We start from the raw sequence: 70,814 nt of genomic DNA, 5'->3' as shown, positions 1-70,814 counted from the left end.
GAGGCCTCCGGTCGCGATGAGGTGGGGAACTAGGTCTTTCTCTGTGGTCTCCACAGGGGATACAGACATCCTTTCTTCTTGGGAGATGCAAGACGAGCCTGCATTCAAGTCACTGCAGGGATATCCAGCCTTATTTCGCGTCAGGGCATCGCGGTGTCCATTCCACTTGAGGCCGCAAACTCAGGGTCCCTCTCACATACCTAGAGCTGAGAGAAGCCTCCTGTTGAGGTGCTTGTGGTAAGGTGGTATTCCTCTGGAGTCGAAGCCAGGGACTAACCTCTCATCTCGAGTTGATTTTTGGTCCACGGAGCTCTTTCGTGTTGCTACAGTGACCTCAGGATCCCTCTAGCCTTGAAACAGTGTTCTTGGGGTTTCTCTGGAGTGCCATCAAGGAAATCAAGGCTCCTTTCATGTGTGATGTGCAACACAGAATTGCTCTGCACGCAGTGCAGGGGAATCGGGCCTCATCTCGCGGCGAGGGGGAAGTCTCATGGTTTTTCTCGAGTTGCGGCGGGAACCTGGGGTATATTCTCGAGTTACGACGGGGATGGCCCTTCCACACACGTGTTTGTTCAGCCACGTCAGGACTCTTGCCTAGTTGCGAGACTCAACTCGGGATTCTCCTCGAGGCTTGGCAAGCAATTGGGACGCCTCTCCAGCTGAGGCGGGAGACCAAGGGTCCCTTTCCACGTGCCACAAGAATCCTGGGACTCCTATCAAGTTTCACGAGGAGTCAGGCATCGTCTCCTTTGGAGGCACTGATCTTCGCGTACCTCTGGAGTTTTCAAAGGATGTGAGGCCTCCGGTCGCGATGAGGTGGGGAACTAGGTGTTTCTCTGTGGTCTCCACAGGGGATTCAGACATCCTTTCTTCTTGGGAGATGCAAGACGAGCCTGCATTCCAGTCACTGCTGGGATATCCGGCCTTATTTCGAGTCAGGGCTTCGCGGTGTCCATTCCACTTGAGGCCGCAAACTCAGGATCCCTCTCACATACCTAGAGCTGAGAGAAGCCTCCTCTTGAGGTGCTTGTGGTAAGGTGGTATTCCTCAGGAGTCGAAGCCAGGGACTAACCTCTCATCTCGTGTTGATTCTTGGTCCACGGAGCTCTTTCGTGTTGCTACAGTGACCTCAGAATCCCTCTAGCCTTGAAACAGTGTTCTTGGGATTTCTCTGGAGTCCCATCAAGGAAATCAAGGCTCCTTTCATGTGTGATGTGCAACACGGAATTGCTCTGCACGCAGTGCAGGGGAATCGGGCCTCATCTCGCGGCGAGGGGGAAGTCTCATGGTTTTTCTTGAGTTGCGGCGGGATCCTGGGGTATATTCTCGAGTTACGACGGGGATATCCCTTCCACCCACGTGTTTCTTCAGCGACGTCAGGACTCCTGCCTAGTTGCGAGGGACAACTCTGGATTCTCCTCGAGGCTTTGCAGGGTAATTGGGACGCCTCTCCAGCTGAGACGGGAGACCAAGGGTCCCTTTCCACGTGCCACAGGAATCCTGGGTCTCCTATCAAGTTTCACGAGGAGTCAAGCATCGTCTCCTTTGGAGGCACAGATCTCCGCATACCTCTGGAGTTTTCAAAGGATTTGAGGCCTCCTGTCGCGATGAGGTGGGGAACTACATCTTTCTCTGTGGTCTCGACAGGGGATTCAGACACCCTTTCATCTTGGGAGATGCAAGACGAGCCTGCATTCCAGTCACTGCAGGGATATCCGGCCTTATTTCGAGTCAGGGCATCGCGTTGTCCATTCCACTTGAGGCCGCAAACTCAGGGTCCCTCTCACATACCTAGAGCTGAGAGAAGCCTCCTGTTGAGGTGCTTGAGGTAAGGTGGTATTCCTCTGGAGTCGAAGCCAGGGACTAACCTCTCATCTCGAGTTGATTTTTGGTCCACGGAGCTCTTTCGTGTTGCTACAGTGACCTCAGGATCCCTCTAGCCTTGAAACAGTGTTCTTGGGGTTTCTCTGGAGTGCCATCAAGGAAATCAAGGCTCCTTTCATGTGTGATGTGCAACACAGAATTGCTCTGCACGCAGTGCAGGGGAATCGGGCCTCATCTCGCGGCGAGGGGGAAGTCTCATGGTTTTTCTCGAGTTGCGGCGGGAACCTGGGGTATATTCTCGAGTTACGACGGGGATGGCCCTTCCACACACGTGTTTGTTCAGCCACGTCAGGACTCTTGCCTAGTTGCGAGACTCAACTCGGGATTCTCCTCGAGGCTTGGCAAGCAATTGGGACGCCTCTCCAGCTGAGGCGGGAGACCAAGGGTCCCTTTCCACGTGCCACAAGAATCCTGGGACTCCTATCAAGTTTCACGAGGAGTCAGGCATCGTCTCCTTTGGAGGCACTGATCTCCGCGTACCTCTGGAGTTTTCAAAGGATGTGAGGCCTCCGGTCGCGATGAGGTGGGGAACTAGGTGTTTCACTGTGGTCTCCACAGGGGATTCAGACATCCTTTCTTCTTGGGAGATGCAAGACGAGCCTGCATTCCAGTCACTGCAGGGATATCCGGCCTTATTTCGAGTCAGGGCATCGCGGTGTCCATTCCACTTGAGGCCGCAAACTCAGGATCCCTCTCACATACCTAGAGCTGAGAGAAGCCTCCTCTTGAGGTGCTTGTGGTAAGGTGGTATTCCTCAGGAGTCGAAGCCAGGGACTAACCTCTCATCTCGTGTTGATTCTTGGTCCACGGAGCTCTTTCGTGTTGCTACAGTGACCTCAGAATCCCTCTAGCCTTGAAACAGTGTTCTTGGGATTTCTCTGGAGTCCCATCAAGGAAATCAAGGCTCCTTTCATGTGTGATGTGCAACACGGAATTGCTCTGCACGCAGTGCAGGGGAATCGGGCCTCATCTCGCGGCGAGGGGGAAGTCTCATGGTTTTTCTCGAGTTGCGGCGGGAACCTGGGGTATATTCTCCAGTTACGACGGGGATGGCCCTTCCACCCACGTGTTTCTTCAGCGACGTCAGGACTCCTGCCTAGTTGCGAGGGACAACTCGGGATTCTCCTCGAGGCTTTGCAGGGCAATTGGGACGCCTCTCCAGCTGAGGCGGGAGACCAAGGGTCCCTTTCCAAGTGCCACAGGAATCCTGGGACTCCTATCAAGTTTCACGAGCATTCAGGCATCGTCTCCTTTGGAGGCACTGATCTCCGCGTACCTCTGGAGTTTTCAAAGGATGTGAGGCTATAGGTCGCGATGAGGTGGGGAACTAAGTCTTTCTCTGTGCTTTCCACAGGGGATTCAGACATCCTTTCGTCCTGGGAGATGCAAGACGAGCCTGCATTGAAGTCACTGCAGGGATATCCGGCCTTATTTCGAGTCAGGGCATCGCGGTGTCCATTCCACTTGAGGCCGCAAACTCAGGGTCCCTCTCACATACCTAGAGCTGAGAGAAGCCTCCTCTTGAGGTGCTTGTGGTAAGGTGGTATTCCTCTGGAGACGAATCCAGGGACTAACATCTCTTTTCGAGTTGATTTTTGGTCCACAGAGTTCTTTCGTGTTGCTACAGTGACCTCAGGATCCCTCTATCCTTGAAACAGTGTTCTTGGGGTTTCTCTGGAGTGCCATCAAGGAAATCAAGGCTCCTTTCATGTGTGATGTGCAAGACGGAATTGCTCTGCACGCAGTACACGGGAATCGGGCCTCATCTCGCATCGAGGGGGAAGTCTCATGGTTTTTCTCGAGTTGCGGCGGGAACCTGGGGTATATTCTCGAGTTACGACGGGGATGGCCCTTCCACCCACGTGTTTGTTCAGCCACGTCAGGACTCCTGCCTAGTTGCGAGGGACAACTCTGGATTCTCCTCGAGGCTTGGCAGGGCAATTGGGACGCCTCTCCAGCTGAGGCGGGAGACCAAGTGTCCCTTTCCAAGTGCCACAGGAATCCTGGGACTCCTATCAAGTTTCACGAGGAGTCAGGCATCATCTCCTTTGGAGGCACTGATCTCCGCGTACCTCTGGAGTTTTCACAGGATGTGAGGCTATCGGTCGCGATGAGGTGGGGAACTAAGTCTTTCTCTGTGCTTTCCACAGGGTATTCAGACATCCTTTCGTCCTGGGAGATGCAAGACGAGCCTGCATTGAAGTCACTGCAGGGATATCCGGCCTTATTTCGAGTCAGGGCATCGCGGTGTCCATTCCACTTGAGGCCGCAAACTCAGGATCCCTCTCACATACCTAGAGCTGAGAGAAGCCTCCTCTTGAGGTGCTTGTGGTAAGGTGGTATTCCTCAGGAGTCGAAGCCAGGGACTAACCTCTCATCTCGTGTTGATTCTTGGTCCACGGAGCTCTTTCGTGTTGCTACAGTGACCTCAGGATCCCTCTAGCCTTGAAACAGTGTTCTTGGGGTTTCTCTGGAGTGCCATGAAGGAAATCAAGGCTCCTTTAATGTGTGATGTGCAACACGGAATTGCTCTGCACGCAGTGCAGGGGAATCGGGCCTCATCTCGCGGCGAGGGGGAAGTCTCATGGTTTTTCTCGAGTTGCGGCGGGAACCTGGGGTATATTCTCGAGTTACGACGGGGATGGCCCTTCCACACACGTGTGTGTTCAGCCATGTCAGGACTCCTGCCTAGTTGCGAGGGACAACTCGGGATTCTCCTCGAGGCTTTGCAGGGCAATTGGGACGCCTCTCCAGCTGAGACGGGAGACCAAGGGTCCCTTTCCACGTGCCACAGGAATCCTGGGTCTCCTATCAAGTTTCACGAGGAGTCAGGCATCGTCTCCTTTGGAGGCACTGAATTCCGCATACCTCTGGAGTTTTCAAAGGATTTGAGGCCTCCGGTCGCGATGAGGTGGGGAACTAGGTCTTTCTCTGTGGTATCCACAGGGGATTCAGACATCCTTTCTTCTTGGGAGATGCAAGACGAGCCTGCATTCCAGTCACTGCAGGGATATCCGGCCTTATTTCGAGTCAGGGCATCGCGGTGTCCATTCCACTTGAGGCCGCAAACTCAGGGTCCCTCTCACATACCTAGAGCTGAGAGAAGCCTCCTCTTGAGGTGCTTGTGGTAAGGTGGTATTCCTCTGGAGTCGAAGCCAGGGACTAACCTCTCATCTCGAGTTGATTTTTGGCCCACGGAGCTCTTTCGTGTTGCTACAGTGACCTCAGGATCCCTCTAGCCTTGAAACAGTGTTCTTGGGGTTTCTCTGAAGTGCCATGAAGGAAATCAAGGCTCCTTTCATGTGTGATGTGCAACACAGAATTGCTCTGCACACAGTGCAGGGGAATCGGGCCTTATCTCGCGGCGAGGGGGAAGTCTCATGGTTTTTCTCGCGTTGCGGCGGGAACCTGGGGTATATTCTCGAGTTACGACGGGGATGGCCCTTCCACACACGTGTTTGTTCAGCCACGTCAGGACTCTTGCCTAGTTGCGAGACTCAACTCGGGATTCTGCTCGAGGCTTGGCAAGGCAATTGGGACGCCTCTTCTGCTGAGGCGGGAGACCAAGGGTCCCTTTCCACGTGCCACAGGAATCCTGGGTCTCCTATCAAGTTTCACGAGGAGTCAGGCATCGTCTCCTTTGGAGGCACTGATCTCCGCGTACCTCTGGAGTTTTCAAAGGATGTGAGGCCTCCGGTCGCGATGAGGTGGGGAACTAGGTCTTTCTCTGTGGTCTCCACAGGGGATTCAGACATCCTTTCTTCTTGGGAGATGCAAGACGAGCCTGCATTCCAGTCACTGCAGGGATATCCGGCCTTATTTCGAGTCAGGGCATCGCGGTGTCCATTCCACTTGAGGCCGCAAACTCAGGATCCCTCTCACATACCTAGAGCTGAGAGAAGCCTCCTCTTGAGGTGCTTGTGGTAAGGTGGTATTCCTCAGGAGTCGAAGCCAGGGACTAACCTCTCATCTCGTGTTGATTCTTGGTCCACGGAGCTCTTTCGTGTTGCTACAGTGACCTCAGGATCCCTCTAGCCTTGAAATAGTGTTCTTGGGGTTTCTCTGGAGTGCCATCAAGGAAATCAAGGCTCCTTTCATGTGTGATGTGCAACACAGAATTGCTCTGCACGCAGTGCAGGGGAATCGGGCCTCATCTCGCGGCGAGGGGGAAGTCTCATGGTTTTTCTCGAGTTGCAGCGGGAACCTGGGGTATATTCTCGAGTTACGACGGGGATGGCCCTTCCACCCACGTGTTTCTTCAGCGACGTCAGGACTCCTGCCTAGTTGCGAGGGACAACTCGGGATTCTCCTCGAGGCTTTGCAGGGCAATTGGGACGCCTCTCCAGCTGAGACGGGAGACCAAGTGTCCCTTTCCACGTGCCACAGGAATCCTGGGTCTCCTATGAAGTTTCACGAGGAGTCAGGCATCGTCTCCTTTGGAGGCACTGATCTCCGCATACCTCTGGAGTTTTCAAAGGATTTGAGGCCTCCTGTCGCGATGAGGTGGGGAACTAGGTCTATCTCTGTGGTCTCCACAGGGGATTCAGACACCCTTTCGTCTTGGGAGATGCAAGACGAGCCTGCATTCCAGTCACTGCAGGGATATCCGGCCTTATTTCGAGTCAGGGCATCGCGGTGTCCATTCCACTTGAGGCCGCAAACTCAGGGTCCCTCTCACATACCTAGAGCTGAGAGAAGCCTCCTCTTGAGGGGTTTGTGGTAAGGTGGTATTCCTCTGGAGTCGAAGCCAGGGACTAACCTCTCATCTCGAGTTGATTTTTGGTCCACGGAGCTCTTTCGTGTTGCTACAGTGACCTCAGGATCCCTCTATCCTTGAAACAGTGTTCTTGGGGTTTCTCTGGAGTGCCATGAAAGAAATCAAGGCTCCTTTCATGTGTGATGTGCAACACAGAATTGCTCTGCACGCAGTGCAGGGGAATCGGGCCTCATCTCGCGGCGAGGGGGAAGTCTCATGGTTTTTCTCGAGTTGCGGCGGGAACCTGGGGTATATTCTCGAGTTACGACGGGGATGGCCCTTCCACACACGTGTTTGTTCAACCACGTCAGGACTCTTGCCTAGTTGCGAGACTCAACTCGGGATTCTCCTCGAGGCTTGGCAAGGCAATTGGGACGCCTCTCCAGCTGAGGCGGGAGACCAAGGGTCCCTTTCCACGTGCCACAGGAATCCTGGGACTCCTATCAAGTTTCACGAGGAGTCAGGCATCGTCTCCTTTGGAGGCACTGATCTCCACGTACCTCTGGAGTTTTCAAAGGATGTGAGGCCTCCGGTCGCGATGAGGTGGGGAACTAGGTCTTTCTCTGTGGTCTCCACAGGGGATTCAGACATCCTTTCTTCTTGGGAGATGCAAGACGAGCCTGCATTCAAGTCACTGCAGGGAAATCCAGCCTTATTTCGCATCAGGGCATCGCGGTGTCCATTCCACTTGAGGCCGCAAACTCAGGGTCCCTCTCACATACCTAGAGCTGAGAGAAGCCTCCTCTTGAGGTGCTTGTGGTAAGGTGGTATTCCTCTGGAGTCGAAGCCAGGGACTAACCTCTCATCTCGAGTTGATTTTTGGCCCACGGAGCTCTTTCGTGTTGCTACAGTGACCTCAGGATCCCTCTAGCCTTGAAACAGTGTTCTTGGGGTTTCTCTGGAGTGCCATCAAGGAAATCAAGGCTCCTTTCATGGGTGATGTGCAACACGGAATTGCTCTGCACGCAGTGCAGGGGAATCGGGCCTCATCTCGCGGCGAGGGGGAAGTGTCATGGTTTTTCTCGAGTTGCGGCGAGAACCTGGGGTATATTCTCGAGTTACGACGGGGATGGCCCTTCCACCCACGTGTTTCTTCAGCGACGTCAGGACTCCTGCCTAGTTGCGAGGGACAACTCGGGATTCTCCTCGAGGCTTGGCAGGGCAATAGGGACGCCTCTCCAGCTGAGGCGGGAGACCAAGTGTCCCTTTCCAAGTGCCACAGGAATCCTGGGTCTCCTATCAAGTTTCACGAGGAGTCAGGCATCATCTCCTTTGGAGGCACTGATCTCCGCGTAACTCTGGAGTTTTCAAAGGATGTGAGGCTATCGGTCGCGATGAGGTGGGGAACTAAGTCTTTCTCTGTGCTCTCCACAGGGGATTCAGACATCCTTTCGTCCTGGGAGATGCAAGATGAGCCTGCATTCAAGTCACTGCAGGGATATCCGGCCTTATTTCGAGTCAGGGCATCGCGGTGTCCATTCCACTTGAGGCCGCAAACTCAGGGTCCCTCTCACATACCTAGAGCTGAGAGAAGCCTCCTCTTGAGGTGCTTGTGGTAAGGTGGTATTCCTCTGGAGACGAATCCAGGGACTAACCTCTCTTTTCGAGTTGATTTTTGGTCCACAGAGTTCTTTCGTGTTGCTACAGTGACCTCAGGATCCCTCTATCCTTGAAACAGTGTTCTTGGGGTTTCTCTGGAGTGCCATCAAGGAAATCAAGGCTCCTTTCATGTGTGATGTGCAAGACGGAATTGCTCTGCACGCAGTACAGGGGAATCGGGCCTCATCTCGCATCGAGGGGGAAGTCTAATGGTTTTTCTCGAGTTGCGGCGGAAACCTGGGGTATATTCTCGAGTTACGACGGGGATGGCCCTTCCACACACGTGTTTGTTCAGCCACGTCAGGACTCCTGCCTAGTTGCGAGGGACAACTCGGGATTCTCCTCGAGGCTTGACAGGGCAATTGGAACGCCTCTCCAGCTGAGGCGGGAGACCAAGGGTCCCTTTCCACGTGCCACAAGAATCCTGGGACTCCTATCAAGTTTCACGAGGAGTCAGGCATCGTCTCCTTTGGAGGCACTGATCTCCGCGTACCTCTGGAGTTTTCAAAGGATGTGAGGCCTCCGGTCGCGATGAGGTGGGGAACTAGGTCTTTCTCTGTGGTCCCCACAGGGGATTCAGACATCCTTTCTTCTTGGGAGATGCAAGACGAGCCTGCATTCCAGTCACTGCAGGGATATCCGGCCTTATTTCGAGTCAGGGCATCGCGGTGTCCATTCCACTTGAGGCCGCAAACTCAGGGTCCCTCTCACATACCTAGAGCTGAGAGAAGCCTCCTCTTGAGGTGCTTGTGGTAAGGTGGTATTCCTCTGGAGTCGAAGCCAGGGACTAACCTCTCATCTCGAGTTGATTTTTGGCCCACGGAGCTCTTTCGTGTTGCTACAGTGACCTCAGGATCCCTCTAGCCTTGAAACAGTGTTCTTGGGGTTTCTCTGAAGTGCCATGAAGGAAATCAAGGCTCCTTTCATGTGTGATGTGCAACACAGAATTGCTCTGCACACAGTGCAGGGGAATCGGGCCTTATCTCGCGGCGAGGGGGAAGTCTCATGGTTTTTCTCGCGTTGCGGCGGGAACCTGGGGTATATTCTCGAGTTACGACGGGGATGGCCCTTCCACACACGTGTTTGTTCAGCCACGTCAGGACTCTTGCCTAGTTGCGAGACTCAACTCGGGATTCTGCTCGAGGCTTGGCAAGGCAATTGGGACGCCTCTTCTGCTGAGGCGGGAGACCAAGGGTCCCTTTCCACGTGCCACAGGAATCCTGGGTCTCCTATCAAGTTTCACGAGGAGTCAGGCATCGTCTCCTTTGGAGGCACTGATCTCCGCGTACCTCTGGAGTTTTCAAAGGATGTGAGGCCTCCGGTCGCGATGAGGTGGGGAACTAGGTCTTTCTCTGTGGTCTCCACAGGGGATTCAGACATCCTTTCTTCTTGGGAGATGCAAGACGAGCCTGCATTCCAGTCACTGCAGGGATATCCGGCCTTATTTCGAGTCAGGGCATCGCGGTGTCCATTCCACTTGAGGCCGCAAACTCAGGATCCCTCTCACATACCTAGAGCTGAGAGAAGCCTCCTCTTGAGGTGCTTGTGGTAAGGTGGTATTCCTCAGGAGTCGAAGCCAGGGACTAACCTCTCATCTCGTGTTGATTCTTGGTCCACGGAGCTCTTTCGTGTTGCTACAGTGACCTCAGGATCCCTCTAGCCTTGAAATAGTGTTCTTGGGGTTTCTCTGGAGTGCCATCAAGGAAATCAAGGCTCCTTTCATGTGTGATGTGCAACACAGAATTGCTCTGCACGCAGTGCAGGGGAATCGGGCCTCATCTCGCGGCGAGGGGGAAGTCTCATGGTTTTTCTCGAGTTGCAGCGGGAACCTGGGGTATATTCTCGAGTTACGACGGGGATGGCCCTTCCACCCACGTGTTTCTTCAGCGACGTCAGGACTCCTGCCTAGTTGCGAGGGACAACTCGGGATTCTCCTCGAGGCTTTGCAGGGCAATTGGGACGCCTCTCCAGCTGAGACGGGAGACCAAGTGTCCCTTTCCACGTGCCACAGGAATCCTGGGTCTCCTATGAAGTTTCACGAGGAGTCAGGCATCGTCTCCTTTGGAGGCACTGATCTCCGCATACCTCTGGAGTTTTCAAAGGATTTGAGGCCTCCTGTCGCGATGAGGTGGGGAACTAGGTCTATCTCTGTGGTCTCCACAGGGGATTCAGACACCCTTTCGTCTTGGGAGATGCAAGACGAGCCTGCATTCCAGTCACTGCAGGGATATCCGGCCTTATTTCGAGTCAGGGCATCGCGGTGTCCATTCCACTTGAGGCCGCAAACTCAGGGTCCCTCTCACATACCTAGAGCTGAGAGAAGCCTCCTCTTGAGGGGTTTGTGGTAAGGTGGTATTCCTCTGGAGTCGAAGCCAGGGACTAACCTCTCATCTCGAGTTGATTTTTGGTCCACGGAGCTCTTTCGTGTTGCTACAGTGACCTCAGGATCCCTCTATCCTTGAAACAGTGTTCTTGGGGTTTCTCTGGAGTGCCATGAAAGAAATCAAGGCTCCTTTCATGTGTGATGTGCAACACAGAATTGCTCTGCACGCAGTGCAGGGGAATCGGGCCTCATCTCGCGGCGAGGGGGAAGTCTCATGGTTTTTCTCGAGTTGCGGCGGGAACCTGGGGTATATTCTCGAGTTACGACGGGGATGGCCCTTCCACACACGTGTTTGTTCAACCACGTCAGGACTCTTGCCTAGTTGCGAGACTCAACTCGGGATTCTCCTCGAGGCTTGGCAAGGCAATTGGGACGCCTCTCCAGCTGAGGCGGGAGACCAAGGGTCCCTTTCCACGTGCCACAGGAATCCTGGGACTCCTATCAAGTTTCACGAGGAGTCAGGCATCGTCTCCTTTGGAGGCACTGATCTCCACGTACCTCTGGAGTTTTCAAAGGATGTGAGGCCTCCGGTCGCGATGAGGTGGGGAACTAGGTCTTTCTCTGTGGTCTCCACAGGGGATTCAGACATCCTTTCTTCTTGGGAGATGCAAGACGAGCCTGCATTCAAGTCACTGCAGGGAAATCCAGCCTTATTTCGCATCAGGGCATCGCGGTGTCCATTCCACTTGAGGCCGCAAACTCAGGGTCCCTCTCACATACCTAGAGCTGAGAGAAGCCTCCTCTTGAGGTGCTTGTGGTAAGGTGGTATTCCTCTGGAGTCGAAGCCAGGGACTAACCTCTCATCTCGAGTTGATTTTTGGCCCACGGAGCTCTTTCGTGTTGCTACAGTGACCTCAGGATCCCTCTAGCCTTGAAACAGTGTTCTTGGGGTTTCTCTGGAGTGCCATCAAGGAAATCAAGGCTCCTTTCATGGGTGATGTGCAACACGGAATTGCTCTGCACGCAGTGCAGGGGAATCGGGCCTCATCTCGCGGCGAGGGGGAAGTGTCATGGTTTTTCTCGAGTTGCGGCGAGAACCTGGGGTATATTCTCGAGTTACGACGGGGATGGCCCTTCCACCCACGTGTTTCTTCAGCGACGTCAGGACTCCTGCCTAGTTGCGAGGGACAACTCGGGATTCTCCTCGAGGCTTGGCAGGGCAATAGGGACGCCTCTCCAGCTGAGGCGGGAGACCAAGTGTCCCTTTCCAAGTGCCACAGGAATCCTGGGTCTCCTATCAAGTTTCACGAGGAGTCAGGCATCATCTCCTTTGGAGGCACTGATCTCCGCGTAACTCTGGAGTTTTCAAAGGATGTGAGGCTATCGGTCGCGATGAGGTGGGGAACTAAGTCTTTCTCTGTGCTCTCCACAGGGGATTCAGACATCCTTTCGTCCTGGGAGATGCAAGATGAGCCTGCATTCAAGTCACTGCAGGGATATCCGGCCTTATTTCGAGTCAGGGCATCGCGGTGTCCATTCCACTTGAGGCCGCAAACTCAGGGTCCCTCTCACATACCTAGAGCTGAGAGAAGCCTCCTCTTGAGGTGCTTGTGGTAAGGTGGTATTCCTCTGGAGACGAATCCAGGGACTAACCTCTCTTTTCGAGTTGATTTTTGGTCCACAGAGTTCTTTCGTGTTGCTACAGTGACCTCAGGATCCCTCTATCCTTGAAACAGTGTTCTTGGGGTTTCTCTGGAGTGCCATCAAGGAAATCAAGGCTCCTTTCATGTGTGATGTGCAAGACGGAATTGCTCTGCACGCAGTACAGGGGAATCGGGCCTCATCTCGCATCGAGGGGGAAGTCTAATGGTTTTTCTCGAGTTGCGGCGGAAACCTGGGGTATATTCTCGAGTTACGACGGGGATGGCCCTTCCACCCACGTGTTTGTTCAGCCACGTCAGGACTCCTGCCTAGTTGCGAGGGACAACTCGGGATTCTCCTCGAGGCTTGACAGGGCAATTGGAACGCCTCTCCAGCTGAGGCGGGAGACCAAGGGTCCCTTTCCACGTGCCACAAGAATCCTGGGACTCCTATCAAGTTTCACGAGGAGTCAGGCATCGTCTCCTTTGGAGGCACTGATCTCCGCGTACCTCTGGAGTTTTCAAAGGATGTGAGGCCTCCGGTCGCGATGAGGTGGGGAACTAGGTCTTTCTCTGTGGTCCCCACAGGGGATTCAGACATCCTTTCTTCTTGGGAGATGCAAGACGAGCCTGCATTCAAGTCACTGCAGGGATATCTGGCCTTATTTCGAGTCAGGGCATCGCTGTGTCCATTCCACTTGAGGCCGCAAACTCAGGATCCCTCTCACATACCTAGAGCTGAGAGAAGCCTCCTCTTGAGGTGCTTGTGGTAAGGTGGTATTCCATAGGAGTCGCAGCCAGGGACTAACCTCTCATCTCGTGTTGATTCTTGGTCCACGGAGCTCTTTCGTGTTGCTACAGTGACCTCAGGATCCCTCTAGCCTTGAAACAGTGTTCTTGGGGTTTCTCTGGAGTGCCATGAAGGAAATCAAGGCTCCTTTCATGTGTGATGTGCCACACGGAATTGCTCTGCACGCAGTGCAGGGGAATCGGGCCTCATCTCGCGGTGAGAGGGAAGTCTCATGGTTTTTCTCGAGTTGCGGCGGGAACCTGGGGTATATTCTCGAGTTACGACGGGGATGGCCCTTCCACACACGTGTTTGTTCAGCCACGTCAGGACTCTTGCCTAGTTGCGAGACACAACTCGGGATTCTCCTCGAGGCTTGGCAAGGCAATTGGGACGCCTCTCCAGCTGAGGCCGGAGACCAAGGGTCCCTTTCCACGTGCCACAGGAATCCTGGGACTCCTATCAAGTTTCTCAAGGAGTCAGGCATCGTCTCCTTTGGAGGCACTGATCTCCGCGTACCTCTGGAGTTTTCAAAGGATGTGAGGCCTCCGGTCGCGATGAGGTGGGGAACTAGGTCTTTCTCTGTGGTCTCCACAGGGGATTCAGACATCCTTTCATCTTGGGAGATGCAAGACGAGCCTGCATTCAAGTCACTGCAGGGATATCCAGCCTTATTTCGCGTCAGGGCATCGCGGTGTCCATTCCACTTGAGGCCGCAAACTCAGGGTCCCTCTCACATACCTAGAGCTGAGAGAAGCCTCCTCTTGAGGTGCTTGTGGTAAGGTGCTATTCCTCTGGAGTCGAAGCCCGGGACTAACCTCTCATCTCGAGTTGATTTTTGGCCCACGGAGCTCTTTCGTGTTGCTACAGTGACCTCAGGATCCCTCTAGCCTTGAAACAGTGTTCTTGGGGTTTCTCTGGAGTGCCATCAAGGAAATCAAGGCTCCTTTCATGTGTGATGTGCAACACGGAATTGCTCTGCACGCAGTGCAGGGGAATCGGGCCTCATCTCGCGGCGAGAGGGAAGTCTCATGGTTTTTCTCGAGTTGCGGCGGGAACCTGGGGTATATTCTCGAGTTACGACGGGGATGGCCCTTCCACCCACGTGTTTCTTCAGCGACGTCAGGACTCCTGCCTACTTGCGAGGGACAACTCTGGATTCTCCTCGAGGCTTGCCAGGGCAATTGGGACGCCTCTCCAGCTGAGGCGGGAGACCAAGTGTCCCTTTCCAAGTGCCACAGGAATCCTGGGACTCCTATCAAGTTTCACGAGGAGTCAGGCATCGTCTCCTTTGGAGGCACTGATCTCCGTGTACCTCTGGAGTTTTCAAAGGATGTGAGGCTATCGGTCGCGATGAGGTGGGGAACTAAGTCTTTCTCTGTGCTTTCCACAGGGGATTCAGACATCCTTTCGTCCTGGGAGATGCAAGACGAGCCTGCATTGAAGTCACTGCAGGGATATCCGGCCTTATTTCGAGTCAGGGCATCGCGGTGTCCATTCCACTTGAGGCCGCAAACTCAGGGTCCCTCTCACATACCTAGAGCTGAGAGAAGCCTCCTCTTGAGGTGCTTGTGGTAATGTCGTATTCCTCAGGAGTCGAAGCCAGGGACTAACCTCTCATTTCGTGTTGATTCTTCGTCCACGGAGCTCTTTCGTGTTGCTACAGTGACCTCAGGATCCCTCTAGCCTTGAAACAGTGTTCTTGGGGTTTCTCTGGAGTGCCATCAAGGAAATCAAGGCTCCTTTCATGTGTGATGTGCAACACGGAATTGCTCTGCACGCAGTGCAGGGGAATCGGGCCTCATTTCGCGGCGAGGGGGAAGTCTCATGGTTTTTCTCAAGTTGCGGCGGGAACCTGGGGTATATTCTCGAGTTACGACGGGGATGGCCCTTCCACCCACGTGTTTCTTCAGCGACGTCAGGACTCCTGCCTAGTTGCGAGGGACAGCTCTGGATTCTCCTTGAGGCTTTGCAGGGCAATTGGGACGCCTCTCCAGCTGAGACGGGAGACCAAGGGTCCCTTTCCACGTGCCACAGGAATCCTGGGTCTCCTATCAAGTTTCACGAGAAGTCAGGCATCGTCTCCTTTGGAGGCACTGATCTCCGCATACCTCTGGACTTTTCAAAGGATTTGAGGCCTCCTGTCGCGATGAGGTGGGGAACTAGGTCTTTCTCTGTGGTCTCCACAGGGGATTCAGACACCCTTTCGTCTTGGGAGATGCAAGACGAGCCTGCATTCCAGTCACTGCAGGGATATCCGGCCTTATTTCGAGTCAGGGCATCGCGGTGTCCATTCCACTTGAGGCCGCAAACTCAGGGTCCCTCTCACATACCTAGAGCTGAGAGAAGCCTCCTCTTGAGGTGCTTGTGGTAAGGTGGTATTCCTCTGGAGAAGAATCCAGGGACTAACCTCTCTTTTCGAGTTGATTTTTGGTCCACAGAGTTCTTTCGTGTTGCTACAGTGACCTCAGGATCCCTCTAGCCTTGAAACAGTGTTCTTGGGGTTTCTCTGGAGTGCCATCAAGGAAATCAAGGCTCCTTTCATGTGTGATGTGCAACACGGAATTGCTCTGCACGCAGTGCAGGGGAATCGGGCCTCATCTCGCGGCGAGGGGGAAGTCTCATGGTTTTTCTCGAGTTGCGGCGGGAACCTGGGGTATATTCTCGAGTTCCGACGGGGATGGCCCTTCCACACACGTGTGTGTTCAGCCATGTCAGGACTCCTGCCTAGTTGCGAGACTCAACTCGGGATTCTCCACGAGGCTTTGCAGGGCAATTGGGACGCCTCTCCAGCTGAGACGGGAGACCAAGGGTCCCTTTCCACGTGCCACAGGAATCCTGGGTCTCCTATCAAGATTCACGAGGAGTCAGGCATCGTCTCCTTTGGAGGCACTGATCTCCGCATACCTCTGGAGTTTTCAAAGGATTTGAGGCCTCCTGTCGCGATGAGATGGGGAACTAGGTCTTTCTCTGTGGTCTCCACAGGGGATTCAGACAACCTTTCGTCTTGGGAGATGCAAGACGAGACTGCATTCCAGTCACTGCAGGGATATCCGGCCTTATTTCGAGTCAGGGCATCGCGGTGTCCATTCCACTTGAGGCCGCAAACTCAGGGTCCCTCTCACATACCTAGAGCTGAGAGAAGCCTCCTCTTGAGGTGCTTGTGGTAAGGTGGTATTCCTCTGGAGTCGAAGCCAGGGACTAACCTCTCATCGCGAGTTGATTTTTGGTCCACAGAGCTCTTTCCTGTTGCTACAGTGACCTCAGGATCCCTCTAGCCTTGAAACAGTGTTCTTGGGGTTTCTCTGGAGTGCCATGAAGGAAATCAAGGCTCCTTTCATGTGTGATGTGCAACACAGAATTGCTCTGCACGCAGTGCAGCTGAATCGGGCCTCATCTCGCGGCGAGGGGGAAGTCTCATGGTTTTTCTCGAGTTGCGGCGGGAACCTGGGGTATATTCTCGAGTTACGACGAGGATGGCCCTTCCACACACGTGTTTGTTCAGCCACGTCAGGACTCTTGCCTAGTTGCGAGACACAACTCGGGATTCTCCTCGAGGCTTGGCAAGGCAATTGGGACGTCTCTCCAGCTGAGGCGGGAGACCAAGGGTCCCTTTCCACGTGCCACAGGAATCCTGGGACTCCTATCAAGTTTCACGAGGAGTCAGGCATCTTCTCCTTTGGAGGCACTGATCTCAGCGTACCTCTGGAGTTTTCAAAGGATGTGAGGCCTCCGGTCGCGATGAGGTGGGGAACTAGGTCTTTCTCTGTGGTCTCCACAGGGGATTCAGACATCCTTTCATCTTGGGAGATGCAAGACGAGCCTGCATTCAAGTCACTGCAGGGATATCCAGCCTTATTTCGCGTCAGGGCATCGCGGTGTCCATTCCACTTGAGGCCGCAAACTCAGGGTCCCTCTCACATACCTAGAGCTGAGAGAAGCCTCCTCTTGAGGTGCTTGTGGTAAGGTGGTATTCCTCTGGAGTCGAAGCCAGGGACTAACCTCTCATCTCGAGTTGATTTTTGGCCCACGGAGCTCTTTCGTGTTGCTACAGTGACCTCAGGATCCCTCTAGCCTTGAAACAGTGTTCTTGGGGTTTCTCTGGAGTGCCATGAAGGAAATCAAGGCTCCTTTCATGTGTGATGTGCAACACGGAATTGCTCTGCACGCAGTGCAGGGGAATCGGGCCTCAGCTCGCGGCGAGGGTGAAGTCTCATGGTTTTTCTCGAGTTGCGGCGGGAACCTGGGGTATATTCTCGAGTTACGACGGGGATGGCCCTTCCACCCACGTGTTTGTTCAGCCACGTCAGGACTCCTGCCTAGTTGCGAGGGACAACTCGGGATTCTCCTCGAGGCTTGGCAGGGCAATTGGAACGCCTCTCCAGCTGAGGCGGGAGACCAAGGGTCCCTTTCCACGAGCCACAAGAATCCTGGGACTCCTATCAAGTTTCACGAGGAGTCAGGCATCGTCTCCTTTGGAGGCACTGATCTCCGCATACCTCTGGAGTTTTCAAAGGATGTGAGGCCTCCGGTCGCGATGAGGTGGGGAACTAGGTGTTTCTCTGTGGTCTCCACAGGGGATTCAGACATCCATTCTTCTTGGGAGATGCAAGACGAGCCTGCATTCCAGTCACTGCAGGGATATCAGGCCTTATTTCGAGTCAGGGCATCGCGGTGTCCATTCCACTTGAGGCCGCAAACTCAGGGTCCCTCTCACATACCTAGAGCTGAGAGAAGCCTCCTCTTGAGGTGATTGTGGTAAGGTGGTATTCCTCAGGAGTCGAAGCCAGGGACTAACCTCTCATCTCGAGTTGATTTTTGGTCGACGGAGCTCTTTCGTGTTGCTACAGTGACCTCAGGATTCCTCTAGCCTTGAAACAGTGTTCTTGGGGTTTCTCTGGAGTGCCATGAAGGAAATCAAGGCTCCTTTCATGTGTGATGTGCAACACAGAATTGCTCTGCACGCAGTGCAGGGGAATCGGGCCTCATCTCGCGGCGAGGGGGAAGTCTCATGGTTTTTCTCGAGTTGCGGCGGGAACCTGGGGTATATTCTCGAGTTACGACGGGGATGGCCCTTCCACACACGTGTTTTTTCAGCCACGTCAGGACTCTTGCCTAGTTGCGAGACACAACTCGGGATTCTCCTCGAGGCTTGGCAAGGCAATTGGGACGCCTCTCCAGCTGAGGCGGGAGACCAAGGGTCCCTTTCCACGTGCCACAGGAATCCTGGGACTCCTATCAAGTTTCACGAGGAGTCAGGAATCGTCTCCTTTGGAAGCACTGATCTCCGCGTACCTCTGGAGTTTTCAAAGGATGTGAGGCCTCCGGTCGCGATGAGGTGGGGAACTAGGTCTTTCTCTGTGGTCTCCACAGGGGATTCAGACATCCTTTCATCTTGGGAGATGCAAGACGAGCCTGCATTCAAGTCACTGCAGGGATATTCGGCCTTATTTCGAGTCAGGGCATCGCGGTGTCCATTCCACTTGAGGCCGCAAACTCAGGATACCTCTCACATACCTAGAGCTGAGAGAAGCCTCCTCTTGAGGTGCTTGTGGTAAGGTGGTATTCCTCAGGAGTCAAAGCCAGGGACTAACCTCTCATCTCGTGTTGATTCTTGGTCCACGGAGCTCTTTCGTGTTGCTACAGTGACCTCAGCATCCCTCTAGCCTTGAAACAGTGTTCTTGGGGTTTCTCTGGAGTGCCATCAAGGAAATCAAGGCTCCTTTCATGTGTGATGTGCAACACGGAATTGCTCTGTACGCAGTGCAGGGGAATCGGGCCTCATCTCGCGGCGAGGGGGAAGTCTCATGGTTTTTCTCGAGTTGCGGCGGGAACCTGGGGCATATTCTCGAGTTACGACGGGGATGGCCCTTCTACCCACGTGTTTCTTCAGCGACGTCAGGACTCCTGCCTAGTTGCGAGGGACAACTCTGGATTCTCCTCGATGCTTGGCAGGGCAATTGGGACGCCTCTCCAGCTGAGGCGGGAGACCAAGTGTCCCTTTCCAAGTGCCACAGGAATCCTGGGACTCCTATCAAGTTTCACGAGGAGTCAGGCATCGTCTCCTTTGGAGGCACTGATCTCCGCGTACCTCTGGAGTTTTCAAAGGATGTGAGGCTATCGGTCGCGATGAGGTGGGGAACTAAGTCTTTCTCTGTGCTTTCCACAGGGGATTCAGACATCCTTTCGTCCTGGGAGATGCAAGACGAGCCTGCATTGAAGTCACTGCAGGGATATCCGGCCTTATTTCGAGTCAGGGCATCGCGGTGTCCATTCCACTTTAGGCCGCAAACTCAGGGTCCCTCTCACATACCTAGAGCTGAGAGAAGCCTCCTCTTGAGGTGCTTGTGGTAAGGTGGTATTCCTCTGGAGACGAATCCAGGGACTAACCTCTCTTTTTGAGTTGATTTTTGGTCCACAGAGTTCTTTCGTGTTGCTACAGTGACCTCAGGATCCCTCTATCCTTGAAACAGTGTTCTTGGGGTTTCTCTGGAGTGCCATCAAGGAAATCAAGGCTCCTTTCATGTGTGATGTGCAAGACGGAATTGCTCTGCACGCAGTACAGGGGAATCGGGCCTCATCTCGCATCGAGGGGGAAGTCTCATGGTTTTTCTCGAGTTGCGGCGGGAACCTGGGGTATATTCTCGAGTTACGACGGGGATGGCCCTTCCACCCACGTGTTTGTTCAGCCACGTCAGGACTCCTGCCTAGTTGCGAGGGACAACTCGGGATTCTCCTCGAGGCTTGGCAGGGCAATTGGAACGCCTCTCCAGCTGAGGCGGGAGACCAAGGGTCCCTTTCCACGTGCCACAAGAATCCTGGGACTCCTATCAAGTTTCACGAGGAGTCAGGCATCGTCTCCTTTGGAGGCACTGATCTCCGCGTACCTCTGGAGTTTTCAAAGGATGTGAGGCCTCCGGTCGCGATGAGGTGGGAACTAGGTGTTTCCCTGTGGTCTCCACAGGGGATTCAGACATCCTTTCTTCTTGGGAGATGCAAGACGAGCCTGCATTCAAGTCACTGCAGGGATATTCGGCCTTATTTCGAGTCAGGGCATCGCGGTGTCCACTCCACTTGAGGCCGCAAACTCAGGATCCCTCTCACATACCTAGAGCTGAGAGAAGCCTCCTCTTGAGGTGCTTGTGGTAAGGTGGTATTCCTCAGGAGTCAAAGCCAGGGACTAACCTCTCATCTCGTGTTGATTCTTGGTCCACGGAGCTCTTTCGTGTTGCTACAGTGACCTCAGGATCCCTCTATCCTTGAAACAGTGTTCTTGGGGTTTCTCTGGAGTGCCATCAAGGAAATCAAGGCTCCTTTCATGTGTGATGTGCAACACGGAATTGCTCTGCACGCAGTGCAGGGGAATCGGGCCTCATCTCGCGGCGAGGGGGAAGTCTCATGGTTTTTCTCGAGTTGCGGCGGGAACCTGGGGTATATTCTCGAGTTCCGACGGGGATGGCCCTTCCACACACGTGTTTGTTCAGCCACGTCAGGACTCTTGCCTAGTTGCGAGACACAACTCGGGATTCTCCTCGAGGCTTGGCAAGGCAATTGGGACGCCTCTCCAGCTGAGGCGGGAGACCAAGGGTCCCTTTCCACGCGCCACAGGAATCCTGGGACTCCTATCAAGTTTCACGAGGAGTCAGACATCGTCTCCTTTGGAGGCACTGATCTCCGCGTACCTCTGGAGTTTTCAAAGGATGTGAGGCCTCCGGTCGCGATGAGGTGGGGAACTAGGTGTTTCTCTGTGGTCTCCACAGTGGATTCAGACATCCTTTCTTCTTGGGAGATGCAAGACGAGCCTGCATTCCAGTCACTGCAGGGATATCCGGCCTTATTTCGAGTCAGGGCATCGCGGTGTCCATTCCACTTGAGGCCGCAAACTCAGGGTCCCTCTCACATACCTAGAGCTGAGAGAAGCCTCCTCTTGAGGTGCTTGTGGTAAGGTGGTATTCCTCTGGAGTCGAAGCCAGGGACTAACCTCTCATCTCGTGTTGATTCTTGGTCCACGGAGCTCTTTCGTGTTGCTACAGTGACCTCAGGATCCCTCTAGCCTTGAAACAGTGTTCTTGGGGTTTCTCTGGAGTGCCATGAAGGAAATCAAGGCTCCTTTCATGTGTGATGTGCAACACAGAATTGCTCTGCACGCAGTGCAGGGGAATCGGGCCTCATCTCGCGGCGAGGGGGAAGTCTCATGGTTTTTCTCGAGTTGCGGCGGGAACCTGGGGTATATTCTCGAGTTACGACGGGGATGGCCCTTCCACACACGTGTTTGTTCAGCCACGTCAGGACTCTTGCCTAGTTGCGAGACACAACTCGGGATTCTCCTCGAGGCTTGGCAAGGCAATTGTGACGCCTCTCCAGCTGAGGCGGGAGACCAAGGGTCCCTTTCCACGTGCCACAGGAATCCTGGGACTCCTATCAAGTTTCACGAGGAGTCAGGCATCGTCTCCTTTGGAGGCACTGATCTCCGCGTACCTCTGGAGTTTTCAAAGGATGTGAGGCCTCCGGTCGCGATGAGGTGGGGAACTAGGTGTTTCTCTGTGGTCTCCACAGGGGATTCAGACATCCTTTCTTCTTGGGAGATGCAAGACGAGCCTGCATTCAAGTCACTGCAGGGATATCCAGCCTTATTTCGAGTCAGGGCATCGCGGTGTCCATTCCACTTGAGGCCGAAAACTCAGGATCCCTCTCACATACCTAGAGCTGAGAGAAGCCTCCTCTTGAGGTGCTTGTGGTAAGGTGGTATTCCTCAGGAGTCGAAGCCAGGGACTAACCTCTCATCTCGTGTTGATTCTTGGTCCACGGAGCTCTTTCGTGTTGCTACAGTGACCTCAGGATCCCGCTAGCCTTGAAACAGTGTTCTTGGGGTTTCTCTGGAGTGCCATCAAGGAAATCAAGGCTCCTTTCATGTGTGATGTGCAACACGGAATTGCTCTGCACGCAGTGCAGGGGAATCGGGCCTCATCTCGCGGCGAGGGGGAAGTCTCATGGTTTTTCTCGAGTTGCGGCGGGAACCTGGGGTATATTCTCGAGTTACGACGGGGATGGCCCTTCCACCCTCGTGTTTGTTCAGCCACGTCAGGACTCCTGCCTAGTTGCGAGGGACAACTCTGGATTCTCCTCGAGGCTTGGCAGGGCAATTGGGACGCCTCTCCAGCTGAGGCGGGAGACCAAGTGTCCCTTTCCAAGTGCCACAAGAATCCTGGGACTCCTATCAAGTTTCACGAGGAGTCAGGCATCATCTCCTTTGGAGGCACTGATCTCCGCGTACCTCTGGAGTTTTCACAGGATGTGAGGCTATCGGTCGCGATGAGGTGGGGAACTAAGTCTTTCTCTGTGCTTTCCACAGGGTATTCAGACATCCTTTCGTCCTGGGAGATGCAAGACGAGCCTGCATTGAAGTCACTGCAGGGATATCCGGCCTTATTTCGAGTCAGGGCATCGCGGTGTCCATTCCACTTGAGGCCGCAAACTCAGGATCCCTCTCACATACCTAGAGCTGAGAGAAGCCTCCTCTTGAGGTGCTTGTGGTAAGGTGGTATTCCTCAGGAGTCGAAGCCAGGGACTAACCTCTCATCTCGTGTTGATTCTTGGTCCACGGAGCTCTTTCGTGTTGCTACAGTGACCTCAGGATCCCTCTAGCCTTGAAACAGTGTTCTTGGGGTTTCTCTGGAGTGCCATGAAGGAAATCAAGGCTCCTTTCATGTGTGATGTGCAACACGGAATTGCTCTGCACGCAGTGCAGGGGAATCGGGCCTCATCTCGCGGCGAGGGGGAAGTCTCATGGTTTTTCTCGAGTTGCGGCGGGAACCTGGGGTATATTCTCGAGTTACGACGGGGATGGCCCTTCCACACACGTGTGTGTTCAGCCATGTCAGGACTCCTGCCTAGTTGCGAGGGACAACTCGGGATTTTCCTCGAGGCTTTGCAGGGCAATTGGGACGCCTCTCCAGCTGAGACGGGAGACCAAGGGTCCCTTTCCACGTGCCACAGGAATCCTGGGTCTCCTATCAAGTTTCACGAGGAGTCAGGCATCGTCTCCTTTGGAGGCACTGAATTCCGCATACCTCTGGAGTTTTCAAAGGATTTGAGGCCTCCGGTCGCGATGAGGTGGGGAACTAGGTCTTTCTCTGTGGTCTCCACAGGGGATTCAGACATCCTTTCTTCTTGGGAGATGCAAGACGAGCCTGCATTCCAGTCACTGCAGGGATATCCGGCCTTATTTCGAGTCAGGGCATCGCGGTGTCCATTCCACTTGAGGCCGCAAACTCAGGATCCCTCTCACATACCTAGAGCTGAGAGAAGCCTCCTCTTGAGGTGCTTGTGGTAAGGTGGTATTGCTCAGGAGTCGAAGCCAGGGACTAACCTTTCATCTCGTGTTGATTCTTGGTCCACAGAGCTCTTTCGTGTTGCTACAGTGACCTCAGGATCCCTCTAGCCTTGAAACAGTGTTCTTGGGGTTTCTCTGGAGTGCCATCAAGGAAATCAAGGCTCCTTTCATGTGTGATGTGCCACACGGAATTGCTCTGCACGCAGTGCAGGGGAATCGGGCCTCATCTCGCTGCGAGGGGGAAGTCTCATGGTTTTTCTCGAGTTGCGGCGGGAACCTGGGGTATATTCTCGAGTTACGACGGGGATGGCCCTTCCACCCACGTGTTTCTTCAGCGACGTCAGGACTCCTGCCTAGTTGCGAGGGACAACTCGGGATTCTCCTCGAGGCTTTGCAGGGCAATTGGGACGCCTCTCCAGCTGAGACGGGAGACCAGGGTCCCTTTCCACGTGCCACAGCAATCCTGGGTCTCCTATCAAGTTTCACGAGGAGTCAGGCATCGTCTCCTTTGGAGGCACTGATCTCCGCATACCTCTGGAGTTTTCAAAGGATTTGAGGCCTCCTGTCGCAATGAGGTGGGGACCTAGGTCTTTCTCTGTGGTCTCCACAGGGGATTCAGACACCCTTTCGTCTTGGGAGATGCAAGACGAGCCTGCATTCCAGTCACTGCAGGGATATCCGGCCTTATTTCGAGTCAGGGCATCGCGGTGTCCATTCCACTTGAGGCCGCAAACTCAGGGTCCCTCTCACATACCTAGAGCTGAGAGAAGCCTCCTCTTGAGGTGCTTGTGGTAAGGTGGTATTCCTCTGGAGTCGAAGCCAGGGACTAACCTCTCATCTCGAGTTGATTTTTGGCCCACGGAGCTCTTTCGTGTTGCTACAGTGACCTCAGGATCCCTCTAGCCTTGAAACAGTGTTCTTGGGGTTTCTCTGAAGTGCCATGAAGGAAATCAAGGCTCCTTTCATGTGTGATGTGCAACACAGAATTGCTCTGCACGCAGTGCAGGGGAATCGGGCCTCATCTCGCGGCGAGGGGGAAGTCTCATGGTTTTTCTCGCGTTGCGGCGGGAACCTGGGGTATATTCTCGAGTTACGACGGGGATGGCCCTTCCACACACGTGTTTGTTCAGCCACGTCAGGACTCTTGCCTAGTTGCGAGACTCAACTCGGGATTCTCCTCGAGGCTTGGCAAGGCAATTGGGACGCCTCTTCTGCTGAGGCGGGAGACCAAGGGTCCCTTTCCACGTGCCACAGGAATCCTGGGTCTCCTATCAAGTTTCACGAGGAGTCAGACATCGTCTCCTTTGGAGGCACTGATCTCCGCGTACCTCTGGAGTTTTCAAAGGATGTGAGGCCTCCGGTCGCGATGAGGTGGGGAACTAGGTCTTTCTCTGTGGTCTCCACAGGGGATTCAGACATCCTTTCTTCTTGGGAGATGCAAGACGAGCCTGCATTCCAGTCACTGCAGGGATATCCGGCCTTATTTCGAGTCAGGGCATCGCGGTGTCCATTCCACTTGAGGCCGCAAACTCAGGATCCCTCTCACATACCTAGAGCTGAGAGAAGCCTCCTCTTGAGGTGCTTGTCGTAAGGTGGTATTCCTCAGGAGTCGAAGCCAGGGACTAACCTCTCATCTCGTGTTGATTCTTGGTCCACGGAGCTCTTTCGTGTTGCTACAGTGACCTCAGGATCCCTCTAGCCTTGAAATAGTGTTCTTGGGGTTTCTCTGGAGTGCCATCAAGGAAATCAAGGCTCCTTTCATGTGTGATGTGCAACACAGAATTGCTCTGCACGCAGTGCAGGGGAATCGGGCCTCATCTCGCGGCGAGGGGGAAGTCTCATGGTTTTTCTCGAGTTGCAGCGGGAACCTGGGGTATATTCTCGAGTTACGACGGGGATGGCCCTTCCACCCACGTGTTTCTTCAGCGACGTCAGGACTCCTGCCTAGTTGCGAGGGACAACTCGGGATTCTCCTCGAGGCTTTGCAGGGCAATTGGGACGCCTCTCCAGCTGAGACGGGAGACCAAGTGTCCCTTTCCACGTGCCACAGGAATCCTGGGTCTCCTATGAAGTTTCACGAGGAGTCAGGCATCGTCTCCTTTGGAGGCACTGATCTCCGCATACCTCTGGAGTTTTCAAAGGATATGAGGCCTCCTGTCGCGATGAGGTGGGGAACTAGGTCTATCTCTGTGGTCTCCACAGGGGATTCAGACACCCTTTCGTCTTGGGAGATGCAAGACGAGCCTGCATTCCAGTCACTGCAGGGATATCCGGCCTTATTTCGAGTCAGGGCACCGCGGTGTCCATTCCACTTGAGGCCGCAAACTCAGGGTCCCTCTCACATACCTAGAGCTGAGAGAAGCCTCCTCTTGAGGGGCTTGTGGTAAGGTGGTATTCCTCTGGAGTCGAAGCCAGGGACTAACCTCTCATCTCGAGTTGATTTTTGGTCCACGGAGCTCTTTCGTGTTGCTACAGTGACCTCAGAATCCCTCTAGCCTTGAAACAGTGTTCTTGGGGTTTCTCTGGAGTGCCATGAAAGAAATCAAGGCTCCTTTCATGTGTGATGTGCAACACAGAATTGCTCTGCACGCAGTGCAGGGGAATCGGGCCTCATCTCGCGGCGAGGGGGAAGTCTCATGGTTTTTCTCGAGTTGCGGCGGGAACCTGGGGTATATTCTCGAGTTACGACGGGGATGGCCCTTCCACACACGTGTTTGTTCAACCACGTCAGGACTCTTGCCTAGTTGCGAGACTCAACTCGGGATTCTCCTCGAGGCTTGGCAAGGCAATTGGGACGCCTCTCCAGCTGAGGCGGGAGACCAAGGGTCCCTTTCCACGTGCCACAGGAATCCTGGGACTCCTATCAAGTTTCACGAGGAGTCAGGCATCGTCTCCTTTGGAGGCACTGATCTCCACGTACCTCTGGAGTTTTCAAAGGATGTGAGGCCTCCGGTCGCGATGAGGTGGGGAACTAGGTCTTTCTCTGTGGTCTCCACAGGGGATTCAGACATCCTTTCTTCTTGGGAGATGCAAGACGAGCCTGCATTCAAGTCACTGCAGGGAAATCCAGCCTTATTTCGCATCAGGGCATCGCGGTGTCCATTCCACTTGAGGCCGCAAACTCAGGGTCCCTCTCACATACCTAGAGCTGAGAGAAGCCTCCTCTTGAGGTGCTTGTGGTAAGGTGGTATTCCTCTGGAGTCGAAGCCAGGGACTAACCTCTCATCTCGAGTTGATTTTTGGCCCACGGAGCTCTTTCGTGTTGCTACAGTGACCTCAGGATCCCTCTAGCCTTGAAACAGTGTTCTTGGGGTTTCTCTGGAGTGCCATCAAGGAAATCAAGGCTCCTTTCATGGGTGATGTGCAACACGGAATTGCTCTGCACGCAGTGCAGGGGAATCGGGCCTCATCTCGCGGCGAGAGGGAAGTCTCATGGTTTTTCTCGAGTTGCGGCGGGAACCTGGGGTATATTCTCGAGTTACGACGGGGATGGCCCTTCCACCCACGTGTTTCTTCAGCGACGTCAGGACTCCTGCCTAGTTGCGAGGGACAACTCTGGATTCTCCTCGAGGCTTGCCAGGGCAATTGGGACGCCTCTCCAGCTGAGGCGGGAGACCAAGTGTCCCTTTCCAAGTGCCACAGGAATCCTGGGACTCCTATCAAGTTTCACGAGGAGTCAGGCATCGTCTCCTTTGGAGGCACTGATCTCCGTGTACCTCTGGAGTTTTCAAAGGATGTGAGGCTATCGGTCGCGATGAGGTGGGGAACTAAGTCTTTCTCTGTGCTTTCCACAGGGGATTCAGACATCCTTTCGTCCTGGGAGATGCAAGACGAGCCTGCATTGAAGTCACTGCAGGGATATCCGGCCTTATTTCGAGTCAGGGCATCGCGGTGTCCATTCCACTTGAGGCCGCAAACTCAGGGTCCCTCTCACATACCTAGAGCTGAGAGAAGCCTCCTCTTGAGGTGCTTGTGGTAAGGTGGTATTCCTCTGGAGACGAATCCAGGGACTAACCTCTCTTTTCGAGTTGATTTTTGGTCCACAGAGTTCTTTCGTGTTGCTACAGTGACCTCAGGATCCCTCTATCCTTGAAACAGTGTTCTTGGGGTTTCTCTGGAGTGCCATCAAGGAAATCAAGGCTCCTTTCATGTGTGATGTGCAACACGGAATTGCTCTGCAGGCAGTGCAGGGGAATCGGGCCTCATCTCGCGGCGAGGGGGAAGTCTCATGGTTTTTCTCGAGTTGCGGCGGGAACCTGGGGTATATTCTCGAGTTACGACGGGGATGGCCCTTCCAACCACGTGTTTGTTCAGCCACGTCAGGACTCCTGCCTAGTTGCGAGGGACAACTCGGGATTCTCCTCGAGGCTTGGCAGGGCAATTGGAACGCCTCTCCATCTGAGGCGGGAGACCAAGGATCCCTTTCCACGTGCCACAAGAATCCTGGGACTCCTATCAAGTTTCACGAGGAGTCAGGCATCGTCTCCTTTGGAGGCACTGATCTCCGCGTACCTCTGGAGTTTTCAAAGGATGTGAGGCCTCCGGTCGCGATGAGGTGGGGAACTAGGTGTTTCTCTGTGGTCTCCACAGGGGATTCAGACATCCTTTCTTCTTGGGAGATGCAAGACGAGCCTGCATTCAAGTCACTGCAGGGATATCCAGCCTTATTTCGAGTCAGGGCATCGCGGTGTCCATTCCACTTGAGGCCGCAAACTCAGGGTCCCTCTCACATACCTAGAGCTGAGAGAAGCCTCCTCTTGAGGTGCTTGTGGTAATGTCGTATTCCTCAGGAGTCGAAGCCAGGGACTAACCTCTCATTTCGTGTTGATTCTTCGTCCACGGAGCTCTTTCGTGTTGCTACAGTGACCTCAGGATCCCTCTAGCCTTGAAACAGTGTTCTTGGGGTTTCTCTGGAGTGTCATCAAGGAAATCAAGGCTCCTTTCATGTGTGATGTGCAAGACGGAATTGCTCTGCACGCAGTGCAGGGGAATCGGGCCTCATTTCGCGGCGAGGGGGAAGTCTCATGGTTTTTCTCAAGTTGCGGCGGGAACCTGGGGTATATTCTCGAGTTACGACGGGGATGGCCCTTCCACCCACGTGTTTCTTCAGCGACGTCAGGACTCCTGCCTAGTTGCGAGGGACAGCTCTGGATTCTCCTTGAGGCTTTGCAGGGCAATTGGGACGCCTCTCCAGCTGAGACGGGAGACCAAGGGTCCCTTTCCACGTGCCACAGGAATCCTGGGTCTCCTATCAAGTTTCACGAGAAGTCAGGCATCGTCTCCTTTGGAGGCACTGATCTCCGCATACCTCTGGACTTTTCAAAGGATTTGAGGCCTCCTGTCGCGATGAGGTGGGGAACTAGGTCTTTCTCTGTGGTCTCCACAGGGGATTCAGACACCCTTTCGTCTTGGGAGATGCAAGACGAGCCTGCATTCCAGTCACTGCAGGGATATCCGGCCTTATTTCGAGTCAGGGCATCGCGGTGTCCATTCCACTTGAGGCCGCAAACTCAGGGTCCCTCTCACATACCTAGAGCTGAGAGAAGCCTCCTCTTGAGGTGCTTGTGGTAAGGTGGTATTCCTCTGGAGAAGAATCCAGGGACTAACCTCTCTTTTCGAGTTGATTTTTGGTCCACAGAGTTCTTTCGTGTTGCTACAGTGACCTCAGGATCCCTCTAGCCTTGAAACAGTGTTCTTGGGGTTTCTCTGGAGTGCCATCAAGGAAATCAAGGCTCCTTTCATGTGTGATGTGCAACACGGAATTGCTCTGCACGCAGTGCAGGGGAATCGGGCCTCATCTCGCGGCGAGGGGGAAGTCTCATGGTTTTTCTCGAGTTGCGGCGGGAACCTGGGGTATATTCTCGAGTTCCGACGGGGATGGCCCTTCCACACACGTGTGTGTTCAGCCATGTCAGGACTCCTGCCTAGTTGCGAGACACAACTCTGGATTCTCCACGAGGCTTTGCAGGGCAATTGGGACGCCTCTCCAGCTGAGACGGGAGACCAAGGGTCCCTTTCCACGTGCCACAGGAATCCTGGGTCTCCTATCAAGTTTCACGAGGAGTCAGGCATCGTCTCCTTTGGAGGCACTGATCTCCGCATACCTCTGGAGTTTTCAAAGGATTTGAGGCCTCCTGTCGCGATGAGATGGGGAACTAGGTCTTTCTCTGTGGTCTCCACAGGGGATTCAGACACCCTTTCGTCTTGGGAGATGCAAGACGAGCCTGCATTCCAGTCACTGCAGGGATATCCGGCCTTATTTCGAGTCAGGGCATCGCGGTGTCCATTCCACTTGAGGCCGCAAACTCAGGGTCCCTCTCACATACCTAGAGCTGAGAGAAGCCTCCTCTTGAGGTGCTTGTGGTAAGGTGGTATTCCTCTGGAGTCGAAGCCAGGGACTAACCTCTCATCGCGAGTTGATTTTTGGTCCACAGAGCTCTTTCCTGTTGCTACAGTGACCTCAGGATCCCTCTAGCCTTGAAACAGTGTTCTTGGGGTTTCTCTGGAGTGCCATGAAGGAAATCAAGGCTCCTTTCATGTGTGATGTGCAACACAGAATTGCTCTGCACGCAGTGCAGCTGAATCGGGCCTCATCTCGCGGCGAGGGGGAAGTCTCATGGTTTTTCTCGAGTTGCGGCGGGAACCTGGGGTATATTCTCGAGTTACGACGAGGATGGCCCTTCCACACACGTGTTTGTTCAGCCACGTCAGGACTCTTGCCTAGTTGCGAGACACAACTCGGGATTCTCCTCGAGGCTTGGCAAGGCAATTGGGACGTCTCTCCAGCTGAGGCGGGAGACCAAGGGTCCCTTTCCACGTGCCACAGGAATCCTGGGACTCCTATCAAGTTTCACGAGGAGTCAGGCATCGTCTCCTTTGGAGGCACTGATCTCCGCATACCTCTGGAGTTTTCAAAGGATGTGAGGCCTCCGGTCGCGATGAGGTGGGGAACTAGGTGTTTCTCTGTGGTCTCCACAGGGGATTCAGACATCCATTCTTCTTGGGAGATGCAAGACGAGCCTGCATTCCAGTCACTGCAGGGATATCAGGCCTTGTTTCGAGTCAGGGCATCGCGGTGTCCATTCCACTTGAGGCCGCAAACTCAGGGTCCCTCTCACATACCTAGAGCTGAGAGAAGCCTCCTCTTGAGGTGATTGTGGTAAGGTGGTATTCCTCAGGAGTCGAAGCCAGGGACTAACCTCTCATCTCGAGTTGATTTTTGGTCGACGGAGCTCTTTCGTGTTGCTACAGTGACCTCAGGATTCCTCTAGCCTTGAAACAGTGTTCTTGGGGTTTCTCTGGAGTGCCATGAAGGAAATCAAGGCTCCTTTCATGTGTGATGTGCAACACAGAATTGCTCTGCACGCAGTGCAGGGGAATCGGGCCTCATCTCGCGGCGAGGGGGAAGTCTCATGGTTTTTCTCGAGTTGCGGCGGGAACCTGGGGTATATTCTCGAGTTACGACGGGGATGGCCCTTCCACACACGTGTTTTTTCAGCCACGTCAGGACTCTTGCCTAGTTGCGAGACACAACTCGGGATTCTCCTCGAGGCTTGGCAAGGCAATTGGGACGCCTCTCCAGCTGAGGCGGGAGACCAAGTGTCCCTTTCCACGTGCCACAGGAATCCTGGGACTCCTATCAAGTTTCACGAGGAGTCAGGAATCGTCTCCTTTGGAAGCACTGATCTCCGCGTACCTCTGGAGTTTTCAAAGGATGTGAGGCCTCCGGTCGCGATGAGGTGGGGAACTAGGTCTTTCTCTGTGGTCTCCACAGGGGATTCAGACATCCTTTCATCTTGGGAGATGCAAGACGAGCCTGCATTCAAGTCACTGCAGGGATATCCAGCCTTATTTCGCGTCAGGGCATCGCGGTGTCCATTCCACTTGAGGCCGCAAACTCAGGGTCCCTCTCACATACCTAGAGCTGAGAGAAGCCTCCTCTTGAGGTGCTTGTGGTAAGGTGGTATTCCTCTGGAGTCGAAGCCAGGGACTAACCTCTCATCTCGAGTTGATTTTTGGCCCACGGAGCTCTTTCGTGTTGCTACAGTGACCTCAGGATCCCTCTAGCCTTGAAACAGTGTTCTTGGGGTTTCTCTGGAGTGCCATCAAGGAAATCAAGGCTCCTTTCATGTGTGATGTGCAACACGGAATTGCTCTGCATGCAGTGCAGGGGAATCGGGCCTCATCTTACGGCGAGGGGGAAGTCTCATGGTTTTTCTCGAGTTGCGGCGGGAACCTGGGGTGTATTCTCGAGTTACGACGGGGATGGCCCTTCCACCCACGTGTTTCTTCAGCGACGTCAGGACTCCTGCCTAGTTGCGAGGGACAACTCGGGATTCTCCTCGAGGCTTGGCAGGGCAATTGGGACGCCTCTCCAGCTGAGGCGGGAGACCAAGTGTCCCTTTCCAAGTGCCACAGGAATCCTGGGACTCCTATCAAGTTTCACGAGGAGTCAGGCATCGTCTCCTTTGGAGGCACTGATCTCCGCGTACCTCTGGAGTTTTCAAAGGATGTGAGGCTATCGGTCGCGATGAGGTGGGGAACTAAGTCTTTCTCTGTGCTTTCCACAGGGGATTCAGACATCCTTTCGTCCTGGGAGATGCAAGACGAGCCTGCATTGAAGTCACTGCAGGGATATCCGGCCTTATTTCGAGTCAGGGCATCGCGGTGTCCATTCCACTTGAGGCCGCAAACTCAGGGTCCCTCTCACATACCTAGAGCTGAGAGAAGCCTCCTCTTGAGGTGCTTGTGGTAAGGTGGTATTCCTCTGGAGACGAATCCAGGGACTAACCTCTCTTTTCGAGTTGATTTTTGGTCCACAGAGTTCTTTCGTGTTGCTACAGTGACCTCAGGATCCCTCTATCCTTGAAACAGTGTTCTTGGGGTTTCTCTGGAGTGCCATCAAGGAAATCAAGGCTCCTTTCATGTGTGATGTGCAAGACGGAATTGCTCTGCACGCAGTACAGGGGAATCGGGCCTCATCTCGCATCGAGGGGGAAGTCTCATGGTTTTTCTCGAGTTGCGGCGGGAACCTGGGGTATATTCTCGAGTTACGACGGGGATGGCCCTTCCACCCACGTGTTTGTTCAGCCACGTCAGGACTCCTGCCTAGTTGCGAGGGACAACTCGGGATTCTCCTCGAGGCTTGGCAGAGCAATTGGAACGCCTCTCCAGCTGAGGCGGGAGACCAAGGATCCCTTTCCACGTGCCACAAGAATCCTGGGACTCCTATCAAGTTTCACGAGGAGTCAGGCATCGTCTCCTTTGGAGGCACTGATCTCCGCGTACCTCTGGAGTTTTCAAAGGATGTGAGGCCTCCGGTCGCGATGAGGTGGGGAACTAGGTGTTTCTCTGTGGTCTCCACAGGGGATTCAGACATCCTTTCTTCTTGGGAGATGCAAGACGAGCCTGCATTCAAGTCACTGCAGGGATATCCAGCCTTATTTCGAGTCAGGGCATCGCGGTGTCCATTCCACTTGAGGCCGCAAACTCAGGATCCCTCTCACATACCTAGAGCTGAGAGAAGCCTCCTCTTGAGGTGCTTGTGGTAAGGTGGTATTCCTCAGGAGTCGAAGCCAGGGACTAACCTCTCATCTCGTGTTGATTCTTGATCCACGGAGCTCTTTCGTGTTGCTACAGTGACCTCAGGATCCCGCTAGCCTTGAAACAGTGTTCTTGGGGTTTCTCTGGAGTGCCATCAAGGAAATCAAGGCTCCTTTCATGTGTGATGTGCAACACGGAATTGCTCTGCACGCAGTGCAGGGGAATCGGGCCTCATCTCGCGGCGAGGGGGAAGTCTCATGGTTTTTCTCGAGTTGCGGCGGGAACCTGGGGTATATTCTCGAGTTACGACGGGGATGGCCCTTCCACACACGTGTTTGTTCAGCCACGTCAGGACTCTTGCCTAGTTGCGAGACACAACTCGGGATTTTCCTCGAGGCTTGGCAAGGCAATTGGGACGCCTCTCCAGCTGAGGCCGGAGACCAAGGGTCCCTTTCCACGTGCCACAGGAATCCTGGGACTCCTATCAAGTTTCACGAGGAGTCAGGCATCGTCTCCTTTGGAGGCACTGATCTCCGCGTACCTCTGGAGTTTTCAAAGGATGTGAGGCCTCCGGTCGCGATGAGGTGGGGAACTAGGTCTTTCTCTGTGGTCTCCACAGGGGATACAGACATCCTTTCTTCTTGGGAGATGCAAGACGAGCCTGCATTCAAGTCACTGCAGGGATATCCAGCCTTATTTCGCGTCAGGGCATCGCGGTGTCCATTCCACTTGAGGCCGCAAACTCAGGGTCCCTCTCACATACCTAGAGCTGAGAGAAGCCTCCTCTTGAGGTGCTTGTGGTAAGGTGGTATTCCTCAGGAGTCGAAGCCAGGGACTAACCTCTCATCTCGTGTTGATTCTTGGTCCACGGAGCTCTTTCGTGTTGCTACAGTGACCTCAGAATCCCTCTAGCCTTGAAACAGTGTTCTTGGGATTTCTCTGGAGTCCCATCAAGGAAATCAAGGCTCCTTTCATGTGTGATGTGCAACACGGAATTGCTCTGCACGCAGTGCAGGTGAATCGGGCCTCATCTCGCGGCGAGGGGGAAGTCTCATGGTTTTTCTCGAGTTGCGGCGGGAACCTGGGGTATATTCTCCAGTTACGACGGGGATGGCCCTTCCACCCACGTGTTTCTTCAGCGACGTCAGGACTCCTGCCTAGTTGCGAGGGACAACTCGGGATTCTCCTCGAGGCTTTGCAGGGCAATTGGGACGCCTCTCCAGCTGAGGCGGGAGACCAAGGGTCCCTTTCCACGTGCCACAGGAATCCTGGGACTCCTATCAAGTTTCACGAGCACTCAGGCATCGTCTCCTTTGGAGGCACTGATCTCCGCGTACCGCTGGAGTTTTCAAAGGATGTGAGGCTATCGGTCGCGATGAGGTGGGGAACTAAATCTTTCTCTGTGCTTTCCACAGGGGATTCAGACATCCTTTCGTCCTGGGAGATGCAAGACGAGCCTGCATTGAAGTCACTGCAGGGATATCCGGCCTTATTTCGAGTCAGGGCATCGCGGTGTCCATTCCACTTGAGGCCGCAAACTCAGGGTCCCTCTCACATACCTAGAGCTGAGAGAAGCCTCCTCTTGAGGTGCTTGTGGTAAGGTGGTATTCCTCTGGAGACGAATCCAGGGACTAACATCTCTTTTCGAGTTGATTTTTGGTCCACAGAGTTCTTTCGTGTTGCTACAGTGACCTCAGGATCCCTCTATCCTTGAAACAGTGTTCTTGGGGTTTCTCTGGAGTGCCATCAAGGAAATCAAGGCTCCTTTCATGTGTGATGTGCAAGACGGAATTGCTCTGCACGCAGTACACGGGAATCGGGCCTCATCTCGCATCGAGGGGGAAGTCTCATGGTTTTTCTCGAGTTGCGGCGGGAACCTGGGGTATATTCTCGAGTTACGACGGGGATGGCCCTTCCTCCCACGTGTTTGTTCAGCCACGTCAGGACTCCTGCCTAGTTGCGAGGGACAACTCGGGATTCTCCTCGAGGCTTGGCAGAGCAATTGGAACGCCTCTCCAGCTGAGGCGGGAGACCAAGGATCCCTTTCCACGTGCCACAAGAATCCTGGGACTCCTATCAAGTTTCACGAGGAGTCAGGCATCGTCTCCTTTGGAGGCACTGATCTCCGCGTACCTCTGGAGTTTTCAAAGGATGTGAGGCCTCCGGTCGCGATGAGGTGGGGAACTAGGTGTTTCTCTGTGGTCTCCACAGGGGATTCAGACATCCTTTCTTCTTGGGAGATGCAAGACGAGCCTGCATTCAAGTCACTGCAGGGATATCCAGCCTTATTTCGAGTCAGGGCATCGCGGTGTCCATTCCACTTGAGGCCGCAAACTCAGGATCCCTCTCACATACCTAGAGCTGAGAGAAGCCTCCTCTTGAGGTGCTTGTGGTAAGGTGGTATTCCTCAGGAGTCGAAGCCAGGGACTAACCTCTCATCTCGTGTTGATTCTTGGTCCACGGAGCTCTTTCGTGTTGCTACAGTGACCTCAGGATCCCGCTAGCCTTGAAACAGTGTTCTTGGGGTTTCTCTGGAGTGCCATCAAGGAAATCAAGGCTCCTTTCATGTGTGATGTGCAACACGGAATTGCTCTGCACGCAGTGCAGGGGAATCGGGCCTCATCTCGCATCGAGGGGGAAGTCTCATGGTTTTTCTCGAGTTGCGGCGGGAACCTGGGGTATATTCTCGAGTTACGACGGGGATGGCCCTTCCACCCACGTGTTTGTTCAGCCACGTCAGGACTCCTGCCTAGTTGTGAGGGACAACTCTGGATTCTCCTCGAGGCTTGGCAGGGCAATTGGGACGCCTCTCCAGCTGAGGCGGGAGACCAAGTGTCCCTTTCCAAGTGCCACAGGAATCCTGGGACTCCTATCAAGTTTCACGAGGAGTCAGGCATCATCTCCTTTGGAGGCACTGATCTCCGCGTACCTCTGGAGTTTTCACAGGATGTGAGGCTATCGGTCGCGATGAGGTGGGGAACTAAGTCTTTCTCTGTGCTTTCCACAGGGTATTCAGACATCCTTTCGTCCTGGGAGATGCAAGACGAGCCTGCATTGAAGTCACTGCAGGGATATCCGGCCTTATTTCGAGTCAGGGCATCGCGGTGTCCATTCCACTTGAGGCCGCAAACTCAGGATCCCTCACACATACCTAGAGCTGAGAGAAGCCTCCTCTTGAGGTGCTTGTGGTAAGGTGGTATTCCTCAGGAGTCGAAGCCAGGGACTAACCTCTCATCTCGTGTTGATTCTTGGTCCACGGAGCTCTTTCGTGTTGCTACAGTGACCTCAGGATCCCTCTAGCCTTGAAACAGTGTTCTTGGGGTTTCTCTGGAGTGCCATGAAGGAAATCAAGGCTCCTTTAATGTGTGATGTGCAACATGGAATTGCTCTGCACGCAGTGCAGGGGAATCGGGCCTCATCTCGCGGCGAGGGGGAAGTCTCATGGTTTTTCTCGAGTTGCGGCGGGAACCTGGGGTATATTCTCGAGTTACGACGGGGATGGCCCTTCCACACACGTGTGTGTTCAGCCATGTCAGGACTCCTGCCTAGTTGCGAGGGACAACTCGGGATTCTCCTCGAGGCTTTGCAGGGCAATTGGGACGCCTCTCCAGCTGAGACGGGAGACCAAGGGTCCCTTTCCACGTGCCACAGGAATCCTGGGTCTCCTATCAAGTTTCACGAGGAGTCAGGCATCGTCTCCTTTGGAGGCACTGAATTCCGCATACCTCTGGAGTTTTCAAAGGATTTGAGGCCTCCGGTCGCGATGAGGTGGGGAACTAGGTCTTTCTCTGTGGTCTCCACAGGGGATTCAGACATCCTTTCTTCTTGGGAGATGCAAGACGAGCCTGCATTCCAGTCACTGCAGGGATATCCGGCCTTATTTCGAGTCAGGGCATCGCGGTGTCCATTCCACTTGAGGCCGCAAACTCAGGATCCCTCTCACATACCTAGAGCTGAGAGAAGCCTCCTCTTGAGGTGCTTGTGGTAAGGTGGTATTGCTCAGGAGTCGAAGCCAGGGACTAACCTTTCATCTCGTGTTGATTCTTGGTCCACAGAGCTCTTTCGTGTTGCTACAGTGACCTCAGGATCCCTCTAGCCTTGAAACAGTGTTCTTGGGGTTTCTCTGGAGTGCCATCAAGGAAATCAAGGCTCCTTTCATGTGTGATGTGCCACACGGAATTGCTCTGCACGCAGTGCAGGGGAATCGGGCCTCATCTCGCTGCGAGGGGGAAGTCTCATGGTTTTTCTCGAGTTGCGGCGGGAACCTGGGGTATATTCTCGAGTTACGACGGGGATGGCCCTTCCACCCACGTGTTTCTTCAGCGACGTCAGGACTCCTGCCTAGTTGCGAGGGACAACTCAGGATTCTCCTCGAGGCTTTGCAGGGCAATTGGGACGCCTCTCCAGCTGAGACGTGAGACCAGGGTCCCTTTCCACGTGCCACAGCAATCCTGGGTCTCCTATCAAGTTTCACGAGGAGTCAGGCATCGTCTCCTTTGGAGGCACTGATCTCCGCATACCTCTGGAGTTTTCAAAGGATTTGAGGCCTCCTGTCGCAATGAGGTGGGGACCTAGGTCTTTCTCTGTGGTCTCCACAGGGGATTCAGACACCCTTTCGTCTTGGGAGATGCAAGACGAGCCTGCATTCCAGTCACTGCAGGGATATCCGGCCTTATTTCGAGTCAGGGCATCGCGGTGTCCATTCCACTTGAGGCCGCAAACTCAGGGTCCCTCTCACATACCTAGAGCTGAGAGAAGCCTCCTCTTGACGTGCTTGTGGTAAGGTGGTATTCCTCTGGAGTCGAAGCCAGGGACTAACCTCTCATCTCGAGTTGATTTTTGGCCCACGGAGCTCTTTCGTGTTGCTACAGTGACCTCAGGATCCCTCTAGCCTTGAAACAGTGTTCTTGGGGTTTCTCTGAAGTGCCATGAAGGAAATCAAGGCTCCTTTCATGTGTGATGTGCAACACAGAATTGCTCTGCACGCAGTGCAGGGGAATCGGGCCTCATCTCGCGGCGAGGGGAAAGTCTCATGGTTTTTCTCGCGTTGCGGCGGGAACCTGGGGTATATTCTCGAGTTACGACGGGGATGGCCCTTCCACACACGTGTTTGTTCAGCCACGTCAGGACTCTTGCCTAGTTGCGAGACTCAACTCGGGATTCTCCTCGAGGCTTGGCAAGACAATTGGGACGCCTCTTCTGCTGAGGCGGGAGACCAAGGGTCCCTTTCCACGTGCCACAGGAATCCTGGGTCTCCTATCAAGTTTCACGAGGAGTCAGACATCGTCTCCTTTGGAGGCACTGATCTCCGCGTACCTCTGGAGTTTTCAAAGGATGTGAGGCCTCCGGTCGCGATGAGGTGGGGAACTAGGTCTTTCTCTGTGGTCTCCACAGGGGATTCAGACATCCTTTCTTCTTGGGAGATGCAAGACGAGCCTGCATTCCAGTCACTGCAGGGATATCCGGCCTTATTTCGAGTCAGGGCATCGCGGTGTCCATTCCACTTGAGGCCGCAAACTCAGGATCCCTCTCACATACCTAGAGCTGAGAGAAGCCTCCTCTTGAGGTGCTTGTGGTAAGGTGGTATTCCTCAGGAGTCGAAGCCAGGGACTAACCTCTCATCTCGTGTTGATTCTTGGTCCACGGAGCTCTTTCGTGTTGCTACAGTGACCTCAGGATCCCTCTAGCCTTGAAATAGTGTTCTTGGGGTTTCTCTGGAGTGCCATCAAGGAAATCAAGGCTCCTTTCATGTGTGATGTGCAACACAGAATTGCTCTGCACGCAGTGCAGGGGAATCGGGCCTCATCTCGCGGCGAGGGGGAAGTCTCATGGTTTTTCTCGAGTTGCAGCGGGAACCTGGGGTATATTCTCGAGTTACGACGGGGATGGCCCTTCCACCCACGTGTTTCTTCAGCGACGTCAGGACTCCTGCCTAGTTGCGAGGGACAACTCGGGATTCTCCTCGAGGCTTTGCAGGGCAATTGGGACGCCTCTCCAGCTGAGACGGGAGACCAAGTGTCCCTTTCCACGTGCCACAGGAATCCTGGGTCTCCTATGAAGTTTCACGAGGAGTCAGGCATCGTCTCCTTTGGAGGCACTGATCTCCGCATACCTCTGGAGTTTTCAAAGGATTTGAGGCCTCCTGTCGCGATGAGGTGGGGAACTAGGTCTATCTCTGTGGTCTCCACAGGGGATTCAGACACCCTTTCGTCTTGGGAGATGCAAGACGAGCCTGCATTCCAGTCACTGCAGGGATATCCGGCCTTATTTCGAGTCAGGGCATCGCGGTGTCCATTCCACTTGAGGCCGCAAACTCAGGGTCCCTCTCACATACCTAGAGCTGAGAGAAGCCTCCTCTTGAGGGGCTTGTGGTAAGGTGGTATTCCTCAGGAGTCGAAGCCAGGGACTAACCTCTCATCTCGAGTTGATTTTTGGTCCACGGAGCTCTTTCGTGTTGCTACAGTGACCTCAGGATCCCTCTAGCCTTGAAACAGTGTTCTTGGGGTTTCTCTGGAGTGCCATGAAAGAAATCAAGGCTCCTTTCATGTGTGATGTGCAACACAGAATTGCTCTGCACGCAGTGCAGGGGAATCGGGCCTCATCTCGCGGCGAGGGGGAAGTCTCATGGTTTTTCTCGAGTTGCGGCGGGAACCTGGGGTATATTCTCGAGTTACGACGGAGCTGGCCCTTCCACACACGTGTTTGTTCAACCACGTCAGGACTCTTGCCTAGTTGCGAGACTCAACTCGGGATTCTCCTCGAGGCTTGGCAAGGCAATTGGGACGCCTCTCCAGCTGAGGCGGGAGACCAAGGGTCCCTTTCCACGTGCCACAGGAATCCTGGGACTCCTATCAAGTTTCACGAGGAGTCAGGCATCGTCTCCTTTGGAGGCACTGATCTCCACGTACCTCTGGAGTTTTCAAAGGATGTGAGGCCTCCGGTCGCGATGAGGTGGGGAACTAGGTCTTTCTCTGTGGTCTCCACAGGGGATTCAGACATCCTTTCTTCTTGGGAGATGCAAGACGAGCCTGCATTCAAGTCACTGCAGGGAAATCCAGCCTTATTTCGCATCAGGGCATCGCGGTGTCCATTCCACTTGAGGCCGCAAACTCAGGGTCCCTCTCACATACCTAGAGCTGAGAGAAGCCTCCTCTTGAGGTGCTTGTGGTAAGGTGGTATTCCTCTGGAGTCGAAGCCAGGGACTAACCTCTCATCTCGAGTTGATTTTTGGCCCACGGAGCTCTTTCGTGTTGCTACAGTGACCTCAGGATCCCTCTAGCCTTGAAACAGTGTTCTTGGGGTTTCTCTGGAGTGCCATCAAGGAAATCAAGGCTCCTTTCATGTGTGATGTGCAACACGGAATTGCTCTGCACGCAGTGCAGGGGAATCGGGCCTCATCTCGCGGCGAGGGGGAAGTCTCATGGTTTTTCTCGAGTTGCGGCGGGAACCTGGGGTATATTCTCGAGTTACGACGGGGATGGCCCTTCCACCCACGTGTTTCTTCAGCGACGTCAGGACTCCTGCCTAGTTGCGAGGGACAACTCGGGATTCTCCTCGAGGCTTGGCAGGGCAATAGGGACGCCTCTCCAGCTGAGGCGGGAGACCAAGTGTCCCTTTCCAAGTGCCACAGGAATCCTGGGTCTCCTATCAAGTTTCACGAGGAGTCAGGCATCATCTCCTTTGGAGGCACTGATCTCCGCGTAACTCTGGAGTTTTCAAAGGTTGTGAGGCTATCGGTCGCGATGAGGTGGGGAACTAAGTCTTTCTCTGTGCTCTCCACAGGGGATTCAGACATCCTTTCGTCCTGGGAGATGCAAGATGAGCCTGCATTCAAGTCACTGCAGGGATATCCGGCCTTATTTCGAGTCAGGGCATCGCGGTGTCCATTCCACTTGAGGCCGCAAACTCAGGGTCCCTCTCACATACCTAGAGCTGAGAGAAGCCTCCTCTTGAGGTGCTTGTGGTAAGGTGGTATTCCTCTGGAGACGAATCCAGGGACTAACCTCTCTTTTCGAGTTGATTTTTGGTCCACAGAGTTCTTTCGTGTTGCTACAGTGACCTCAGGATCCCTCTATCCTTGAAACAGTGTTCTTGGGGTTTCTCTGGAGTGCCATCAAGGAAATCAAGGCTCCTTTCATGTGTGATGTGCAAGACGGAATTGCTCTGCACGCAGTACAGGGGAATCGGGCCTCATCTCGCATCGAGGGGGAAGTCTAATGGTTTTTCTCGAGTTGCGGCGGAAACCTGGGGTATATTCTCGAGTTACGACGGGGATGGCCCTTCCACCCACGTGTTTGTTCAGCCACGTCAGGACTCCTGCCTAGTTGCGAGGGACAACTCGGGATTCTCCTCGAGGCTTGACAGGGCAATTGGAACGCCTCTCCAGCTGAGGCGGGAGACCAAGGGTCCCTTTCCAGGTGCCACAAGAATCCTGGGACTCCTATCAAGTTTCACGAGGAGTCAGGCATCGTCTCCTTTGGAGGCACTGATCTCCGCGTACCTCTGGAGTTTTCAAAGGATGTGAGGCCTCCGGTCGCGATGAGGTGGGGAACTAGGTCTTTCTCTGTGGTCCCCACAGGGGATTCAGACATCCTTTCTTCTTGGGAGATGCAAGACGAGCCTGCATTCAAGTCACTGCAGGGATATCTGGCCTTATTTCGAGTCAGGGCATCGCTGTGTCCATTCCACTTGAGGCCGCAACTCAGGATCCCTCTCACATACCTAGAGCTGAGAGAAGCCTCCTCTTGAGGTGCTTGTGGTAAGGTGGTATTCCATAGGAGTCGCAGCCAGGGACTAACCTCTCATCTCGTGTTGATTCTTGGTCCACGGAGCTCTTTCGTGTTGCTACAGTGACCTCAGGATCCCTCTAGCCTTGAAACAGTGTTCTTGGGGTTTCTCTGGAGTGCCATGAAGGAAATCAAGGCTCCTTTCATGTGTGATGTGCCACACGGAATTGCTCTGCACGCAGTGCAGGGGAATCGGGCCTCATCTCGCGGTGAGAGGGAAGTCTCATGGTTTTTCTCGAGTTGCGGCGGGAACCTGGGGTATATTCTCGAGTTACGACGGGGATGGCCCTTCCACACACGTGTTTGTTCAGCCACGTCAGGACTCTTGCCTAGCTGCGAGACACAACTCGGGATTCTCCTCGAGGCTTGGCAAGGCAATTGGGACGCCTCTCCAGCTGAGGCCGGAGACCAAGGGTCCCTTTCCACGTGCCACAGGAATCCTGGGACTCCTATCAAGTTTCTCAAGGAGTCAGGCATCGTCTCCTTTGGAGGCACTGATCTCCGCGTACCTCTGGAGTTTTCAAAGGATGTGAGGCCTCCGGTCGCGATGAGGTGGGGAACTAGGTCTTTCTCTGTGGTCTCCACAGGGGATTCAGACATCCTTTCATCTTGGGAGATGCAAGACGAGCCTGCATTCAAGTCACTGCAGGGATATCCAGCCTTATTTCGCGTCAGGGCATCGCGGTGTCCATTCCACTTGAGGCCGCAAACTCAGGGTCCCTCTCACATACCTAGAGCTGAGAGAAGCCTCCTCTTGAGGTGCTTGTGGTAAAGTGGTATTCCTCTGGAGTCGAAGCCCGGGACTAACCTCTCATCTCGAGTTGATTTTTGGCCCACGGAGCTCTTTCGTGTTGCTACAGTGACCTCAGGATCCCTCTAGCCTTGAAACAGTGTTCTTGGGGTTTCTCTGGAGTGCCATCAAGGAAATCAAGGCTCCTTTCATGTGTGATGTGCAACACGGAATTGCTCTGCACGCAGTGCAGGGGAATCGGGCCTCATCTCGCGGCGAGAGGGAAGTCTCATGGTTTTTCTCGAGTTGCGGCGGGAACCTGGGGTATATTCTCGAGTTACGACGGGGATGGCCCTTCCACCCACGTGTTTCTTCAGCGACGTCAGGACTCCTGCCTACTTGCGAGGGACAACTCTGGATTCTCCTCGAGGCTTGCCAGGGCAATTGGGACGCCTCTCCAGCTGAGGCGGGAGACCAAGTGTCCCTTTCCAAGTGCCACAGGAATCCTGGGACTCCTATCAAGTTTCACGAGGAGTCAGGCATCGTCTCCTTTGGAGGCACTGATCTCCGTGTACCTCTGGAGTTTTCAAAAGATGTGAGGCTATCGGTCGCGATGAGGTGGGGAACTAAGTCTTTCTCTGTGCTTTCCACAGGGGATTCAGACATCCTTTCGTCCTGGGAGATGCAAGACGAGCCTGCATTGAAGTCACTGCAGGGATATCCGGCCTTATTTCGAGTCAGGGCATCGCGGTGTCCATTCCACTTGAGGCCGCAAACTCAGGGTCCCTCTCACATACCTAGAGCTGAGAGAAGCCTCCTCTTGAGGTGCTTGTGGTAAGGTGGTATTCCTCTGGAGACGAATCCAGGGACTAACCTCTCTTTTCGAGTTGATTTTTGGTCCACAGAGTTCTTTCGTGTTGCTACAGTGACCTCAGGATCCCTCTATCCTTGAAACAGTGTTCTTGGGGTTTCTCTGGAGTGCCATCAAGGAAATCAAGGCTCCTTTCATGTGTGATGTGCAACACGGAATTGCTCTGCACGCAGTGCAGGGGAATCGGGCCTCATCTCGCGGCGAGGGGGAAGTCTCATGGTTTTTCTCGAGTTGCGGCGGGAACCTGGGGTATATTCTCGAGGTACGACGGGGATGGCCCTTCCAACCACGTGTTTGTTCAGCCATGTCAGGACTCCTGCCTAGTTGCGAGGGACAACTCGGGATTTTCCTCGAGGCTTGGCAGGGCAATTGGAACGCCTCTCCATCTGAGGCGGGAGACCAAGGATCCCTTTCCACGTGCCACAAGAATCCTGGGACTCCTATCAAGTTTCACGAGGAGTCAGGCATCGTCTCCTTTGGAGGCACTGATCTCCGCGTACCTCTGGAGTTTTCAAAGGATGTGAGGCCTCCGGTCGCGATGAGGTGGGGAACTAGGTGTTTCTCTGTGGTCTCCACAGGGGATTCAGACATCCTTTCTTCTTGGGAGATGCAAGACGAGCCTGCATTCAAGTCACTGCAGGGATATCCAGCCTTATTTCGAGTCAGGGCATCGCGGTGTCCATTCCACTTGAGGCCGCAAACTCAGGGTCCCTCTCACATACCTAGAGCTGAGAGAAGCCTCCTCTTGAGGTGCTTGTGGTAATGTCGTATTCCTCAGGAGTCGAAGCCAGGGACTAACCTCTCATTTCGTGTTGATTCTTCGTCCACGGAGCTCTTTCGTGTTGCTACAGTGACCTCAGGATCCCTCTAGCCTTGAAACAGTGTTCTTGGGGTTTCTCTGGAGTGCCATCAAGGAAATCAAGGCTCCTTTCATGTGTGATGTGCAACACGGAATTGCTCTGCACGCAGTGCAGGGGAATCGGGCCTCATTTCGCGGCGAGGGGGAAGTCTCATGGTTTTTCTCAAGTTGCGGCGGGAACCTGGGGTATATTCTCGAGTTACGACGGGGATGGCCCTTCCACCCACGTGTTTCTTCAGCGACGTCAGGACTCCTGCCTAGTTGCGAGGGACAGCTCTGGATTCTCCTTGAGGCTTTGCAGGGCAATTGGGACGCCTCTCCAGCTGAGACGGGAGACCAAGGGTCCCTTTCCACGTGCCACAGGAATCCTGGGTCTCCTATCAAGTTTCACGAGAAGTCAGGCATCGTCTCCTTTGGAGGCACTGATCTCCGCATACCTCTGGACTTTTCAAAGGATTTGAGGCCTCCTGTCGCGATGAGGTGGGGAACTAGGTCTTTCTCTGTGGTCTCCACAGGGGATTCAGACACCCTTTCGTCTTGGGAGATGCAAGACGAGCCTGCATTCCAGTCACTGCAGGGATATCCGGCCTTATTTCGAGTCAGGGCATCGCGGTGTCCATTCCACTTGAGGCCGCAAACTCAGGGTCCCTCTCACATACCTAGAGCTGAGAGAAGCCTCCTCTTGAGGTGCTTGTGGTAAGGTGGTATTCCTCTGGAGAAGAATCCAGGGACTAACCTCTCTTTTCGAGTTGATTTTTGGTCCACAGAGTTCTTTCGTGTTGCTACAGTGACCTCAGGATCCCTCTAGCCTTGAAACAGTGTTCTTGGGGTTTCTCTGGAGTGCCATCAAGGAAATCAAGGCTCCTTTCATGTGTGATGTGCAACACGGAATTGCTCTGCACGCAGTGCAGGGGAATCGGGCCTCATCTCGCGGCGAGGGGGAAGTCTCATGGTTTTTCTCGAGTTGCGGCGGGAACCTGGGGTATATTCTCGAGTTCCGACGGGGATGGCCCTTCCACACACGTGTGTGTTCAGCCATGTCAGGACTCCTGCCTAGTTGCGAGACACAACTCTGGATTCTCCACGAGGCTTTGCAGGGCAATTGGGACGCCTCTCCAGCTGAGACGGGAGACCAAGGGTCCCTTTCCACGTGCCACAGGAATCCTGGGTCTCCTATCAAGTTTCACGAGGAGTCAGCCATCGTCTCCTTTGGAGGCACTGATCTCCGCATACCTCTGGAGTTTTCAAAGGATTTGAGGCCTCCTGTCGCGATGAGATGGGGAACTAGGTCTTTCTCTGTGGTCTCCACAGGGGATTCAGACACCCTTTCGTCTTGGGAGATGCAAGACGAGACTGCATTCCAGTCACTGCAGGGATATCCGGCCTTATTTCGAGTCAGGGCATCGCGGTGTCCATTCCACTTGAGGCCGCAAACTCAGGGTCCCTCTCACATACCTAGAGCTGAGAGAAGCCTCCTCTTGAGGTGCTTGTGGTAAGGTGGTATTGCTCAGGAGTCGAAGCCAGGGACTAACCTCTCATCGCGAGTTGATTTTTGGTCCACAGAGCTCTTTCCTGTTGCTACAGTGACCTCAGGATCCCTCTAGCCTTGAAACAGTGTTCTTGGGGTTTCTCTGGAGTGCCATGAAGGAAATCAAGGCTCCTTTCATGTGTGATGTGCAACACAGAATTGCTCTGCACGCAGTGCAGCTGAATCGGGCCTCATCTCGCGGCGAGGGGGAAGTCTCATGGTTTTTCTCGAGTTGCGGCGGGAACCTGGGGTATATTCTCGAGTTACGACGAGGATGGCCCTTCCACACACGTGTTTGTTCAGCCACGTCAGGACTCTTGCCTAGTTGCGAGACACAACTCGGGATTCTCCTCGAGGCTTGGCAAGGCAATTGGGACGTCTCTCCAGCTGAGGCGGGAGACCAAGGGTCCCTTTCCACGTGCCACAGGAATCCTGGGACTCCTATCAAGTTTCACGAGGAGTCAGGCATCTTCTCCTTTGGAGGCACTGATCTCAGCGTACCTCTGGAGTTTTCAAAGGATGTGAGGCCTCCGGTCGCGATGAGGTGGGGAACTAGGTGTTTCTCTGTGGTCTCCACAGGGGATTCAGACATCCTTTCATCTTGGGAGATGCAAGACGAGCCTGCATTCAAGTCACTGCAGGGATATCCAGCCTTATTTCGCGTCAGGGCATCGCGGTGTCCATTCCACTTGAGGCCGCAAACTCAGGGTCCCTCTCACATACCTAGAGCTGAGAGAAGCCTCCTCTTGAGGTGCTTGTGGTAAGGTGGAATTCCTCTGGAGTCGAAGCCAGGGACTAACCTCTCATCTCGAGTTGATTTTTGGCCCACGGAGCTCTTTCGTGTTGCTACAGTGACCTCAGGATCCCTCTAGCCTTGAAACAGTGTTCTTGGGGTTTCTCTGGAGTGCCATGAAGGAAATCAAGGCTCCTTTCATGTGTGATGTGCAACACGGAATTGCTCTGCACGCAGTGCAGGGGAATCGGGCCTCAGCTCGCGGCGAGGGTGAAGTCTCATGGTTTTTCTCGAGTTGCGGCGGGAACCTGCGGTATATTCTCGAGTTCCGACGGGGATGGCCCTTCCACCCACGTGTTTGTTCAGCCACGTCAGGACACCTGCCTAGTTGCGAGGGACAACTCGGGATTCTCCTCGAGGCTTGGCAGGGCAATTGGAACGCCTCTCCAGCTGAGGCGGGAGACCAAGGGTCCCTTTCCACGAGCCACAAGAATCCTGGGACTCCTATCAAGTTTCACGAGGAGTCAGGCATCGTCTCCTTTGGAGGCACTGATCTCCGCATACCTCTGGAGTTTTCAAAGGATGTGAGGCCTCCGGTCGCGATGAGGTGGGGAACTAGGTGTTTCTCTGTGGTCTCCACAGGGGATTCAGACATCCATTCTTCTTGGGAGATGCAAGACGAGCCTGCATTCCAGTCACTGCAGGGATATCAGGCCTTATTTCGAGTCAGGGCATCGCGGTGTCCATTCCACTTGAGGCCGCAAACTCAGGGTCCCTCTCACATACCTAGAGCTGAGAGAAGCCTCCTCTTGAGGTGCTTGTGGTAAGGTGGTATTCCTCAGGAGTCGAAGCCAGGTACTAACCTCTCATCTCGAGTTGATTTTTGGTCGACGGAGCTCTTTCGTGTTGCTACAGTGACCTCAGGATTCCTCTAGCCTTGAAACAGTGTTCTTGGGGTTTCTCTGGAGTGCCATGAAGGAAATCAAGGCTCCTTTCATGTGTGATGTGCAACACAGAATTGCTCTGCACGCAGTGCAGGGGAATCGGGCCTCATCTCGCGGCGAGGGGGAAGTCTCATGGTTTTTCTCGAGTTGCGGCGGGAACCTGGGGTATATTCTCGAGTTACGACGGGGATGGCCCTTCCACACACGTGTTTTTTCAGCCACGTCAGGACTCTTGCCTAGTTGCGAGACACAACTCGGGATTCTCCTCGAGGCTTGGCAAGGCAATTGGGACGCCTCTCCAGCTGAGGCGGGAGACCAAGGGTCCCTTTCCACGTGCCACAGGAATCCTGGGACTCCTATCAAGTTTCACGAGGAGTCAGGAATCCTCTCCTTTGGAAGCACTGATCTCCGCGTACCTCTGGAGTTTTCAAAGGATGTGAGGCCTCCGGTCGCGATGAGGTGGGGAACTAGGTCTTTCTCTGTGGTCTCCACAGGGGATTCAGACATCCTTTCATCTTGGGAGATGCAAGACGAGCCTGCATTCAAGTCACTGCAGGGATATCCAGCCTTATTTCGCGTCAGGGCATCGCGGTGTCCATTCCACTTGAGGCCGCAAACTCAGGGTCCCTCTCACATACCTAGAGCTGAGAGAAGCCTCCTCTTGAGGTGCTTGTGGTAAGGTGGTATTCCTCTGGAGTCGAAGCCAGGGACTAACCTCTCATCTCGAGTTGATTTTTGGCCCACGGAGCTCTTTCGTGTTGCTACAGTGACCTCAGGATCCCTCTAGCCTTGAAACAGTGTTCTTGGGGTTTCTCTGGAGTGCCATCAAGGAAATCAAGGCTCCTTTCATGTGTGATGTGCAACACGGAATTGCTCTGCATGCAGTGCAGGGGAATCGGGCCTCATCTTACGGCGAGGGGGAAGTCTCATGGTTTTTCTCGAGTTGCGGCGGGAACCTGGGGTGTATTCTCGAGTTACGACGGGGATGGCCCTTCCACCCACGTGTTTCTTCAGCGACGTCAGGACTCCTGCCTAGTTGCGAGGGACAACTCTGGATTCTCCTCGAGGCTTGGCAGGGCAATTGGGACGCCTCTCCAGCTGAGGCGGGAGACCAAGTGTCCCTTTCCAAGTGCCACAGGAATCCTGGGACTCCTATCAAGTTTCACGAGGAGTCAGGCATCGTCTCCTTTGGAGGCACTGATCTCCGCGTACCTCTGGAGTTTTCAAAGGATGTGAGGCTATCGGTCGCGATGAGGTGGGGAACTAAGTCTTTCTCTGTGCTTTCCACAGGGGATTCAGACATCCTTTCGTCCTGGGAGATGCAAGACGAGCCTGCATTGAAGTCACTGCAGGGATATCCGGCCTTATTTCGAGTCAGGGCATCGCGGTGTCCATTCCACTTTAGGCCGCAAACTCAGGGTCCCTCTCACATACCTAGAGCTGAGAGAAGCCTCCTCTTGAGGTGCTTGTGGTAAGGTGGTATTCCTCTGGAGACGAATCCAGGGACTAACCTCTCTTTTTGAGTTGATTTTTGGTCCACAGAGTTCTTTCGTGTTGCTACAGTGACCTCAGGATCCCTCTATCCTTGAAACAGTGTTCTTGGGGTTTCTCTGGAGTGCCATCAAGGAAATCAAGGCTCCTTTCATGTGTGATGTGCAAGACGGAATTGCTCTGCACGCAGTACAGGGGAATCGGGCCTCATCTCGCATCGAGGGGGAAGTCTCATGGTTTTTCTCGAGTTGCGGCGGGAACCTGGGGTATATTCTCGAGTTCCGACGGGGATGGCCCTTCCACACACGTGTTTGTTCAGCCACGTCAGGACTCTTGCCTAGTTGCGAGACACAACTCGGGATTCTCCTCGAGGCTTGGCAAGGCAATTGGGACGCCTCTCCAGCTGATTCGGGAGACCAAGGGTCCCTTTCCACGCGCCACAGGAATCCTGGGACTCCTATCAAGTTTCACGAGGAGTCAGACATCGTCTCCTTTGGAGGCACTGATCTCCGCGTACCTCTGGAGTTTTCAAAGGATGTGAGGCCTCCGGTCGCGATGAGGTGGGGAACTAGGTGTTTCTCTGTGGTCTCCACAGTGGATTCAGACATCCTTTCTTCTTGGGAGATGCAAGACGAGCCTGCATTCCAGTCACTGCAGGGATATCCGGCCTTATTTCGAGTCAGGGCATCGCGGTGTCCATTCCACTTGAGGCCGCAAACTCAGGGTCCCTCTCACATACCTAGAGCTGAGAGAAGCCTCCTCTTGAGGTGCTTGTGGTAAGGTGGTATTCCTCTGGAGTCGAAGCCAGGGACTAACCTCTCATCTCGTGTTGATTTTTGGTCCACAGAGCTCTTTCGTGTTGCTACAGTGACCTCAGGATCCCTCTAGCCTTGAAACAGTGTTCTTGGGGTTTCTCTGGAGTGCCATGAATGAAATCAAGGCTCCTTTCATGTGTGATGTGCAACACAGAATTGCTCTGCACGCAGTGCAGGGGAATCGGGCCTCATCTCGCGGCGAGGGGGAAGTCTCATGGTTTTTCTCGAGTTGCGGCGGGAACCTGGGGTATATTCTCGAGTTACGACGGGGATGGCCCTTCCACACACGTGTTTGTTCAGCCACGTCAGGACTCTTGCCTAGTTGCGAGACACAACTCGGGATTCTCCTCGAGGCTTGGCAAGGCAATTGGGACGCCTCTCCAGCTGAGGCGGGAGACCAAGGGTCCCTTTCCACGCGCCACAGGAATCCTGGGACTCCTATCAAGTTTCACGAGGAGTCAGGCATCGTCTCCTTTGGAGGCACTGATCTCCGCGTACCTCTGGAGTTTTCAAAGGATGTGATGACTCCGGTCGCCATGAGGTGGGGAACTAGGTCTTTCTCTGTGGTCTCCACAGGGGATTCAGACAACCTTTCATCTTCGGAGATGCAAGACGAGCCTGCATTCAAGTCACTGCAGGGATATCCGGCCTTATTTCGAGTCAGGGCATCGCGGTGTCCATTCCACTTGAGGCCGCAAACTCAGGGTCCCTCTCACATACCTAGAGCTGAGAGAAGCCTCCTCTTGAGGTGCTTGTGGTAAGGTGGTATTCCTCTGGAGTCGAAGCCAGGGACTAACCTCTCATCTCGAGTTGATTTTTGGCCCACGGAGCTCTTTCGTGTTGCTCCAGTGACCTCAGGATCCCTCTAGCCTTGAAACAGTGTTCTTGGAGTTTCTCTGGAGTGTCATCAAGGAAATCAAGGCTCCTTTCATGTGTGATGTGCAACACGGAATTGCTCTGCACGCAGTGCAGGGGAATCGGGCCTCATCTCGCGGCGAGGGGGAAGTCTCATGGTTTTTCTCGAGTTGAGGCGGGAACCTGGGGTATATTCTCGAGTTACGACGGGGATGGCCCTTCCACCCACGTGTTTCTTCAGCGACGTCAGGACTCCTGCCTAGTTGCGAGGGACAACTCTGGATTCTCCTCGAGGCTTGGCAGGGCAATTGGGACGCCTCTCCAGCTGAGGCGGGAGACCAAGTGTCCCTTTCCAAGTGCCACAGGAATCCTGGGACTCCTATCAAGTTTCACGAGGAGTCAGGCATCGTCTCCTTTGGAGGCACTGATCTCCGCGTACCTCTGGAGTTTTCAAAGGATGTGAGGCTATCGGTCGCGATGAGGTGGGGAACTAAGTCTTTCTCTGTGCTTTCCACAGGGGATTCAGACATCCTTTCGTCCTGGGAGATGCAAGACGAGCCTTCATTGAAGTCACTGCAGGGATATCCGGCCTTATTTCGAGTCAGGGCATCGCGGTGTCCATTCCACTTGAGGCCGCAAACTCAGGGTCCCTCTCACATACCTAGAGCTGAGAGAAGCCTCCTCTTGAGGTGCTTGTGGTAAGGTGGTATTCCTCTGGAGACGAATCCAGGGACTAACCTCTCTTTTCGAGTTGATTTTTGGTCCACAGAGTTCTTTCGTGTTGCTACAGTGACCTCAGGATCCCTCTATCCTTGAAACAGTGTTCTTGGGGTTTCTCTGGAGTGCCATCAAGGAAATCAAGGCTCCTTTCATGTGTGATGTGCAAGACGGAATTGCTCTGCACGCAGTACAGGGGAATCGGGCCTCATCTCGCATCGAGGGGGAAGTCTCATGGTTTTTCTCGAGTTGCGGCGGGAACCTGGGGTATATTCTCGAGTTACGACGGGGATGGCCCTTCCACCCACGTGTTTGTTCAGCCACGTCAGGACTCCTGCCTAGTTGCGAGGGACAACTCGGGATTCTCCTCGAGGCTTGGCAGGGCAATTGGAACGCCTCTCCAGCTGAGGCGGGAGACCAAGTGTCCCTTTCCACGTGCCACAAGAATCCTGGGACTCCTATCAAGTTTCACGAGGAGTCAGGCATCGTCTCCTTTGGAGGCACTGATCTCCGCGTACCTCTGGAGTTTTCAAAGGATGTGAGGCCTCCGGTCGCGATGAGGTGGGGAACTAGGTGTTTCTCTGTGGTCTCCACAGGGGATTCAGACATCCTTTCTTCTTGGGAGATGCAAGACGAGCCTGCATTCAAGTCACTGCAGGGATATTCGGCCTTATTTCGAGTCAGGGCATCGCGGTGTCCATTCCACTTGAGGCCGCAAACTCAGGATCCCTCTCACATACCTAGAGCTGAGAGAAGCCTCCTCTTGAGGTGCTTGTGGTAAGGTGGTATTCCTCAGGAGTCAAAGCCAGGGACTAACCTCTCATCTCGTGTTGATTCTTGGTCCACGGAGCTCTTTCGTGTTGCTACAGTGACCTCAGGATCCCTCTAGCCTTGAAACAGTGTTCTTGGGGTTTCTCTGGAGTGCCATCAAGGAAATCAAGGCTCCTTTCATGTGTGATGTGCAACACGGAATTGCTCTGCACGCAGTGCAGGGGAATCGGGCCTCATCTCGCGGCGAGGGGGAAGTCTCATGGTTTTTCTCGAGTTGCGGCGGGAACCTGGGGTATATTCTCGAGTTACGACGGGGATGGCCCTTCCACCCACGTGTTTGTTCAGCCACGTCAGGACTCTTGCCTAGTTGCGAGACACAACTCGGGATTCTCCTCGAGGCTTGGCAAGGCAATTGGGACGCCTCTCCAGCTGAGGCGGGAGACCAAGGGTCCCTTTCCACGTGCCACAGGAATCCTGGGACTCCTATCAAGTTTCACGAGGAGTCAGGCATCGTCTCCTTTGGAGGCACTGATCTCCGCGTACCTCTGGAGTTTTCAAAGTATTTGAGGCCTCCGGTCGCCATGAGGTGGGGAACTAGGTCTTTCTCTGTGGTCTCCACAGGGGATTCAGACATCCTTTCATCTTGGGAGATGCAAGACGAGCCTGCATTCAAGTCACTGCAGGGATATCCAGCCTTATTTCGCGTCAGGGCATCGCGGTGTCCATTCCACTTGAGGCCGCAAACTCAGGGTCCCTCTCACATACCTAGAGCTGAGAGAAGCCTCCTCTTGAGGTGCTTGTGGTAAGGTGGTATTCCTCTGGAGTCGAAGCCAGGGACTAACCTCTCATCTCGAGTTGATTTTTGGCCCAGGGAGCTCTTTCGTGTTGCTCCAGTGACCTCAGGATCCCTCTAGCCTTGAAACAGTGTTCTTGGGGTTTCTCTGGAGTGCCATCAAGGAAATCAAGGCTCCTTTCATGTGTGATGTGCAACACGGAATTGCTCTGCACGCAGTGCAGGGGAATCGGGCCTCATCTCGCGGCGAGGGGGAAGTCTCATGGTTTTTCTCGAGTTGCGGCGGGAACCTGGGGTATATTCTCGAGTTACGACGGGGATGGCCCTTCCACCCACGTGTTTCTTCAGCGACGTCAGGACTCCTGCCTAGTTGCGAGGGACAACTCTGGATTCTCCTCGAGGCTTGGCAGGGCAATTGGGACGCCTCTCCAGCTGAGGCGGGAGACCAAGTGTCCCTTTCCAAGTGCCACAGGAATCCTGGGACTCCTATCAAGTTTCACGAGGAGTCAGGCATCGTCTCCTTTGGAGGCACTGATCTCCGCGTACCTCTGGAGTTTTCAAAGGATGTGAGGCTATCGGTCGCGATGAGGTGGGGAACTAAGTCTTTCTCTGTGCTTTCCACAGGGGATTCAGACATCCTTTCGTCCTGGGAGATGCAAGACGAGCCTTCATTGAAGTCACTGCAGGGATATCCGGCCTTATTTCGAGTCAGGGCATCGCGGTGTCCATTCCACTTGAGGCCGCAAACTCAGGGTCCCTCTCACATACCTAGAGCTGAGAGAAGCCTCCTCTTGAGGTGCTTGTGGTAAGGTGGTATTCCTCTGGAGACGAATCCAGGGACTAACCTCTCTTTTCGAGTTGATTTTTGGTCCACAGAGTTCTTTCGTGTTGCTACAGTGACCTCAGGATCCCTCTATCCTTGAAACAGTGTTCTTGGGGTTTCTCTGGAGTGCCATCAAGGAAATCAAGGCTCCTTTCATGTGTGATGTGCAAGACGGAATTGCTCTGCACGCAGTACAGGGGAATCGGGCCTCATCTCGCATCGAGGGGGAAGTCTCATGGTTTTTCTCGAGTTGCGGCGGGAACCTGGGGTATATTCTCGAGTTACGACGGGGATGGCCCTTCCACCCACGTGTTTGTTCAGCCACGTCAGGACTCCTGCCTAGTTGCGAGGGACAACTCGGGATTCTCCTCGAGGCTTGGCAGGGCAATTGGAACGCCTCTCCAGCTGAGGCGGGAGACCAAGTGTCCCTTTCCACGTGCCACAAGAATCCTGGGACTCCTATCAAGTTTCACGAGGAGTCAGGCATCGTCTCCTTTGGAGGCACTGATCTCCGCGTACCTCTGGAGTTTTCAAAGGATGTGAGGCCTCCGGTCGCGATGAGGTGGGGAACTAGGTGTTTCTCTGTGGTCTCCACAGGGGATTCAGACATCCTTTCTTCTTGGGAGATGCAAGACGAGCCTGCATTCAAGTCACTGCAGGGATATTCGGCCTTATTTCGAGTCAGGGCATCGCGGTGTCCATTCCACTTGAGGCCGCAAACTCAGGATCCCTCTCACATACCTAGAGCTGAGAGAAGCCTCCTCTTGAGGTGCTTGTGGTAAGGTGGTATTCCTCAGGAGTCAAAGCCAGGGACTAACCTCTCATCTCGTGTTGATTCTTGGTCCACGGAGCTCTTTCGTGTTGCTACAGTGACCTCAGGATCCCTCTAGCCTTGAAACAGTGTTCTTGGGGTTTCTCTGGAGTGCCATCAAGGAAATCAAGGCTCCTTTCATGTGTGATGTGCAACACGGAATTGCTCTGCACGCAGTGCAGGGGAATCGGGCCTCATCTCGCGGCGAGGGGGAAGTCTCATGGTTTTTCTCGAGTTGCGGCGGGAACCTGGGGTATATTCTCGAGTTACGACGGGGATGGCCCTTCCACCCACGTGTTTGTTCAGCCACGTCAGGACTCTTGCCTAGTTGCGAGACACAACTCGGGATTCTCCTCGAGGCTTGGCAAGGCAATTGGGACGCCTCTCCAGCTGAGGCGGGAGACCAAGGGTCCCTTTCCACGTGCCACAGGAATCCTGGGACTCCTATCAAGTTTCACGAGGAGTCAGGCATCGTCTCCTTTGGAGGCACTGATCTCCGCGTACCTCTGGAGTTTTCAAAGTATTTGAGGCCTCCGGTCGCCATGAGGTGGGGAACTAGCTCTTTCTCTGTGGTCTCCACAGGGGATTCAGACATCCTTTCATCTTGGGAGATGCAAGACGAGCCTGCATTCAAGTCACTGCAGGGATATCCAGCCTTATTTCGCGTCAGGGCATCGCGGTGTCCATTCCACTTGAGGCCGCAAACTCAGGGTCCCTCTCACATACCTAGAGCTGAGAGAAGCCTCCTCTTGAGGTGCTTGTGGTAAGGTGGTATTCCTCTGGAGTCGAAGCCAGGGACTAACCTCTCATCTCGAGTTGATTTTTGGCCCAGGGAGCTCTTTCGTGTTGCTACAGTGACCTCAGGATCCCTCTAGCCTTGAAACAGTGTTCTTGGGGTTTCTCTGGAGTGCCATCAAGGAAATCAAGGCTCCTTTCATGTGTGATGTGCAACACGGAATTGCTCTGCACGCAGTGCAGGGGAATCGGGCCTCATCTCGCGGCGAGGGGGAAGTCTCATGGTTTTTCTCGAGTTGCGGCGGGAACCTGGGGTATATTCTCGAGTTACGACGGGGATGGCCCTTCCACCCACGTGTTTCTTCAGCGACGTCAGGACTCCTGCCTAGTTGCGAGGGACAACTCTGGATTCTCCTCGAGGCTTGGCAGGGCAATTGGGACGCCTCTCCAGCTGAGGCGGGAGACCAAGTGTCCCTTTCCAAGTGCCACAGGAATCCTGGGACTCCTATCAAGTTTCACGAGGAGTCAGGCATCGTCTCCTTTGGAGGCACTGATCTCCGCGTACCTCTGGAGTTTTCAAAGGATGTGAGGCTATCGGTCGCGATGAGGTGGGGAACTAAGTCTTTCTCTGTGCTTTCCACAGGGGATTCAGACATCCTTTCGTCCTGGGAGATGCAAGACGAGCCTGCATTGAAGTCACTGCAGGGATATCCGGCCTTATTTCGAGTCAGGGCATCGCGGTGTCCATTCCACTTGAGGCCGCAAACTCAGGGTCCCTCTCACATACCTAGAGCTGAGAGAAGCCTCCTCTTGAGGTGCTTGTGGTAAGGTGGTATTCCTCTGGAGACGAATCCAGGGACTAACCTCTCTTTTCGAGTTGATTTTTGGTCCACAGAGTTCTTTCGTGTTGCTACAGTGACCTCAGGATCCCTCTATCCTTGAAACAGTGTTCTTGGGGTTTCTTTGGAGTGCCATCAAGGAAATCAAGGCTCCTTTCATGTGTGATGTGCAAGACGGAATTGCTCTGCACGCAGTACAGGGGAATCGGGCCTCATCTCGCATCGAGGGGCAAGTCTCATGGTTTTTCTCGAGTTGCGGCGGGAACCTGGGGTATATTCTCGAGTTACGACGGGGATGGCCCTTCCACCCACGTGTTTGTTCAGCCACGTAAGGACACCTGCCTAGTTGCGAGGGACAACTCGGGATTCTCCTCGAGGCTTGGCAGCGCAATTGGAACGCCTCTCCACCTGAGGCGGGAGACCAAGGGTCCCTTTCCACGTGCCACAAGAATCCTGGAACTCCTATCAAGTTTCACGAGGAGTCAGGCATCGTCTCCTTTGGAGGCACTGATCTCCGCGTACCTCTGGAGTTTTCAAAGGATGTGAGGCCTCCTGTCGAGATGAGGTGGGGAACTAGGTGTTTCTCTGTGGTCTCCACAGGGGATTCAGACATCCTTTCTTCTTGGGAGATGCAAGACGAGCCTGCATTGAAGTCACTGCAGGGATATCCGGCCTTATTTCGAGTCAGGGCATCGCGGTGTCCATTCCACTTGAGGCCGCAAACTCAGGATCCCTCTCACATACCTAGAGCTGAGAGAAGCCTCCTCTTGAGGTGCTTGTGGTAAGGTGGTATTCCTCAGGAGTCGAAGCCAGGGACGAACCTCTCATCTCGTGTTGATTCTTGGTCCACGGAGCTCTTTCGTGTTGCTACAGTGACCTCAGGATCCCTCTAGCCTTGAAACAGTGTTCTTGGGGTTTCTCTGGAGTGCCATCAAGGAAATCAAGGCTCCTTTCATGTGTGATGTGCAACACGGAATTGCTCTGCACGCAGTGCAGGGGAATCGGGCCTCATCTCGCGGCGAGGGGGAAGTCTCATGGTTTTTCTCGAGTTGCGGCGGGAACCTGGGGTATATTCTCGAGTTACGACGGGGATGGCCCTTCCACCCACGTGTTTCTTCAGCGACGTCAGGACTCCTGCCTAGTTGCGAGGGACAACTCTGGATTCTCCTCGAGGCTTGGCAGGGCAATTGGGACGCCTCTCCAGCTGAGGCGGGAGACCAAGTGTCCCTTTCCAAGTGCCACAGGAATCCTGGGACTCCTATCAAGTTTCACGAGGAGTCAGGCATCGTCTCCTTTGGAGGCACTGATCTCCGCGTACCTCTGGAGTTTTCAAAGGATGTGAGGCTATCGGTCGCGATGAGGTGGGGAACTAAGTCTTTCTCTGTGCTTTCCACAGGGGATTCAGACATCCTTTCGTCCTGGGAGATGCAAGACGAGCCTTCATTGAAGTCACTGCAGGGATATCCGGCCTTATTTCGAGTCAGGGCATCGCGGTGTCCATTCCACTTGAGGCCGCAAACTCAGGGTCCCTCTCACATACCTAGAGCTGAGAGAAGCCTCCTCTTGAGGTGCTTGTGGTAAGGTGGTATTCCTCTGGAGACGAATCCAGGGACTAACCTCTCTTTTCGAGTTGATTTTTGGTCCACAGAGTTCTTTCGTGTTGCTACAGTGACCTCAGGATCCCTCTATCCTTGAAACAGTGTTCTTGGGGTTTCTCTGGAGTGCCATCAAGGAAATCAAGGCTCCTTTCATGTGTGATGTGCAAGACGGAATTGCTCTGCACGCAGTACAGGGGAATCGGGCCTCATCTCGCATCGAGGGGGAAGTCTCATGGTTTTTCTCGAGTTGCGGCGGGAACCTGGGGTATATTCTCGAGTTACGACGGGGATGGCCCTTCCACCCACGTGTTTGTTCAGCCACGTCAGGACTCCTGCCTAGTTGCGAGGGACAACTCGGGATTCTCCTCGAGGCTTGGCAGGGCAATTGGAACGCCTCTCCAGCTGAGGCGGGAGACCAAGTGTCCCTTTCCACGTGCCACAAGAATCCTGGGACTCCTATCAAGTTTCACGAGGAGTCAGGCATCGTCTCCTTTGGAGGCACTGATCTCCGCGTACCTCTGGAGTTTTCAAAGGATGTGAGGCCTCCGGTCGCGATGAGGTGGGGAACTAGGTGTTTCTCTGTGGTCTCCACAGGGGATTCAGACATCCTTTCTTCTTGGGAGATGCAAGACGAGCCTGCATTCAAGTCACTGCAGGGATATTCGGCCTTATTTCGAGTCAGGGCATCGCGGTGTCCATTCCACTTGAGGCCGCAAACTCAGGATCCCTCTCACATACCTAGAGCTGAGAGAAGCCTCCTCTTGAGGTGCTTGTGGTAAGGTGGTATTCCTCAGGAGTCAAAGCCAGGGACTAACCTCTCATCTCGTGTTGATTCTTGGTCCACGGAGCTCTTTCGTGTTGCTACAGTGACCTCAGGATCCCTCTAGCCTTGAAACAGTGTTCTTGGGGTTTCTCTGGAGTGCCATCAAGGAAATCAAGGCTCCTTTCATGTGTGATGTGCAACACGGAATTGCTCTGCACGCAGTGCAGGGGAATCGGGCCTCATCTCGCGGCGAGGGGGAAGTCTCATGGTTTTTCTCGAGTTGCGGCGGGAACCTGGGGTATATTCTCGAGTTACGACGGGGATGGCCCTTCCACCCACGTGTTTGTTCAGCCACGTCAGGACTCTTGCCTAGTTGCGAGACACAACTCGGGATTCTCCTCGAGGCTTGGCAAGGCAATTGGGACGCCTCTCCAGCTGAGGCGGGAGACCAAGGGTCCCTTTCCACGTGCCACAGGAATCCTGGGACTCCTATCAAGTTTCACGAGGAGTCAGGCATCGTCTCCTTTGGAGGCACTGATCTCCGCGTACCTCTGGAGTTTTCAAAGTATTTGAGGCCTCCGGTCGCCATGAGGTGGGGAACTAGCTCTTTCTCTGTGGTCTCCACAGGGGATTCAGACATCCTTTCATCTTGGGAGATGCAAGACGAGCCTGCATTCAAGTCACTGCAGGGATATCCAGCCTTATTTCGCGTCAGGGCATCGCGGTGTCCATTCCACTTGAGGCCGCAAACTCAGGGTCCCTCTCACATACCTAGAGCTGAGAGAAGCCTCCTCTTGAGGTGCTTGTGGTAAGGTGGTATTCCTCTGGAGTCGAAGCCAGGGACTAACCTCTCATCTCGAGTTGATTTTTGGCCCAGGGAGCTCTTTCGTGTTGCTACAGTGACCTCAGGATCCCTCTAGCCTTGAAACAGTGTTCTTGGGGTTTCTCTGGAGTGCCATCAAGGAAATCAAGGCTCCTTTCATGTGTGATGTGCAACACGGAATTGCTCTGCACGCAGTGCAGGGGAATCGGGCCTCATCTCGCGGCGAGGGGGAAGTCTCATGGTTTTTCTCGAGTTGCGGCGGGAACCTGGGGTATATTCTCGAGTTACGACGGGGATGGCCCTTCCACCCACGTGTTTCTTCAGCGACGTCAGGACTCCTGCCTAGTTGCGAGGGACAACTCTGGATTCTCCTCGAGGCTTGGCAGGGCAATTGGGACGCCTCTCCAGCTGAGGCGGGAGACCAAGTGTCCCTTTCCAAGTGCCACAGGAATCCTGGGACTCCTATCAAGTTTCACGAGGAGTCAGGCATCGTCTCCTTTGGAGGCACTGATCTCCGCGTACCTCTGGAGTTTTCAAAGGATGTGAGGCTATCGGTCGCGATGAGGTGGGGAACTAAGTCTTTCTCTGTGCTTTCCACAGGGGATTCAGACATCCTTTCGTCCTGGGAGATGCAAGACGAGCCTGCATTGAAGTCACTGCAGGGATATCCGGCCTTATTTCGAGTCAGGGCATCGCGGTGTCCATTCCACTTGAGGCCGCAAACTCAGGGTCCCTCTCACATACCTAGAGCTGAGAGAAGCCTCCTCTTGAGGTGCTTGTGGTAAGGTGGTATTCCTCTGGAGACGAATCCAGGGACTAACCTCTCTTTTCGAGTTGATTTTTGGTCCACAGAGTTCTTTCGTGTTGCTACAGTGACCTCAGGATCCCTCTATCCTTGAAACAGTGTTCTTGGGGTTTCTTTGGAGTGCCATCAAGGAAATCAAGGCTCCTTTCATGTGTGATGTGCAAGACGGAATTGCTCTGCACGCAGTACAGGGGAATCGGGCCTCATCTCGCATCGAGGGGCAAGTCTCATGGTTTTTCTCGAGTTGCGGCGGGAACCTGGGGTATATTCTCGAGTTACGACGGGGATGGCCCTTCCACCCACGTGTTTGTTCAGCCACGTAAGGACACCTGCCTAGTTGCGAGGGACAACTCGGGATTCTCCTCGAGGCTTGGCAGCGCAATTGGAACGCCTCTCCACCTGAGGCGGGAGACCAAGGGTCCCTTTCCACGTGCCACAAGAATCCTGGAACTCCTATCAAGTTTCACGAGGAGTCAGGCATCGTCTCCTTTGGAGGCACTGATCTCCGCGTACCTCTGGAGTTTTCAAAGGATGTGAGGCCTCCTGTCGAGATGAGGTGGGGAACTAGGTGTTTCTCTGTGGTCTCCACAGGGGATTCAGACATCCTTTCTTCTTGGGAGATGCAAGACGAGCCTGCATTGAAGTCACTGCAGGGATATCCGGCCTTATTTCGAGTCAGGGCATCGCGGTGTCCATTCCACTTGAGGCCGCAAACTCAGGATCCCTCTCACATACCTAGAGCTGAGAGAAGCCTCCTCTTGAGGTGCTTGTGGTAAGGTGGTATTCCTCAGGAGTCGAAGCCAGGGACGAACCTCTCATCTCGTGTTGATTCTTGGTCCACGGAGCTCTTTCGTGTTGCTACAGTGACCTCAGGATCCCTCTATCCTTGAAACAGTGTTCTTGGGGTTTCTCTGGAGTGCCATGAAGGAAATCAAGGCTCCTTTCATGTGTGATGTGCAACACAGAATTGCTCTGCACGCAGTGCAGGGGAATCGGGCCTCATCTCGCGGCGAGGGGGAAGTCTCATGGTTTTTCTCGAGTTGCGGCGGGAACCTGGGGTATATTCTCGAGTTACGACGGGGATGGCCCTTTCACACACGTGTGTGTTCAGCCACGTCAGGACACTTGCCTAGTTGCGAGACACAGCTCGGGATTCTCCTCGAGGCTTGGCAAGGCAATTGGGACGCCTCTCCAGATGAGGCGGGAGACCAAGTGTCCCTTTCCACGTGCCACAGGAATCCTGGGACTCCTATCAAGTTTCACGAGGAGTCAGGCATCGTCTCCTTTGGAGGCACTGATCTCCGCGTACCTCTGGAGTTCTCAAAGGATGTGAGGCCTCCGGTCGCGATGAGGTGGGGAACTAGGTCTTTCTCTGTGGTCTCCACAGGGGATTCAGACATCCTTTCATCTTGGGAGATGCAAGACGAGCCTGCATTCAAGTCACTGCAGGGATATCCAGCCTTATTTCGCGTCAGGGCATCGCGGTGTCCATTCCACTTGAGGCCGCAAACTCAGGGTCCCTCTCACATACCTAGAGCTGAGAGAAGCCTCCTCTTGAGGTGCTTGTGGTAAGGTGGTATTCCTCTGGAGTCGAAGCCAGGGACTAACCTCTCATCTCGAGTTGATTTTTGGCCCACGGAGCTCTTTCGTGTTGCTACAGTGACCTCAGGATCCCTCTAGCCTTGAAACAGTGTTCTTGGGGTTTCTCTGGAGTGCCATCAAGGAAATCAAGGCTCCTTTCATGTGTGATGTGCAACACGGAATTGCTCTGCACGCAGTGCAGGGGAATCGGGCCTCATCTCGCGGCGAGGGGGAAGTCTCATGGTTTTTCTCGAGTTGCGGCGGGAACCTGGGGTATATTCTCGAGTTACGACGGGGATGGCCCTTCCACCCACGTGTTTCTTCAGCGACGTCAGGACTCCTGCCTAGTTGCGAGGGATAACTCTGGATTCTCCTCGAGGCTTTGCAGGGCAATTGGGACGCCTCTCCAGCTGAGGCGGGAGACCAAGTGTCCCTTTCCAAGTGCCACAGGAATCCTGGGACTCCTATCAAGTTTCACGAAGAGTCAGGCATCGTCTCCTTTGAAGGCACTGATCTCCGCGTACCTCTGGAGTTTTCAAAGGATGTGAGGCTATCGGTCGCGATGAGGTGGGGAACTAAGTCTTTCTCTGTTCTTTCCACAGGGGATTCAGACATCCTTTCGTCCTGGGAGATGCAAGACGAGCCTGCATTGAAGTCACTGCAGGGATATCCGGCCTTATTTCGAGTCAGGGCATCGTGGTGTCCATTCCACTTGAGGCCGCAAACTCAGGGTCCCTCTCACATACCTAGAGCTGAGAGAAGCCTCCTCTTGAGGTGCTTGTGGTAAGGTGGTATTCCTCTGGAGACGAATCCAGGGACTAACCTCTCTTTTCGAGTTGATTTTTGGTCCACAGAGTTCTTTCGTGTTGCTACAGTGACCTCAGGATCCCTCTAGCCTTGAAACAGTGTTCTTGGGGTTTCTCTGGAGTGCCATCAAGGAAATCAAGGCTCCTTTCATGTGTGATGTGCAACACGGAATTGCTCTGCACGCAGTGCAGGGGAATCGGGCCTCATCTCGCATCGAGGGGGAAGTCTAATGGTTTTTCTCGAGTTGCGGCGGGAACCTGGGGTATATTCTCGAGTTACGACGGGGATGGCCCTTCCACCCACGTGTTTCTTCAGCCACGTCAGGACTCCTGCCTAGTTGCGAGGGACAACTCGGGATTCTCCTCGAGGCTTGGCAGGGCAATTGGAACGCCTCTCCAGCTGAGGCGGGAGACCAAGGGTCCCTTTCCACGTGCCACAAGAATCCTGGGACTCCTATCAAGTTTCACGAGGAGTCAGGCATCGTCTCCTTTGGAGGCACTGATCTCCGCGTACCTCTGGAGTTTTCAAAGGATGTGAGGCCTCCGGTCGCGATGAGGTGGGGAACTAGGTGTTTCTCTGTGGTCTCCACAGGGGATTCAGACATCCTTTCTTCTTGGGAGATGCAAGACGAGCCTGCATTCAAGTCACTGCAGGGATATCCGGCCTTATTTCGAGTCAGGGCATCGCGGTGTCCATTCCACTTGAGGCCGCAAACTCAGGGTCCCTTTCACATTCCTAGAGCTGAGAGAAGCCTCCTCTTGAGGTGCTTGTGGTAAGGTGGTATTCCTCTGGAGTCGAAACCAGGGACTAACCTCTCATCTCGAGTTGATTTTTGGTCCACGGAGCTCTTTCGTGTTGCTACAGTGACCTCAGGATCCCTCTAGCCTTGAAACAGTGTTCTTGGGGTTTCTCTGGAGTGCCATCAAGGAAATCAAGGCTTCTTTCATGTGTGATGTGCAACACAGAATTGCTCTGCACGCAGTGCAGGGGAATCGGGCCTCATCTCGCGGCGAGGGGGAAGTCTCATGGTTTTTCTCGAGTTGCGGCGGGAACCTGGGGTATATTCTCGAGTTACGACGGGGATGGCCCTTCCACCCACGTGTTTGTTCAGCCACGTCAGGACTCTTGCCTAGTTGCGAGACACAACTCGGGATTCTCCTCGAGGCTTGGCAGGGCAATTGGGACGCCTCTCCAGCTGAGGCGGGAGACCAAGGGTCCCTTTCCACGTGCCACAGGAATCCTGGGACTCCTATCAAGTTTCACGAGGAGTCAGGCATCGTCTCCTTTGGAGGCAAGGATCTCCGCGTACCTCTGGAGTTTTCAAAGGATGTGAGGCCTCCGGTCGCCATGAGGTGGGGAACTAGGTCTTTCTCTGTGGTCTCCACAGGGGATTCAGACATCCTTTCATCTTCGGAGATGCAAGACGAGCCTGCATTCAAGTCACTGCAGGGATATCCGGCCTTATTTCGAGTCAGGGCATCGCGGTGTCCATTCCACTTGAGGCCGCAAACTCAGGGTCCCTCTCACATACCTAGAGCTGAGAGAAGCCTCCTCTTGAGGTGCTTGTGGTAAGGTGGTATTCCTCAGGAGTCGAAGCCAGGGACTAACCTCTCATCTCGAGTTGATTTTTGGCCCACGGAGCTCTTTCGTGTTGCTACAGTGACCTCAGGATCCCTCTAGCCTTGAAACAGTGTTCTTGGGGTTTCTCTGGAGTGTCATCAAGGAAATCAAGGCTCCTTTCATGTGTGATGTGCAACACGGAATTGCTCTGCACGCAGTGCAGGGGAATCGGGCCTCATCTCGCGGCGAGGGGGAAGTCTCATGGTTTTTCTCGAGTTGCGGCGGGAACCTGGGGTATATTCTCGAGTTACGACGGGGATGGCCCTTCCACCCACGTGTTTTTCAGCGACGTCAGGACTCCTGCCTAGTTGCGAGGGACAACTCGGGATTCTCCTCGAGGCTTGGCAGGGCATTTGGGACGCCTGTCCAGCTGAGGCGGGAGACCAAGTGTCCCTTTCCAAGTGCCACAGGAATCCTGGGACTCCTATCAAGTTTCACGAGGAGTCAGGCATCGTCTCCTTTGGAGGCACTGATCTCCGCGTACCTCTGGAGTTTTCAAAGGATGTGAGGCTATCGGTCGCGATGAGGTTGGGAACTAAGTCTTTCTCTGTGCTTTCCACAGAGGATTCAGACATCCTTTCATCCTAGAAGATGCAAGACGAGCCTGCATTGAAGTCACTGCAGGGATATCCGGCCTTATTTCGAGTCAGGGCATCGCGGTGTCCATTCCACTTGAGGCCGCAAACTCAGGGTCCCTCTCACATACCTAGAGCTGAGAGAAGCCTCCTCTTGAGGTGCTTGTGGTAAGGTGGTATTCCTCTGGAGACGAATCTAGGGACTAACCTCTCTTTTCGAGTTGATTTTTGGTCCACAGAGTTCTTTCGTGTTGCTACAGTGACCTCAGGATCCCTCTATCCTTGAAACAGTGTTCTTGGGGTTTCTCTGGAGTGCCATCAAGGAAATCAAGGCTCCTTTCATGTGTGATGTGCAAGACGGAATTGCTCTGCACGCAGTGCAGGGGAACCGGGCCTCATCTCGCGGCGAGGGGGAAGTCTCATGGTTTTTCTCGAGTTGCGGCGGGAACCTGGGGTATATTCTCGAGTTACGACGGGGATGGCCCTTCCATCCACGTGTTTGTTCAGCCACGTCAGGACTCCTGCCTAGTTGCGAGGGACAACTCGGGATTCTCCTCGAGGCTTTGCAGGGCAATTGGAACGCCTCTCCAGCTGAGGCGGGAGACCAAGGGTCCCTTTCCACGTGCCACAAGAATCCTGGGACTCCTATCAAGTTTCACGAGGAGTCAGGCATCGTCTCCTTTGGAGGCACTTATCTCCGCGTACCTCTGGAGTTTTCAAAGGATGTGAGGCCTCCGGTCGCGATGAGGTGGGGAACTAGGTGTTTCTCTGTGGTCTCCACAGGGGATTCAGACATCCTTTCTTCTTGGGAGATGCAAGACGAGCCTGCATTCAAGTCACTGCAGGGATATTCGGCCTTATTTCGAGTCAGGGCATCGCGGTGTCCATTCCACTTGAGGCCGCAAACTCAGGATCCCTCTCACATACCTAGAGCTGAGAAAAGCCTCCTCTTGAGGAGCTTGTGGTAAGGTGGTATTCCTCAGGAGTCGAAGCCAGGGACTAACCTCTCATCTCGTGTTGATTCTTGGTCCACGGAGCTCTTTCGTGTTGCTACAGTGACCTCAGAATCCCTGTAGCCTTGAAACAGTGTTCTTGGGGTTTCTCTGGAGTGCCATCAAGGAAATCAAGGCTCCTTTCATGTGTGATGTGCAAGACGGAATTGCTCTGCACGCAGTGCAGGGGAACCGGGCCTCATCTCGCGGCGAGGGGGAAGTCTCATGGTTTTTCTCGAGTTGCGGCGGGAACCTGGGGTATATTCTCGAGTTACGACGGGGATGGCCCTTCCACCCACGTGTTTGTTCAGCCACGTCAGGACTCTTGCCTAGTTGCGAGGGACAACTCGGGATTCTCCTCGAGGCTTGGCAGGGCAATTGGAACGCCTCTCCAGCTGAGGCGGGAGACCAAGGGTCCCTTTCCACGTGCCACAAGAATCCTGGGACTCCTATCAAGTTTCACGAGGAGTCAGGCATCGTCTCCTTTGGAGGCACTGATCTCCGCGTACCTCTGGAGTTTTCAAAGGATGTGAGGCCTCCGGTCGCCATGAGGTGGGGAAATAGGTCTTTCTCTGTGGTCTCCACAGGGGATTCAGACATCCTTTCATCTTGGGAGATGCAAGACGAGCCTGCATTCAAGTCACTGCAGGGATATCCAGCCTTATTTCGCGTCAGGGCATCGCGGTGTCCATTCCACTTGAGGCCGCAAACTCAGGGTCCCTCTCACATACCTAGAGCTGAGAGAAGCCTCCTCTTGAGGTGCTTGTGGTAAGGTGGTATTCCTCTGGAGTCGAAGCCAGGGACTAACCTCTCATCTCGAGTTGATTCTTGGTCCACGGAGCTCTTTCGTGTTGCTACAGTGACCTCAGGATCCCTCTAGCCTTGAAACAGTGTTCTTGGGGTTTCTCTGGAGTGCCATCAAGGAAAATAAGGCTCCTTTCATGTGTGATGTGCAACACGGAATTGCTCTGCACGCAGTGCAGGGGAATCGGGCCTCATCTCGCGGCGAGGGGGAAGTCTCATGGTTTTTCTCGAGTTGCGGCGGGAACCTGGGGTATATTCTCGAGTTACGACGGGGATGGCCCTTCCACCCACGTGTTTCTTCAGCGACGTCAGGACTCCTGCCTAGTTGCGAGGGACAACTCGGGATTTTCCTCGAGGCTTGGCAGGGCAATTGGGACGCCTCTCCAGGTGAGGCGGGAGACCAAGGCTCCCTTTCCACGTGCCACAAGAATCCTGGGACTCCTATCAAGTTTCACGAGGAGTCAGGCATCCTCTCCTTTGGAGGCACTGATCTCCGCGTACCTCTGGAGTTTTCAAAGGATGTGAGGCCTCCGGTCGCGATGAGGTGGGGTACTAGGTCTTTCTCTGTGGTCTCCACAGGGGATTAAGTCATCCTTTCATCTTGGGAGATGCAAGAAGAGCCTGCATTCAAGTCACTGCAGGGATATCCAGCCTTATTTCGCGTCAGGGCATCGCGGTGTCCATTCCACATGAGGCCGCAAACTCAGGGTCCCTCTCACATACCTAGAGCTGAGAGAAGCCTCCTCTTGAGGTGCTTGTGGTAAGGTGGTATTCCTCTGGAGAAGAATCCAGGGACTAACCTCTCTTTTCGAGTTGATTTTTGGTCCACAGAGTTCTTTCGTGTTGCTACAGTGACCTCAGGATCCCTCTAGCCTTGAAACAGTGTTCTTGGGGTTTCTCTGGAGTGCCATCAAGGAAATCAAGGCTCCTTTCATGTTTGATGTACAAGACGGAATTGCTCTGCACGCAGTACAGGGGAATCGGGCCTCATCTCGCATCGAGGGGGAAGTCTCATGGTTTTTCTCGAGTTGCGGCGGGAACCTGGGGTATATTCTCGAGTTACGACGGGGATGGCCCTTCCACCCACGTGTTTGTTCAGCCACGTCAGGACTACTGCCTAGTTGCGAGGGACAACTCGGGATTCTCCTCGAGGCTTGGCAGGGCAATTGGAACGCCTCTCCAGCTGAGGCGGGAGACCAAGGGTCCCTTTCCACGTGCCACAAGAATCCTGGGACTCCTATCAAGTTTCACGAGGAGTCAGGCATCGTCTCCTTTGGAGGCACTGATCTCCGCGTACCTCTGGAGTTTTCAAAGGATGTGAGGCCTCCGGTCGCGATGAGGTGGGGAACTAGGTGTTTCTCTGTGGTCTCCACAGGGGATTCAGACTTCCTTTCTTCTTGGGAGATGCAAGACGAGCCTGCATTCAAGTCACTGTAGGGATATCCGGCCTTATTTCGAGTCAGAGCATCGCGGTGTCCATTCCACTTGAGGCCGGAAACTCAGGATCCCTCTCACATACCTAGAGCTGAGAGAAGCCTCCTCTTGAGGTGCTTGTGGTAAGGTGGTATTCCTCAGGGGTCGAAGCCAGGGACTAACCTCTCATCTCGAGTTGATTTTTGGCCCACGGAGCTCTTTCGTGTTGCTACAGTGACCTCAGGATCCCTCTAGCCTTGAAACAGTGTTCTTGGGGTTTCTCTGGAGTGCCATCAAGGAAATCAAGGCTCCTTTCATGTGTGATGTGCAACACGGAATTGCTCTGCACGCAGTGCAGGGGAATCGGGCCTCATCTCGCGGCGAGGGGGAAGTCTCATGCTTTTTCTCGAGTTGCGGCAGGAACCTGGGGTATATTCTCGAGTTACGACGGGGATGGCACTTCGACACACGTGTGTGTTCAGCCATGTCAGGACTCCTCCCTAGTTGCGAGGGACAACTCGGTATTCTCCTCGAGACTTTGCAGGGCAATTGGGACGCCTCTCCAGCTGGGACGGGAGACCAAGGGTCCCTTTCCACGTGCCACAGGAATCCTGGGTCTCCTATCAAGTTTCACGAGGAGTCAGGCATCGTCTCCTCTGGAGGCACTGATCTCCGCGTACCTCTGGAGTTTTCAAAGGATGTGAGGCTATCGGTCGCGATGAGGTGGGGAACTAAGTCTTTCTCTGTGCTTTCCACAGGGGATTCAGACATCCTTTCGTCCTGGGAGATGCAAGACGAGCCTGCATTCCAGTCACTGCAGGGATATCCGGCCTTATTTCGAGTCAGGGCATCGCGGTGTCCATTCCACTTGAGGCCGCAAACTCAGGGTCCCTCTCACATACCTAGAGCTGAGAGAAGCCTCCTCTTGAGGTGCTTGTGGTAAGGTGGTATTCCTCTGGAGTCGAAGCCAGGGACTAACCTCTCATCTCGAGTTGATTTTTGGCCCACGGAGCTCTTTCGTGTTGCTACAGTGACCTCAGGATCCCTCTAGCCTTGAAACAGTGTTCTTTGGGTTTCTCTGGAGTGCCATCGAGGAAATCAAGGCTCCTTTCATGTGTGATGTGCAAGACGGAATTGCTCTGCACACAGTACAGGGGAATCGGGCCTCATCTCGCATCGAGGGGGAAGTCTCATGGTTTTTCTGGAGTTGCGGCGGGAACCTGGGGTATATTCTCGAGTTACGACGGGGATGGCCCTTCCACACACGTGTTTGTTCAGCCACGTCAGGACTCCTGCCTAGTTGCGAGGGACAACTCGGGATTCTCCTCGAGGCTTGGCAGGGTAATTGGAACGCCTCTCCAGCTGAGGCGGGAGACCAAGTGTCCCTTTCCACGTGCCACAAGAATCCTGGGACTCCTATCAAGTTTCACGAGGAGTCAGGCATCGTCTCCTTTGGAGGCACTGATCTCCGCGTACCTCTGGAGTTTTCAAAGGATGTGAGGCCTCCGGTCGCGATGAGGTGGGGAACTAGGTCTTTCTCTGTGGTCTCCACAGGGGATTCAGACATCCTTTCTTCTTGGGAGATGCAAGACGAGCCTGCATTCAAGTCACTGCAGGGATATCCGTCCTTATTTCGAGTCAGGGCATCACGGTGTCCATTCCACTTGAGGCCGCAAACTCAGGATCCCTCTCACATACCTAGAGCTGAGAGAAGCCTCCTCTTGAGGTGCTTGTGGTAAGGTGGTATTCCTCAGGAGTCGAAGCCAGGGACTACCCTCTCATCTCGTGTTGATTCTTGGTCCATGGAGCACTTTCGTGTTGCTACAGTGACCTCAGGATCCCTCTAGCCTTGAAACAGTGTTCTTGGGGTTTCTCTGGAGTGCCATCAAGGAAATCAAGGCTCCTTTCATGGGTGATGTGCAACACGGAATTGCTCTGCACGCAGTGCAGGGGAATCGGGCGTCATCTCGCGGCGAGGGGGAAGTCTCATGGTTTTTCTCGAGTTGCGGCGGGAACCTGGGGTATATTCTCGAGTTACGACGGGGATGGCCCTTCCACACACGTGTGTGTTCAGCCACGTCAGGACTCCTGCCTAGTTGCGAGGGACAACTCGGGATTCTCCTCGAGGCTTGGCAGGGCAATTGGGACGCCTCTCCAGCTGAGACGGGAGACCAAGGGTCCCTTTCCACGTGCCACAGGAATCCTGGGTCTCCTATCAAGTTTCACGAGGAGTCAGGCATCGTCTCCTTTGGAGGCACTGATCTCCGCATACCTCTGGAGTTTTCAAAGGATTTGAGGCCTCCTGTCGCGATGAGGTGGGGAACTAGGTCTTTCTTTGTGGTCTCCACAGGGGATTCAGACACCCTTTCGTCTTGGGAGATGCAAGACGAGGCTGCATTCCAGTCACTGCAGGGATATCCGGCCTTATTTCGAGTCAGGGCATTGCGGTGTCCATTCCACTTGAGGCCGCAAACTCAGGGTCCCTCTCACATACCTAGAGCTGAGAGAAGCCTCCTCTTGAGGTGCTTGTGGTAAGGTGGTATTCCTCTGGAGTCGAAGCCAGGGACTAACCTCTCATCTCGAGTTGATTTTTGGTCCACGGAGCTCTTTCGTGTTGCTACAGTGACCTCAGGATCCCTCTAGCCTTGAAACAGTGTTCTTGGGGTTTCTCTGGAGTGCCATCAAGGAAATCAAGGCTCCTTTCATGTGTGATGTGCAACACAGAATTGCTCTGCACGCAGTGCAGGGGAATCGGGCCTCATCTCGCGGCGAGGGGTAAGTCTCATGGTTTTTCTCGAGTGGCGGCGGGAACCTGGGGTATATTCTCGAGTTACGATGGGGATGGCCCTTCCACACACGTGTTTCTTCAGCGATGTCAGGACTCCTGCCTAGTTGCGAGGGACAACTCTGGATTCTCCTCGAGGCTTGGCAGGGCAATTGGGACGCCTCTCCAGCTGAGGCGGGAGACCAAGGGTCGCTTTCCAAGTGCCACAGGAATCCTGGGACTCCTATCAAGTTTCACGAGGAGTCAGGCATCGTCTCCTTTGGAGGCACTGATCTCCGCGTA

The sequence above is a fragment of the Cervus elaphus genome, chromosome 19 (genome assembly GCF_910594005.1).
Source record: "Cervus elaphus chromosome 19, mCerEla1.1, whole genome shotgun sequence".
Taxonomy (NCBI): Eukaryota; Metazoa; Chordata; class Mammalia; order Artiodactyla; family Cervidae; genus Cervus; species Cervus elaphus.
Note: the sequence above shows the minus strand (reverse complement) of the source record.